The following is a 71,211-nucleotide window of genomic DNA, read 5'->3' as shown; positions in this document are numbered from 1 at the left end:
CAGTAAATGAAAGACAGATCAGCTGAGAACAGCAGCTTCAGCTCTGTGTGTGTGTGTGTGTGTGTGTGTGTGTGTGTGTGTGTGTGATTTCTGCTTAAGGTTTAATTTATTGCTCATTTCTGCTAACAGTGTGATCAGTGTCTCTGTACGGTGTGTTACGGTCTTACATTACAACCAAAATGTGAAAGAAAGAGAGAAACTTGTTATTCTTTATTTCTCAACCTCATAGTATGAGCATATTGGTAGACCTAGGAAATAATTGAGTTAATAAGTAAATAAATAAGTCAGAAAAATGCCCGTTAAAGTCTCTAAAACACACGCTGTCCCTCGCTCTGTGGAGATTGTTGATGGTGTGTCTCCCAATCAGAGACAGATTTCTGTACACACACACGATTTTAGAAATGCCTGGATCATCATCTTTTAGACCCAATTTTGATGTAATAAATGAGGATATGAAGCTAGTGGGTGTAAGTGTTGAGGATGCAGAAGATAGGGATAGGTGGAGAGAGATGATTCACTGTGGCGACCCCTGAAGGGAAAAGCCGAAAGAAGAAGAAGAAGATCATCTTTTAGACCCATGTGTTTATCTATCATGAGCGCATGACGGCTTTAATACGACGGCCACCATTTAAAACCTGAAAATAGCCAAAGCCAAAACTAGTCATAATATCTGGTATGAGTCTGGACTGAAGTCACAATAATGTTCCCTAAGTGTTTTTTCTTTTATAATATTGTAACTTTAGATCACAGATTTGATGGAATAGTTTTTTTAAAAAAAAAAAACTTCATTAGGGATGTAAGCTTCCAGACAAAAAGTGGACTGATGGAGAAACACTGAAGAAACGTGGAAGAACGCTGTGTCCTCTCTAGATACCTTCTACCTTCAGCTGCAGACTCGAGTGAGTTTCTTCTAAGAGGGGGGCGGGAGAGAGAGAGAGAGAGGAAGAGGGAGAGTGTGTGTGTGTGTGTGTGTGTGTGTGTGTGTGTGAGATGTATGTTTTGTAGAATCATGCTTTTATGTTCCAAGCACAATCACGAGAATGCGTCTCTCATTATAGACAACCGCAGTGTTCATTAACAAACTAAAATTACACACAACCCACCAGACTGTCTGCAGGCTTAATATAGGCTATACACACACACACACACACACACGCACACACGCACGCTATATGGCTGAACATGTGTGTACATAAACATTTACAGTGTATGTGAAGAAAAAAAACCCTGTTTGTGTGTGTGTGTGTGTGTGTGTGTGTGTGTGTGCTATTACAAAAAAACTACAATATTTTTTAAAGCTTTTATATCACAGGCCTTTGTCCACAATTACAAAAACCTACAATGTAATATTTTTTATCCATCTACAGTTTTAATTAGATTTAGCGTTTACTTTACTGTTCTCAGTTATGATGTTATAACCTCTAGAAGTCGTTCCCTCACCAGACTCTCTTTCTCTCTTGAGCGCTGACACTGGAGACTCCTTCCATAAATGATAAATAAACCTCACCATATCACCTTTGTTTAAACTGTTTACTGTCAGTGGAGTGTGTGCTGTACACGTCTCTGTGAATGAGCGGTTGCTATAGAAACAGTAACGTTCACAGAACGTTCACAGTAACGTTCACAGTAAACAGTAAGATCGAGAGCATTAATGTAAACCTGCGCTAGCTGCTTTTCTAGAGAATGAATCAACGCCTGATGACCAATTATTAGTGTGTGTCTGTGTGTGTAAGGTGTATTTTTGTCCTTCATTAAGTCTCTCTCTCTCTCTCTCTCTCTCTCTCTCTGCTGGATTAAAGCTGGATTTATTTTCAGCCATTGCGGCTTACAGGAACAGCTTGTCACTAAGATCTCTCTCTCTCTCTCTCTCTCTCTCTGTCTCTCTCTCTGTCTCTCTCTCTCTCTCTCTCTCTCTCTCTCTCTGTCTCTCTCTCTCTCTCTCTCTCTCTCACACACACATACACACACACACACACACACACATATACAATTTGGGTGATGCTGAACTCTGTCCACTGCCTTGATTGAACGTCTTCTTGTTGATCGTCCAGCGGGACAACACTGTTGTGTGTGTGTTTGTGTGTTTCTGTGAGTGTGTAATCCTCAAAACAGGAAAGAGCACATTTATCATCAAACTTTAAGGAACACGGGTCTTCACTGATCAACATATATAAAAGGTGAGAGAGACCGAGAGAGAGAGAGAGAGAGAGAGAGAATGAGCGTTCTCGTCTAAATGCCCTAGCTGCTGTTTGTCTGGTCATTAATTAGCTGGTACGAAGCTGCTTGTTGTGAATCAGATTAGTGTTAAGAGTGTGTCCTGCTGAGAGGAACCATGTCTAACACACTGTCTGGTTTACTGCAGGTATAAACAACTTGTCGATGTGTTAAATGAGCATTAAATCTCATCAGTATTTGGGGTGTACAGCATATTCTACCAGTACAGCAGCATGCACGTCAGTGTGAAAGGTGGTGTTGTGTTTTGAGTGATTTTTCCACTTCAAACAATACCATATCAGTTTCTGTAGTCACAGGATTTAATACATCATAGAAAGTGCAAGATTATTTTGTAAAGACACAAACAGCTACTGATACTGGTAAAATATGAAAATGAATCATACTAATTCTATTCTGCTCACTGATGTAACTCTAGAAGCAACATATTGCAGTGAGCATCCAGATCTAACAAAAGTATCAGGAGTGCATGATTTTCTTTCATTTGCTCAGGAGTTATTGTGGTCCTGCATGGCACATGTATTGGCCAATTTCTGTATCTTCAGTAACTGCTTCGTCCTGCTCAGAGTTGCTGTGGTGTAACGTATAAACACATTTATTTATTTGTTTGGAAAACAAAACATGCTTGAATGATCAGAAAATAGCACGAACAGTTACATACAATAATAATGATTAGAATTCCTGAGAGTGTCGTGGTGAATGATCAGAATGGAAATGTGTAGGAGAAGTCGGAGTTCTGGCAAGAGCTAGTGGGAGTGGTCAGAATTTCTGTGAAAATAGACAGAAGCTGTCAAAATTCCTGCAGGATTGAATGGGAGTGGACAGAATTTTTACAAGAGTGGGCAGGAGTGATCAGAATTCCTGTGGAAAGCAGATAAGAGTGGTCAGAATTCTTGAGACTGGGAACAGGAGTGGTCAGAATTCCTGTGAAACTGGGTGGGAATTTTAAAAACCTTTTCCTTTTCCCCATTTTCTCCTGGCAGGTCATGGTGGATCTTTTTTTTGACAAAGTTCTGGTGAAAAACAATAAAGACCGCGATGAGCTGGACACGGAGCGTGAGATCATCCTGCGCTTGCAGAACCGGATCCTCATGCTGTTCTTCGGCTCCGGTGATTGTGAGAGGTGTCAGGAATTCGCCCCAACACTCAAAGACTTCTTCAAGAAGCTGACAGATGAGTTCTACGTAGAGCGCTCGGCTCAGCTGGTCCTGCTCTACATCTCACTCGACTCCTCGGAGGAGCAGCAGGACAAGTTCCTGAAGGAACTTCCCAAGCGCTGCCTCTTCCTGCCCTTTGAAGACCCTTACAGGAAGTACGGGTGTCTGCTAGTGTGGAGTGCTCAAGTTGTGGTTCTCTGAAAATTTCCCAAAGGCATCAAAAATATTAAAAAACTTTTTATATGGTAGAGAGATTCCTATACCTTTAAAAAACATTGCAGAGTTTATCAGATGTGTACTTGGATGAAGGCATGTGAGATTTAAATGTTGTGCATCTTATTAACAAAGTGAAAAACAAATCTGGTCATGTGACTCCCTCAACACTTTAGCAGAACTAAAACTCAACTATAACAAATAAAAAAAATCACAGATTGAGATTTCAAAAAGCTTAAAGTTTTCATCTAAAATTAAACTTTAATTTTTAGTTGGTTTTTGATTCTTTATTTTAAGCTCTTATTTACAGATTTTAAAGGTCACTGCACGTGACTATGACCATTTAAAATAATAAAAAGTGATTACAATAAATCTTTGACAGCTGATTACATTTTACATACTATCTGGACCAAGCATCACTGGAATGTGTGTGTGTGTGTGACAGAGAGCTGGAGGTGATGTTCGAGGTGGAGGACATTCCCACAGTGGTGGTTCTGCGTCCTGATTGCTCGGTTCTCTCTCCCAATGCCGTGATGGAGATCTGCTCTCTGGGAACAGACTGCTTCCAGAACTGGCAGGAAGCAGCTCAAATCATCGACCGCAACTTCCTGATGAACGAGGAGTACGACGAGAGCAAGAGACGAAGCTTCACCGACGCCATCCGCCGCCAGAAATACAAAGTGGAGGACAAGAAGAAAAAGAAGAAGAAGGAGCAGGATGGAGAGGAGGATGATGATGGAGGAGGAGGAGGAGGAGGACCTTGGGGTTGAGATTGATGGAATATAAAACACAAAAATCTCTATTTTCTCTTCAAAAACCTGGGACTAGCGACTTCAACGTGGCAGCTGAACGGCTGATGAACAGAGAAGCTTCTGTGCTACATTAGCATTAGTGATCAGATATTAAGAGATTAAAATAAATAAATAAAATTAATATAAAATACGCTTTTAATGATATTGTACATTTATTACACAAGCACCTCAAAAAACATGAAATGAAAACATGCAATAAAAAAATAGATATACAGAATACAGAAATAAATATATATTTAAAAATATATATTTATATAAAAAAATATATATATATTTTTTTTATTTAGGGGTGGTACGGGTAATGCACTATAATCTGTTTATTACAAAAGGATTAAATTAAATGATATAAGATACAATATATACACAGCAATGATTCAGGATCCATCTACTTAAAGTTGCCATAGGTTGTTGTTGTTTTGTTTTTTTTTTGTAAAAATTGTTTTCAAAACTTTACTTAATTAATAAATAAATTTTATATCCCAGTCTCATATCACATAGCTCCCAGTGCAGCCAGGTGAGTCTGTGAGCAAATAATTCTTTAGAAGAAATGCAGTGAAACCTGAATAAACACTGGCAGCACGTTTCCAGTGATCTATCAGTGAAGACGGAATGGAGCCGGATGTCCATTATGGACAGCTCCATTGAAGGTCCTCTGTATAAAACCCTGATCTGTTTGACTAACTGGCTTTACATAACAAATCAAATAGATATGTTTACACTGATGATACTCGCGAATATCCTCATAAATCATTAAGGCTCGAATTTTTTGATCATACTTATGAATCATTAAGAGGAGATCTCTGCATCTTTAAATTAATATAACTCTCTATTGTACTCCTGTAGAAATTTACTAGGAGCTGAGAGGGTACGTTGGCTTTCCTGAGATTTCTTAGGAAGAAGAGCCTTTGTTGAGCTTTCTTCACTTCAAGTAAGTGGTCCATGTTAAGTCCTTTGTTATGTGCAGACCCAGGAATTTGATGTTGTTAACCCTTTCCACTTCTGTACCATTTATTTAGAGAGGTGGAGGTGTCGTTATCTGGGTTCTCCTGTAGTCCACAATAATCCCCTTTGTTTTAGTGGCATTCAGAGGCAGGTCACTCTTCACACACCATTCAACCAAATGTTGGACCTCCTCTCTGTAGTGTGTCTCATCTTTCCTGATATCAGTCCCACTGGTGTGGTGTCATCAGCAAACTTAACTATGGTGTTGGAGGAGTGGATGGGTTTGCAGTCATGTGTGAATAAAGTGATAAGGGCTGGGCTGAGGACACAGCCCTGTGGTGCTCCTGTGTTCAGGGTGATAATGGCTGATGTGTGGTTCCTCACCATGAAAGTCTGTGGTCTGTTTGTGAGAAAGTCCAGAATCCATGAGCAGAGTGTGGTGGTTAATCCCATTCATGTGGTGGTTAATTCATATTAATTTATCAGTTAATTAATGGATGCAGAATTATGAAACATAAAATACAGGATCATGAATAAAATATGATTGTTTCCGTTGTAAAGTGAGATTAAGTGTGTAGTTCCTCATCAAGCTGATACACATTAAATCAAACAACAATAAAATAAAGAAACAAAACTAAATGAACATCCTTTAACCTCCTTTGTGTTGGATATTGGAACAAACGAAGAAGCGTTAAAATGTCGTTTTAATCTGTAAACTGACACCATGAACATTACACACTTGCGCACTAAACAGTGTCTAATGCACATAGACTCACTTTTGAGGAAGTAAAAGTGAAAGCAACAGGGCTAACATCTGTGCGAATTAAAGTCGGAAACTTAATTTAAAGTCCGAAATTTTAAGTAAACGGAATATTCTCGATTGCTTGAGGTAAGCAGTTATGATGCTATCACAAAACCTCTGGAAAGATGCATAACTTTGTGACTATTTAAATTAGGTAGTTTATTTCCTCACTTCTGTACACCCTTTTCCATGATGTTATTGGGATTTTGCACAGTTAATTTTTTCCCTATCTGTTTAAAACATCAGTTTTCTGCCTACAATTTCAGTGTATCGTCTTATAGACTATTGAAATATTTGCAGATGTAGCTGATTTGGCACAGGGTTTTAAGCCGGAGGCCTTTGCTGTCGCCGGGGCAGAGAGTTGGAGGTAAAGCGGTAGCCTCCTGTCGGGGAGAGAGAGTGTCCGGCGCGCCGTAAACCTGTGGCACAAGATGAGATAGTAAGGACGAACTGTATCCGATTACAGTGGATCCGCTAAAATCGCCAGCTCGATAAAACGGCTTATCGAAAGGTTCTTTAATAGTTGTGTACACATCAAATACACTCGATGGACGGTCACTTTACTAACCCCGAAAGGTTCCCTACTCTGTACCCAGGACAGGAACATTGTGACGGCAAACCACTTTCGGATCCTTATTCTTGTTAGAAACATTGAACATTGCGTTGTTTGGCTTGATATCACTCCATCACTAGTTAATCTCAAGACTTTATTGTTTGAAACTGTCACTCAGGTTTTAAGGAAGCCTTTTACTTCTTTCAACTTAATAACCAGTATGCCCAATAATGTTTCTTTCCTTAACTATATTTCCAGTTACCTTCTCAGAGAGAAGAGAAATGTCCTCCACCAGCATCCTGCTCCTCAGGCACTTGGACGAGCTGATCCAGGATGACTTTGAGAGATTTAAATGGTCCCTCATGAACAATAAAGCGCAGGGTTTTGAATCGATTTCCCGCAGCAAACTGGAGAAGGCTAAACAGTTCGAGGTTGTTGACCTGATGGTGGATAAGTACGAACCATCAGAAGCTGCCAAAATCACTGTACAGGTTCTTAGACAAATAGGACAGGAGAAACTCGCCAGTGACTTGGAAAAGAAACTGGAGGGAGAAGGTAAAAGCATTTTTTTCCTAAAATTTTTAAATAATGTCCAAACATATGTTCGACTTAGGTAGACCATCAAGAGTTTAATGCATTGATCTGATTTTCATTTTCTGTTTGAAAAAATAAAATAAAATAAACTACAAAATATATTTTTTCATCTGGCAGGTGTGCAAACTACATCATCTTGTGCACACTGAGAACATTCAAATACTTTTTATTTCTTAATACCCCTCAGACATTCTAAAACTGATATCTTAAGTAATGATGAATGCGTTTACAATAAAGACAAACAAACAAATAAATAAATAAACAAATAAGTCACCTTTATTTACTTCTAAAATATTCAAAATGAATTAAACTCTCTCACTCTCTTGTCCAGGCCATGTCCAGGCTGCAGAAGGAGATGGTGTTTGTTCCTCTTCCTCTTCCTCTTCCTCTTCCTCTAAGGCTGTTGGAGTCTCTATGAACATCTCAGCTGAAGGGGGAAGCAGCATTAACGCTCCACCTCTGTCTGGAGGAATTTTTAATGGCCCTGTGAACATTAACTTCAGTTCAAAGTGAAAGTGTTCATCGTACACATCTGGTGTGTTTTTAAATTCAGGGCAAAAACAGATAATTAAGTGTCAATACGAGGGAAGTGCAAACTTTTGTTGATTTACCTTGTTATTTGGTATACATGTAGATGACATTTTATGTGCTTAAATGTTGCTGCCTTTCATTTGTTTATTTTTTAAATAATTAAATTTGCATTCCAGCCAGAAGCTACCTCAACAACAGCATGGAAGCGTGACCAATGTAACATGGTACTGTTAATCCCAGTACTGTAAAGAGCATTAAAAATATAATAGTGTAGCAGATATCCAGTAAAACGGCAACTTTTACACCCAGTGCAAATCATCACAGTAAACCAAAGAAAGAACCTCTCGTGTGACATTCTGTTTTACCAAAGCTAAAATAAAATGTGAAAATTCTACATCATGCGTAGTTGATTTGGTTTCTGATTCAGTTTTTTTTTTTTTTTTTATTTTTTTATATAGACAAATAGAACTGGGAAAAATGTAACATAAAAAGGCTTCCTAAAAAAGGGCAAGTACAATTCAGGAACACAAGCTGTGTCACTATTTTCAGTTTATCAAGATGTTTTAGCATTAAAGCAGTAGTTAAATAGTTAAAACTGTCAGCCATTTTTATTTTCTTTGTCTGGCCGCCATCCATCCTGATATTCATACGGTACACACCGCAGCATTCTGCTGTCTTTTCGATCAAAGTTTTGAAATGTAAAAACCTGTAGACTGATGTCCTGTTACATCCATAAACAATATAGTCAGAGATTTATCTAGTTATTCAAATACATTGTACAAGAAATGACATGATTACACAACACTTGAGAATATTCCATCATTATCATACACATTAGCTGGGGTTTAAACATCACCTTGACTTCCTGAGTGCATTTGTAACATTCATCACATTGCTAATTAATTATACTGTAACACACGCCACCACACTTTATGCAGTTCTGTGAAATTATCGTGTATTTGCATGAAAGGATTTTTTTAATAGATGACCCGATACACAAAATTAGGCTGCGTATCTATAAATTCTACTCTTTATTCACTCTCGGAGCTGCTTTTAACCTGTACAGTGTTGAAGATTTGGTAAAAGTCTGAGGTGAAGCGCGTATTCTGTTGAGTCCTCTGGTGGTTCTTCAGGAACGATGAGTAAGAAGTGCATACCACACTCCCTGAACTGGTCCGGCTTTTCCTTCATGTCGATGTGCTGATGGATTTTGAGGGTTAAACGTTTTCCCAAACGTGGCTCAGTGGACAGGCTTCACTCTGAGGTGAACTCATATCACTTCTCAACCGGGTGAATCTGCTGACAAATTGCAAAACTCACCGAACACATGAAATCTGCTCTGAGGACATGGAGGTGATTTAATTCTCTGAGCTGTGCAAAAGTCTTGGCATAGTGAAAGCTTTGGAATCGTCAGATTTCTCGGTGTGTCCTTACAGAGTCTTTAAAATGAGATGAATTCGAGATCATTTTTTCCATACTGCAAATTTTTGTGTAGAAATGAATGCAGTTATCCACTAGTTGTGCTGTAAAGACACTTTTCCCAAAGCCAAGCGACTGCAGCAGCTACACTGGAAATTCTGCAGATGGAAATGTGATCAAGATTCAAGCTGAGAAGAAATGTTCACAATAAGGTTTGTGCTGATGTTATATTCTGACCATAATCTGGTTTTACGATACCACTGTGCTATATTACACTATATGGTTTTTAATTGCTGTTTTTACTGAAAAATGACTCAAAAGGGCTCCTGATAATGGAGAATCCTCTGTCCTGTATAGTTTGATGTTTTTCATTCTCTAAAACACCCGATTTAAATAATCACCTAAAATGCACAGGTTGGGGGTTCTCCAGGACTAGGATTTGGAACCAGAAAACATTTGTCTAGAACATCATCTTTATATTCTTGTCATTGTCTTTTAAATGAACTGATATCCCCACTGGACATTTCAATTGGCTTTACTGAGCAGAGGTCCAACAGCATTAGCTTCTCATCATCGCTGTATTGAAAGTGACATATTTCTGTTTTACACAGAACTGTTTATAGTTCTGTTCTGTTTATAGTAGATATAATGAGGGCATCGGGTAACTTAAGAAGTGTCTGCTTTGCCTGGTGTGTGTTTTCTCTTAGTTTATTCAAGATTCAGGTTCATTGGTGCCAAACGGGAAGTTGGAACAATCGGATTAATCGTCTGAACCAAATAGCAATCGCTGCCACTTTGAGCGTGTGATTTGTGTAAGAGTTTGTTTCTAGATTAGACAATTCTTCTTCTTCTCATTCTGTTTGGATTGTATATATACTCTCCGGGTAAGATTTGATTCTTCGTGGCATAGTTTCCACAAAAAAAACTTTCCTGGTCAATGCTAACATGATAACTTCATGTAATTCCTGCTCTGAATCTCCTGTTCATCCTGTTATTGGATGGTCACACAGTCAGCAACAATACTTGACCTGGCTGTGGCAATTAAGCCTAGACTGTTGACCGGGATGGGTAGTGTCTATTAATTCAAGATGTTGGCACTAAATTCTGATTACAGCATTCTGAGTAAAAAATCCTAGATCAGCAGTTAAATACTCAAACCAACCCAGTCAAAATGGCCCAGATCACATTTTTCTCAATTCTTATGGTGGATGGGATGAACATTACCTAAAGCTGCTGGTTGTATCTGCAAGAATTTCTGCACTGCTGCCACACCATCTGTGAATTAGATAACTGCATGAATGTATAGGTGTACAGGTGTTCCTAATAAAATGTCTAAGTACACACACAGTCATTTTCTGAAAATGAAAAAGAAATAAGCAATAAAACAAATGAATAAATAAGTGCATGTATTTACTGGATAAACATTTAAGTTAACATAATGAGACTCATCATTTGGCAGGATTGTCAATAACAGTTATGAAAAAACGGACCAAAGAGGTATAAATAATAACAGTGATAGTACATAATCAGGAAAAAAGGCAGTAGGCAGCTATAACTTGTTCCTCAAGGTAGTAAAAATCTTGACAGTTTAAATGATTAAAGATGACATTTGAACTCTTTTAAACCAAATATACACGCTTTTATGTGTACCATTTTAAAACAAACTGTGTAGTGATTTGGCCAAAAATGTAGAAGAAAATTATTGCCTTCTTAAGCAACGCCGTTTACGGAATACACGTTTTTACTGCACAATATCTTCGCCATTCAAAAAATGATGGAAAATAAAAAATATATATAAATATAAATAAATGTACAGAGGGAAAAATGATTGTTGTCAGACCTTGCATTATAAAAATTAATTACAGAGAAAAAAGATCATATGAATGTTAAAGCAGGGTTTAGACCCTTAAATGTCCACATATAATCTATTTAACAGTCATCAATTCATGCCTTATATAGTGCATTGATAAGAGGAGCTGAGAGTTATTTGACCTCCTGGTGAAGAAAGAAAGTGTTTACTTCTTACTGTAGTAAGTGTAGATAAAAAGGTGTAACTCTTCCTCCGGTCAGAGCACTGTGACCGTCTCTATAATGTGTGTTTTTCTTCGGTGGCTTGTCAGATGACCCAGCTGAATGAAGGTCTTGTTGCACAGCGAGCACTGATATGGCCGCTCTTTCGTGTGTACCCTCTGGTGGTTCTTCAGATTTGAGGCATCCACAAACTGTTTTCCACAGGTTCCACACAGGTATGGTTTCTCTCCAGTGTGCCTCCTTGTATGTACTTTAAAGCTGCATAAGCGTGTAAATGTCTTCGCGCAGTGTGAGCATTGATATGGCTTAATGCCAGTATGTGTCCTCTGATGGTTCTGAAGCACATGTAGGCGTGTGAAGGTTTTGGGACATTGAGCACACTGGTATGGCTTTTCTCCAGTATGAGTTCTTTGATGGAGGTGAAGGGCGTCCAAGCGGCTGAATGTTTTTTCACATTCTGAGCAGTGGTAAGGCTTCTCTCCGGTGTGTATCCTTTGATGGATTTTAAATGAAGAGAACTGAGTAAACGTCTTGTTGCACTGAAAGCACTGGAAAGGTCTTTCACCCCTGTGTATCCTCATGTGTCTGTTGTATGAGGATGAGGTAGGGAACACCTTTCCACATTCAGAGCATGACTTAAAGACTTTAGTAGAGGGCAGGTAGGAGCACTCACCTAGAGCAAAAAAGAAAAAAAAGAAAGAAACTGACATGAGAGAAAACATAAGTGTGTCATTCAATCATATCATTCATCACCCAATGCACCTAGCAGTGCATCAGTCTTTCCATAACTCCATTCTTTCACCTCATCAAACCACTCAATCATTCAAGGCATCCAAGATTTCATTCACCTACCTACACACCTATTCTCTGTCCACCCATCCACCATCTCTGGGTACATCTATCCCATGCCCAGGTGAATATTCCAACTTGGAAAATCCCTTTAACCTCGACCTGACAAAAGGATATTGGCATGTGTTTCTTCCTTCTATCCCCTGCAGGCTCAGGCAATATCAAACCTGTCTTTCAGCTTGACCCCCCCCTGCGCCCTTCCTTCTCTTATTGGAAATCATGCCATGGCCTCACCATCATTACATCAAAGATTACCTAGACAACATACATCATCACTTGACACCAGGAGTTTCAGACTGAGCAGACTGTGAAGAGCTCAATTTATCACCAAACAAAAAAAAAAAGTGTTCTTGGACTGTAAAATGGTACATCACACTAGTTTCAGATAGAAAGAATACACTGATACAGTGAAAATCACACTGAAACACAGAAACAGGTTTTAAAGAAAGGTATTCATGCTGTAAAGGCTCTGTTAAGGACAGGAGACACCATGAAGTGCACATTTTTTCTACTGTCTGAACTTCACAAATATGTTCCGGTCTAGTGCATGATGTGGATAAGGAATACCAATTCCCATACCACCTTCAGGTCATGTAGTAAGTGTTCATTATTTTTCAAATTCAAATTTTATTAGTCACATACATAATAGTACATTGTGTGATATGCAGTGAAATGCTTACACCACTGTTATGACCCTAGGAAAAGGATAAGGAATAAGGACAGAACAAGAGACAGGATAAAATATAAAATACAAAAATACGAAATATAAAAAATAAGAATACGAATTATACTAAAATACGAAATATAAAAACAAGTTCACAGTAAGCAAAAAATAGAATAAAAACAGAATAAAATATAATAAATATAAATAAAGTAGGGTATGTATATACAATATGTATGTAAAATAAGATATACATATTCTATGTGTAAAAGCGTAAAATGTACATACAGGAAGTGTAAAATACAACAGCTGTGATGCAAAGTTATGTAAAATTATAAAATTATATAAAGTGAATAATGTGTAGTGCAATAGTGTCCAATGTGCAGACAGCAGCAGTAGAAAATTATTGCAAAATTATATAAAGTGAAGTGTGTAGTGTGCAATAGTGACCAAGATGCAGACAGCAGCAGTACGGGGTGGTCACGAAGTGGGATGAGGTGATGAGAGCAGTGGTATTGTCCATCTTTAAAGTGCAGATGTGCAAAAGTCCTCTTTGTATGTAAATGGGAGCAGACTGTGCAACATGTATGTTATGTGTTGTATTGTGTGCACAGTCTTGAAATGTGCAAATGTGCAGATGTACATTGTGTGTTTATTGTGTGCCACAGTCCTGTAATGTGCAATGTCCGGTGTGGTTGGTTGGAGTTTCAACACATGTGTAGGAACATAGTAGGTCTAATCAGATGAGTCCTATGTGGAGTTCTGGTTGAGAGACCGTATAGCCTGTGGGAAGAAGCTTCTCCTCAGTCTCTCAGTGTTGGCCTTCAGGGAGTGGAAGCACTTCCCTGACCTCAACAGAGAGAAAAGCCCATTGTTCGGATGGCTGAGGTCCTTCACGATCTTCCTGGCCTTGGTCCAGCACCGCTTGTTGTAGATCGAGTGCAGGTCAGGGAGCTCGGTATGGATGATGCGCTCAGCTGATCGCACCACCCTCTGAAGAGCTCGTCTGTCCTGCATGGTGCTGTTCCCAAACCAGGTTGTGATGTTTCCCATCAGGATGCTCTCTATGGTGCAGAAATAAAAGTTCCTTAGCACCTTAGCAGGCAGTCTAAAGTCTCTCAAGCGTCTGAGGTGGAAGAGATGCTGTCGGGCCTTCTTCACCATGGTGTTGATGTGACAGGACCATGACAGATCCTGCATGATGTGAACACCGAGGTATCTGAAGCTGTCCACTCTCTCCACTGGGCTGCTGTTGATCTGGTAGTTCCTCTCCTGCTTTCTGCTGAAGTCCACTATCAGCTCCTTAGTCTTGCTGACGTTAAGATGGAGGTTGTTCCTCTGGCACCAGTTCTCCAGAGTCTAAATCTCTTCCAGGTAGGCCGTCTTATTGTTGTCGGAGATCAATCCGACCACAATGGTGTCGTCAGCAAACTTCATAATGTTGGTGGACTTGGTAGTGGCCATGCAGTCATACATGTACAAAGAGTACAGCAGGGGGCTCAGAACACAACCCTGAGGGGCTCCAGTGCTGAGGGTGAGTGAGGCTGAGACATGTCTGCCTATCCTTACTGCCTGTGGTCTGCCAGTTAGGAAATTGGAGATCCACTGAAAGAGATGGGCTGAGTCCCAGGTTCTCCAGCTTGGTGGTGAGTGTGGAGGGGATTATAGTGTTAAACGCTGAACTGAAGTCAGCGTCGTCGATAGTCGATAGTCTTTGAGGGAAGCAGGATGGGGTTTCTTCGGGACAGGAACAACGATGGACTCTTTGAAGCACGTGGGGATTGCCGACTGGTTTAAGGAGAGGTTGAATATGTCTGTGAACACGGGTGCTAGCTGGTCAGCGCAGGCTCTGAGGATTCGACCTGAGATTCCGTCTGGTCCTGCTGCTTTCCTGGTGTTCACTATCCTGAAGGATCTCCTCACGTCATGCTCGGAGATGATGAACGCATTGGTGTTGGCATTCTCTTCCTGTCTACAGCCATTAGCATTAGCTGTAGCATTAGCATCGTTAGCTGCAGCCTCGAAGCGAGCGTAGGTGGTGTTCAGCTCATCTGCCAGAGTTACTTCCGCATTCATCATACCGGATGTTGGTGCTTTATAGTCTGTAATTGTCCTTAATCCCTGCCACAGGCTCCTAGAGTTGTGACTCTAGTTTCCTCCCGTACCGAGTGCTTCGCCTCGTTCACCACTTTCCGCACATTGTATGACGCAGCCTTGAAAAAGGTCATGTCACCTGACGCAAGTCCCACATTATAGGCAGCGGTACGAGATCTCAGATCGTCGCGGATGGTCTTATCCACCCACGGCTTCTGATTGGGAAACGTTCTGATGGTGGTTTTCTGCACAGTATCATCTGCTAGTTTCCCGATGAATCCCACAACCGCTTCCGTAAACACATTGATGTTATCAGAGCTGCGCCGGAACATGTCCCAGTTTGCATCATCCAGAGCGTCCTGTAGAGCGGCCACCAATTGGTCCGTTCAGCGTGAGACCTCCCTCTGAGCCAGAACTTCCTGCTTGAGCCCTTGTTTATATTTTGGCATGAGGAAGATGGCGGTGTGGTCAGACTTCCCAGATGGCGTGGTCTGGTACTGCTGGTTCAGCCATGTCTCGGTGAAGCAGAGGAGATTGCAGTCCCGAATGTCTCTCTGGAACTTTACCCTGGCCCTGAGGTCATCGAGTTTGTTCTCCAGCGACTGGACATTGGCGAGCAGGATGCTAGGCAGAGGTGTGTAGTGTGCACGGGCTCTCAGCCTGTTCCTGACGGTGGCTCATTTCCCCCGGGGCCGCCGCTTCAGGTTGCGTCCTTTGTTCTCCCTCAGGATCTCACTCGGCCAGCTTGGATCCGGGGTTAAAAACGTCGAATTGTGAGTACATTGTATACCAATAGAAATAAGAGTATCTATATCGTACTCAATGCACTCCATATGGAAGAAATTGCCGGTTTAATAGTACTGCAGGTTAACTTAAAAGACAAAAACAAAGAAAGAGGGGTCGGAGCAGTCGTGACGGCAGCCGACCTCACCGGTGCCATCTTGGTAAAGATGGGGAAGTGTGGTCAGACTATTTTTCAACAATCAGGCAATTTCTGAGGTGCTTGGCATGCTCAAAATGTCATAAACCTGGCACAAAAAAATCAAAAATGGTGGACATCAGATTCTGGTAAAAGCTTGGAGCTGGTGTAGCCTGGGGCTCAACTGCAGCCCCTTTGACATTTTTCTCATTAATGGCCATTCAGTTGCACCAAACTTGGCAAGTATGTATATCTTCTTAATACAAACAAACCACACATCCATTAATTCGATCCAACAGGAAGCTATGCAATTTGGATTTTGCTCGTTTTAACAGGTATTAAACTTTTAGGTACTACTCTTATAGGAGTCATCATATTTGAACCAATTTTGGTCAGCATGATGGCACAAATATTTGATATCCTAACAGGTGTTGTCAAGGTAAAGTGATCAATAAGTGTTTGATGATGAAATAAATGTTCAATAAATGTACACCAATCAGCCATAACAAAACCATCTGCCAAATATTATGCAGGTCCATCTGACCCATCGAGGCATGGACTCCACAAGACCTCTGAAGGTATCTGGTACCAAGATAGTAGCAGACCATTAAAATCCTTTACGTTGTGAGTTGGGGCCTCCATGGGTCAGATTTGTTCGTCCAGCACATCTCACAGATGTTCATTCAGATTGATATCTTAGGAGGTTAGAGGCCAAGTCAACACCATGAGCTCTGTCACGTTCCTCAAACCACTTCAAAATAATATTTATAGTGTAACAAGGAGTATCATTCTGTAGAAAGAATGACAATCTCCAAATGACACTAGGATGTGAGGACTAAAACACACATCATAATACACCTCTAAAAAGGTTATCAAATCTGTACTGATATTTGGCTCAATACATGTAAAACGTGGCTGAAAGTTCACTTTAATGTTGGAGCCTATAGAGGTTTGTGCTTTCAAAATGCTTTAGTGTCAGTTTTACAAAACGTATTCAATAAAATAAAAAGCTCAGTGAAAGACAGTGCATAAGCAATAGTTCAAATTCAATTTGCCATACCTGTCATGTTTACCACCTCACTTTCCTCCAATGATATGTCACATTCTTCTTCTTCTTCACTATTAGAGATTTCTATTGATTCAGGTTTACAGTTTGATGGCAGCTCACCACACAAACTCAGTTCTTCTTCCAGAGGCTCCTTTTTAATAATAGTTAATGTACTGCGTCCATCATCACACTCCTCGAGGGTGAACTCGTCCTCCTGTTCAGAGTCACAATCCCATCCGTCTTTAGAGGTCAATAAATCTTCATGCTCATCACTGTATACAAATGAATCAATATCCAATAGATCTGGTTCTGTTTTAATATCAAGTATCAAACTGTTCATATCTCCCTGGGGTTTGTGTGTCTCTCCAGCATTGTCTTCACGGTGTTGCATCAGTGTGGACATGGGTTGCATTGTGGGAAGAAAAAAATCCTGAAATTCCTGGTGCAAAACACATGGAACACATGATCATTAAAAAGAACATTGTTTTTTTTCTATTGACAATTTACTTTAGAGAAATTATTTGAGGTACCAATGTTCAGTTTCTTGCTAGAATTATTAACCAAATAGAACAAGATGATGAAAAATAAATGGAAAAATCCTGCTTGAAAACATGGCCCTGTTCTTGCATTTTTGCAGATTCACTAACAAGCTTCAGAAAAATGACTCTTGTCTGCTGATGTGTAAACATCAACGTACAACCACCTTCAACTCTCTCGAGTGTACAGCAGATACAGAAAGTCTACACACCCCTGTTTAAAAATTTTAGGTTTTTGTTTGGTTAAAAAAATTTTTTTTACCTTTATCTAGAGTGACTTACAATTCATCTCACTTTATTTTTTATTTATTTATTTTTTACTTTTTTTTATAAGTGCAATTGAGGGTTAAGGGCCTTACTCAGGTGTCCAGCAGTGGCAGCGATCATTAGTCTAACACCTTAGCCACTAGCCTACCACATCCCAGAATCACATTCAAACTCACGTTAAATACTAATTAATGTATACCTTCCATCAATTAAACTAACTGACTAACCCCAAATAAAAGCACAATTGTTCCTATATCTTCTTAGGAACATCCGACTGGAAAAACCAAAAAGAGCTTACAAAGCAGTACGGGATCTCACTGTTGAAAAACAGCAATTTGGAGAGGGTTACATAAAAAAATGACAAGACATTGGATATACCATGGAATACTGTAAAGACTATAATCAACACATGGAGAAAATATGGCACAACAGTGTTATTAATAACAGGAGGACATCCCTCTAAAGTTAATGAGAAGACCAGAAGAAAACCGGACAGGGAGGCTGCCAAGTGGCCTAAGGAAACATTAAAAGAATTGCAGCAATTTCTGGCAAGTACTGATTACTCCCTACATGTCAAAACGATCTCCCAAATTCTTCATATGTCAGGACTACAGGGCAGGATGGCAATACAAAAGCCTCTTTAACCAAAAAAAGCCACCCAAGCCTGGCCAAAATGTGCAAAAATAAATAAATAAATCTCTCAAAACTATGTGTAATAATGAGTTATGGCTCTGATGAAAACAAAGTTGAACATTTTGGCCAAAAACACAGATCATTATTTAAAAGAACACCATCCACACAGTGAAGCATGGAGGTGGCAGTGTCATGCTTTCAGGATGCTTTTCTTCAGTAGGAGCTGACTTTAATAATCTAAATAGAAATGTCATGAGCTCTAGAGAGCTTACAATGCAGGTACAGGACCGCACTGTGGAAAGGAGAGGGTTACAAAAAAATGTCCAAGCTTGTTGATATTCATATAACACTGAATGAACAACAATCAGCAGGTGGACAAAATATGGCCCAACAGTGACATTACAAATAAAAGGACATCTCAAAAACTGATTAAAGGTCCAAGAGAAAAGGAAGTCTGCCAAGAAAATAACTACAGCTACATCTCTGGAAAGTACTGGCTGCTCCCTATATGTGACAACAATCTCTCAAATTCTTTATAGGTCTGGGCTATAGGGTAGGGTGGAAAGTAGGAAGCCTTATTATAATAATAATAATAATAATAATAATAATAATAATAATAATAATAATAATAATATTATATTGCAAAAATAAATACATCCAATCTCCCAAAATCATGTAGCAGAATGTGTTCAGACCAAAGTTGAACCTTTTGGCAATAAAACCAAAATAACTGTTTGGCTTAGAAAAACAAAGCTCAACACCAAAACACCACCACACACACAGTGAAGCATGAAGATGTTAGCATCATGCTTTGGACCTGCTTTTCTTCAGTTTTAATCAAGGTTGAGGTAATAATTAATAGCCCAAACACCAGTCAACTCCAGTGCAAAACCTAAAGACATTTAGAATGAAGAGGGATTTTACCTTCCAGCATGTCTCCTAGCACACCTCCAAATCAACAAACGACTTCATCAAACCAATATCAAGGTTCTGGGATGGTGCAGGAGTCTAGATCTAAATCCAATCACGAATTTCTGGTGTGCCTGATGAGAGCTGTGCACATGAGATGTCCAGCGAATTTGATGGAGTTTTGATGGAGTATGATTGTACAAGGAAAAAACAAAATAATGCTTACGTCAAACTGAATGACTCTTACCCAAAAAGACTGAACGCTGTTATAAAATTTAAAGTTGCATAAATCAAGTATTCCTTTAGGGGGACTGAACACTTAAGCAACTAATAGTACTTTCTTTTCCCCTAAAACTTCTTGTTTGTTTACTTTTTTTTATATATATATATATATATATCACAAAACCTGCCCTTTTATCAGGGGTGTGTAGATTTCTTATACCCACTGCATATTTCATACATTATCTCAGCTGAACTCCATTTGACTAATCACATTGAATTATATTCTATTAGAGCAGCTCTGAGAGTAGTGCAGCTCCGAAACACAGGTTTCTGCAAATGCATCCATAATAATAATAATAATAATAATACTGTATTATGGTTTCTATAGTAAGAGGTCAATTACAGGGGCTTGTAGGGTGGTATGGTAGTGGTCAGTGTTGATTATATTTCAGTGCTAGATTAAACAATAGGAAATAATTTTTCCAACTCAGAACACTCATATAAACCAGATTATTCCTTGTCGAAGCTTGTTTATATCACAAGCATTATATTGCAATCCTAAATACAGATTTTTTTGCTTTTGTGTGTTCAGTTTGAATTATTCTGCGTATTGTATTGACCCTGAGTGATAAATAAACCACTTTTCACTTCCTATGAACAACTCCAACTATGTAAAATAAGTGGAAAATGCTGTATATATCACATAAATTTACAATATGTGAAAGTGTTTAAGAAGAAATTAACGGAGAAATAAACAGATGGTAAAGTCATCGACATTCTGCTGAAAATAACAATAAAAAAATCACAAACATCAGAAAATCATATGATGATGAACACATCACCAAATCACATCTTCCACACTAGATAAACAGCTCATTATGAACTTGGATGGTTTTCTTTCCCTCTAAATTAAAATGCAGCTCCAAACCTCATCCCCTTCTTCCTGCTTCAGCTGTAATTTGGTGTCCTGCATGGACAGATCCGTTACTGAGCTCTTCCACAAAACGTCCATTATTTACCTACAGAGAAGTCAATAAAACCCCAAAACCTCAGTAAAGACGCAGACATAAATGCGACGGGAATGTTGGATAAACATCTATAACTGCGCCAGGCTTCATATAAAGTGTCAGAGGTGAGAATTAAACCCGGGGTTTAGGATTTAATCCCGATCTGTCCGCTGATGGCGGATCTCACTATTCCATTCGCACATACTCTTCCGCTTTTATGGCGCTGTGACGCCACGGACGGAGCACTAGCGGTTTCTCATTGGTTGCGCCGTGTGTCGATCAGAGATTTGGACCAATCGGATGGATCTTCTGCACGCAATAGAAATCGCTGCTCAGTCGGAGCGTGTGGTTTGGTGTGAGTAAATCGGACAAGTGTTTGTTTCTAGATTAGACATTTCTTCTTATTGTTTCGTTTGGATTGTATATAAACCCTCACCGATCGCTTTATTAGGAACACTATACTAATACAGGGGAGATTCTTCCCTTTGCTCCCAAGCCTCAGGTTCTTCATGGCATGGACTCCACAATATATTGGAATCATTCCTGGTCCATGCTGAGATGATTACATCACGCATGTGCCTGCAGATCTTCGCTGAACTTCCTGCCATGTTCATGAAACCAGTCTGATATAACATTTGCTTTGTGACATGGTGTATTATCATGCTAGAAGTACCCATTAGAGATGGGAAATTGTGGACATTGTCTGCAGCAATACTCTGTAGGCTGTGGCATTCTAGCCAGGAATGCCACTGCCTGGTGCCATCACACCATCTCCTAAAAGCCTGGGCATTTGACACAAGGCAGGCTGGGTCCTTGGATTCTGACCCTACTGTCTGTGTGCCTCTGAGTAGATATACAGGTGTCCCTTATAAAGCTTAGACACATCTACTCATTCATGCAATTATTTAATTAGCCAATCATGTTGTTGTCACAGGCACCAAAACTGGACCGCTGAAGACTGGCACACAGATGGTCAGAATCCATGGACCCAGCCTGCCTTGTGCTAACAGTGCATATATGTGTGTGTGTGTGTGTACAGTCATTTTCTATAGCAACACTACTCATTCACTATTCAACAAGAGACTCAATAACACTTTTGGAAAATTCACATATTTATTGTGGACTTGTGGTGCTCAAAACCAGACCCATGAGGTGATGAGCTACAACAGCAGCAGGCGACATCTCGACATCCAAGAACAGGAAACTGAGGCTACATTGGGCACAGGATCCCTGAATCCTTTCCAATCTTTACAGATTTATTTGTTTATTCAGTTTATTTATTTATTTATTACAAATTATGTGAAAGCTAATATATAAAGCTCATATAGCTCACAGCTATCATCATTTTACAGCTCTTTGAGAAATATATAATAGATAATAAATAAAATAAAAATAAAATAATAGATTTTATTTTATTGAGATTGAATTTATTTAATTAATTGATTCCAAACATTTATAAAATATCAAATATACATAGAAATATAATTAAAAAAATCATTAACTCCTTTATGTGGCCATTTAATCCAGCTGGCATAAAGTCAGATAGCCGCTGTCCACACTGAACCCTGGATACACCGGTTCTTTAAACACTGTGCAGAATGTATGTATGTGTGTAAGTGTGTGTGTATCTGGTGAGACATTATAAAAGGACAGGATTCCAGCAGGCCAGTCCAGATACACACCTATCTTGTTCGACCTTAGTACGTCTATGTCTGTGTCCTCTGAATTGTGTCTGGCAAAGACACGTTCACTGCTTAAGGAACAGAGTACCCATGAGACGCTGTTTAACCCAAACTTCATGTAGGCATCCCACACTGGATCGTCTTCCGACTTCCTCTGTATACTAAGATATGTGACGCCAATTTCTGGTAATGTGTCTTCTAAAAAGACTTCCCAGTAACAGCGACACCTCAGACTCTCATTACACAGAATCTGTTGATATAGCTGAAATCTTTCTGGGTGATCTGGGTACTGCTGGCTTTGGAACGTGAAAGAAACCTTCCTGTTCGACTCCGACAGACACAGGCGTGTGTGGGCCGAGTTTGGACGTGAGGTTACAGGCATCTGTATGAACAGAAAAAGGTTTATTTACCTCATAATATCATTATATTTAAGCAGATATAGCCAAACATTAGCATTACTAACTAAATAATCCTAAAAAATATCACAGGAGATTTTTCTGGATCAACAATACATAAAAATAGGAAAGAATTTAGGGAGGTCATATACAGTAGAGCAAATAATGATATGGCAAGTGTTAAATAATTTTAGAGATTAGTGCAACTGCAAATTACAGGTTTTTATTGAACCTGAAAAAGAGAGAGCTGAGAAGCACAGAGCCGGGCGTATGTGTGCTGTGCAAACTATTAAAAAAAATAGCTGAAAATTGAAGTAAATAAAAAGTAAAAATGAAAGAGTCTGTGAGTTGTCCCAAGCCTGCCTCTCATCTTCTCAATCCCAATTCAACCCAAGAAGGTATAACACTGGTTCCAATATCCAGGATTTTGAGGAGGATTCACCATGATGAAGTCCTTGCCACCCATTGAGATGGTCAAGACCCTCAACAGCATCTACCAGAAACAACACCTCAAGCTGTGCACGATGCAGGAACAGTGTTTTGAGGCCCTTCTGCAAGCTCAGGCAGAGGACTGGCAGGTGCTATGTCTAGTCAGCAGATACTCCCACAGCAGCTCTTGCAGCTGTCGCAGCCGTGCTTCACATCAAACTCCTAAGCATGTTGCGGAAGCATGGGGCTGGACAGTTGGATCTATGGTCTGCTGCTGATACTGGTGGGGGAATCCCAGAACAGCAGTGTCAGTGCTTCTGTTTGCTGATGCTCAATGAACTCGGTCCTCCATTTACATTCAACCAACAGCTCAGAGACACCGGTCAGGTGGCTGCTGGCAGAGGAGTATAGACTGATGCATTAGAAGGATGACCCATGCTATACATCCTACAGTACCTGCTTGTGCTGTCTTTTAACCTGTGTTCTGATCACATCAGATAGTGTGATCATGGCAGATAGTGGCAGCTCATTACCTCTTCTTTCTGAGGGGAAGTCAGCTGCAGGGCAGACATCACCCCAGCCTGTCAGACAGTGGGGGTGGGGATAAGTGGCAGTGGGGGCCACCTATTCCCCACGATCCTTCCCATTCACCTTAAAAGCAGTTTAATGCACATTAGGCCACTGCCACATGTGATTTTTGTTTACCCGCATGTTTAAAATGAAGCACCTTCTTTTTTGACCAGTTACAGACCTTGCTAACGGTATAATGGCGAAGGTAAATCATAAGGTACCAAGAGGGAATGAAAGAGGAAAAGAAGAAATCAGAAAAAGGCAGGTAAGGGAACTTACACTTTCTGATCCCAGCTTTGATAAATCGTTCACTTTTTGGTTCCATCCTACAGAAAAGAGTTTTACAATTACATCACAGTCAAAGAAAAACATTATGTACATTCATTTGAAATACACTTCTAATAGTTTAATGTCATTTACACTATATGACCAAAAATATGTGCACTCCTGACCATCACACTCCAATGTAGTTCTTTCCCAAACTGTATAGAATGCCTTTGTACACTGTAAAATTATTATATCCCTTCACTGGAACCTGAAAGTGTTCCAGCATGACACGACTTTGTCATGTTTGACTACAGAGTACTCCAGAACTTAAGCAGAATCTTACCTGAGTGTCTTCAGTTTGCTGTTTTGATTATTCAGCAGTTCAGAGAGCAGCTTTTCTCCTTTATCTCCTGGGTTATTGTAGCTCAGATCGAGATCTGTCAGGACTAGTGAGGAGTTTGAACTCAGAGCAGATGCCAGTAAAGAAAATCCTTCTTCTGTCACTAAACAACCAGGCAACCTTAAAAAACAGAGAATGAAATATAAAATGAAAACAATTTCCAGATCAGCAGTGTTTAGATTTAGTATTTTATTTGAAATTTAACCTCAGTATCTGCAGTTTGCAGTGTTCATTGGTGAGTCCTTCAGAAATGAGCTTCACTCCTGAATCCTGCAGGTCATTGTTATTAAGGTCCAACTCTCTTAAAGTGTTGAGAAGAGAGGAGAGGAATGAGCAGCTCTTCTCTGTGAGGTTACACCAGTTCAGCCTGGATTCAGAACAAAGCCATGAAGAAAAGATCATTTACATTAACATACAAAATTCTGTGGTTGTAAAAAAGTAGGTCACACAAAGATCAAGTTGAAAATGTATATATGCCAGTGGACAGATTTTGCAATTTATTTTTTAATATCGATTATTCCAGTTATTTTTCATACTTGCCTCAAAATTTGCAAATTACAGTATAAATTTTCCCGTCCAGCAAAAAGCAGCTCCAGTCCTGTGTCCTGCAGGTCATTGTTGCTCAGGTCCAGTTCACGCAGAGAAGATGAAATTGATGTGAGGGCTGAAGCGAGTTCAGCACAGCTGCTCTGGGAGAAATGGCATCTTGCTAGTCTTAAGACAGTTATGAAAGTTAGCATTAACGTACAGTCAAGTTCAAAAGAGTGGTTTAATTCCATTAAATGTTTTTATTTCATCAGTTATTACAATAATTCATGTTTTTATAACATATATAAGACACTAATACACTGTAATGCAGTCTTCATAAGATGACTCATGTTGACCTGTCTGTAGTAATGGTGTAACAGTGTAGTATTCCAGCTATAATTTTACACATTGCTGACCTCAGTATCTCCAGTTTACAGTGTGAACTCCTCAGTCCATCAGAAAGCAACTTTGCTCCCTTCTCCACCCTGTAATTGTCGCTCAGGTCCAGCTCTGTCAGAACCGAGCTTTCTGCCCCTAGAGCTGAAGTCACAGTCTCCCAGCATGTTTCAGTCAACTCACAACCAGCAAGCCTGAAGCCAAAGACACAGCATACATACCTTCAAAGTGCACTGTATGAAGAATTACATAAAACAATATGACTGAAGGTAACATCACACGCCAAGCAGTTAAACAAGGAATTTAACTCACCAAGCTTTTCTGAAGCAGCTCACAGCAGGGATGAGTCTCCTATAGGCTGAAATGGACGGGTTGAATTTTTTTGGGTCGAGTTCCTCCAAAATGTCCCCTGTCATTAATATCAAGTAGGCCAGAGCTGAGCAATTTGATGAGGAAAGCTCTCTATTTGGAAAGTTGTCTGTACACAGATATTTCTTGATTTGGTTGTAGAGGGAGCTGTCTTTCAGTTCCATCAGACAGAAGAAGTGATTGATTGATGTCTCAGGGGACATATCAGAAGATTCGTTCTGCTTTTGTCTAATGAACTGGATTACTCTGCTAATGCTCTTTTTGGTTACGACTGTTTGTGTAAGAACGCCTTGCAGGAGTTTCTGATTGGACTCAAGTGAAATGCCGAGAAGAAATCTAAGAAAAAGATCTAAATGTCCATTGTCATTCTCTTTGGCTTTATCAACAGCGTTCTTCAGCAACACATCTAGCTGAGTGTCCATAGGAGGGAAATCATTGAAAAAAAATTGTAACTCATTCATATTCTTGTTGAGGTAGGAGTCAAAAACATGGAGTGCGGCGAGAAATTCCTGAATGCTCAAATGTATGAAACAGTAAACCTTCTTCTCGTAAAGCACAGATTCTTTCTTAAAGATCTCAGCACACATCCCAGTGTACTCTGAATCTACACCGACTTCAATACCACACTCTATCAGGTCATCTTCATAGAACATGATGTTCCCCTTCTCCAGCTGTTTAAATGCCAGCTTGGCCAGCTTCAGGATCATTTCTCTGTTCATAGTCAGAAGCTTCTTTAAATCTCGCTCCTCTTTGTCATCATACTTCTGGTTTTTAATGTTCATCTGTATAAGCAGGAAGTGGATGTACATTTCAGTCAGAGTAGTGGGAATTTCTTCACCACCATTTTGCACCAGCATCTCCTGAAGCACTGTAGCAGTGATCCAGCAGAAGATGGGGATGTGGCACATGATATAGAGGCTCCGAGATTTCTTTATCTGCGAGATGATTTTAGAGGCGTGATTCACATCTGTTATTCTCTTTTTAAAATACTCCTCCTTTTGTTTGTCAGTGAATCCTCGCACTTCTGTAAACAAGCTCACATGCTGTGAAGGGATTTGATTGGCTGCTGCTGGTCGAGAGGTGATCCAGACCAGTGCAGAAGGAAGCAGATTTCCTTCAATAAGGTTTGTGATGAGAGCATTCACAGAGGCTTTCTTCTGCTCGCTTCTCACCATACGGACTCTGAAGTCCAACGGAAGGCGATTCTCATCAAGCCCATCGAAGATGAATGCAAACTTGAGATTTTTGTACAAATGGGTATCACTGAATTTTTCCAGTTCAGGGTGGAATTCCTGCAGTAATTCATGCAGACTGTATTCTTCATCCTTAATCAAATTAATCTCTCTGAATGGAAGGAGGAAAATGCAGTCTATGGATTGGTTGGCTTCTCCTTCTGCCCAATCAAGAATAAACTTCTGCACTGATACCGTTTTTCCAATTCCTGCAATTCCTTTGGTGAGCACAACTCTATTTTCTTCATCTTCCCCCTGAAGGCTGAAAATTTCATTGCAGTGGATTGTTTTTTCCTGAGATTTTTGCACACTGAAGGCTTTGTCGATTTTCAGAATCTCATGTTCCTTGTTAACTTCTTTGAAATCTCCTTCGGTGATGTAAAGCTGTGTGTAGACCTTCTTCAGAGGAAATTTTTTTTTATTTTTGCCCTCAAAAATGCACTCGCATTTCTTCTTCATTTCGGCTCTGTGACTCACCAGAAATTTCTGGAGAACTTCTGTAGATAAGTCTGTATGGGGCAAAATAGAGAAGGAGCTTAAAACCATTCCGTATGTCTCCATTCATTATACAAACCAGGAAATGGAGCCATAAACAACAATCAATGGGGCTAAACATTGTTTCACCTATAGAAACTATAGTGCATACGTAGTGCTCTTGGGAGCTCAATGTGGATCTGTGTCCTAAATTCAGTAAATACATGTTTGTTCATATTTGTTATGTAAAAAACATGTATATCTAAGAAGCTGAAGTAACATATTTACCCAAATTTTCCTTTTCAATTTGTGCTTCTGTGGAACAACAGACACAAAGAAACAGAAAGATTGAATGAGGAATAAAATGACACAAGGCAACACTAATCAAAGAATCTCTTCTCTCTACATTAAACAACAACCGCTATGGCAAGGTCATGTTAAGAATTTATGGCAACACACATGCCATGTTCTCAACACAATACACAGTATGTTTTGAGCATTTTTGAGGTTTTTGTCTTGGATGTACCTTTCTCAACAAAGAAGCCAATAAATAGCAGCCATTTTTATAGCTTTTTTATTGGTATTATTTTATTTTACTCTCTTTCACATGCTCGCTAACATTATTTACCTTTCAACAGTGTTATTCCTGCTTGCTCTTTAACACAGGAGCTACCACTATTTACCACTATATGATCTTACGAGCAGTAAAGTGAAAGTGAAACTGCTTTATTTACTGTTATATATGTATATATGTATATATATATATATAGATATATATATAGATAGATAGATAGATAGATAGATAGATAGATAGATAGATAGATAGATAGATAGATAGATGGATAGATAGATAGATAGATAGATAGATAGATAGATAGATAGATAGATAGATAGATAGATAGATAGATAGATAGATATGAATTATACATACGAGTTAAAGCAGTGCTGCCTGTGATGTCGAGGGCAACATGATCTGAAAATGTGCTGTTAATGAGAGCAGGAATCGTAACAATACTGCCACTTTCAGCCTTCACAACAACAGAGAATCCAGCAGATGGAGAGACAGGAGACTGGACTGGGGATGTGTCTTTAAATAAATAAATAAATATAAATGTCAAACAAAAACAAATTAAAGCATTTATATTAACAGTAAAAATAAAATCAGAAAACACTACAGAAAAGTATCAGTAATTAATAAAAGATCTAATTAAAATAATCAAATATAATATTTTAAATTGTATATTTACAATATTCTTACAATTAAATGTTATTCAACAATCAATAATTAAATGAAACTACTTAAAGACATTTACCTTTCACATCATCATATAAGAGAAGGATAGATGTAGATAGAGAAATAAATTCTTAAACTTAACAGAAATCACTTAATGTTATGTGTCCTGAAATCTTGACTATAATAATGGTGCACAATTTGCTTTGTAGGTTCTGTGCTGCAGTGACAATAAGCACAGGAATACAGGAAGAAAAAAAGCCTTCATATTACCAGTGATGGGCTGAGAACTGATGGTGCGATTCACTGATCTCTTTTTCCAGATCCAAACAGAGAAAACAATCATCAGACGAAGAAACTGCAACTCTACGTAGTCTTCACTCACTGAGGAAACGGAAAAAAAGATGCATGGACGCGTGTATGTCCCTACAACTTATCCTCAGAAGCTAATACGTAACCAAGGGTAATATATAACATGGTGCTGCCACCAATCTGCTTCACAGTGAGATTTTCAAGGTCATTCAAAACTCTGAATGTTCATATTGGTGTCATAAGACTAGACATTTTCCTCATTTGAAGAGTTCCAACATGTCTTCTGTCAAACTCCTAACCTACAGTTTAACACTCTTGACTAACATCCAGCTGTGTGGAGTATCCAGGCTATGGCTGTAAACTGTTTACATTTTAGCAAATTCATGATATTGACCATCTTAACTTTCGGTTTTTCAGGAGTCTTATCCCTTCTGTTGAAGTTGTGATCAGACAATAAGAAAAGTAAAACTAAAATCTTACTTGTGAGTGAAAGTGGTGAATATGTCAAAAAAAATACATTTTTTAGCTTGTTCTTCTTCATCTCTAAAGCTGACCCTGCAAATACCTACATTTACCTGCGTTTATAAAGACCTAAATCTATACATAATACCAGTGGTGGGCCGTGCATTTCACATCTAGACCTTCACTGGTGTCCTTCCTGAATTAATCCACCTCTATACCATCATTATGACGCCACCATGGGCGTGGCTAGGCCATTTTCTACTCAGCCCTCCTAAAATTCTGCGATTCTCCATAAACTGTACACAGATTGGTAATCTCCTCAGTCCCCTTTAAATTTCATATGAAAACGGCGGCAGACTTTCGGATCCTCCCCGTCTTTCAGCGCGTTCTTCAAACTGCAGACCACAGCATCACAGAGCGAGGATCAGAGGACAAGTGTGTGTGTGTGTGTGTGTGTGTGTGAGATCAGGAAGACTCATTACTCATATGTTATACACATCTATGCAATACAGTGGAATGCTGCAATAAGTTTACCATCCTACCCTGTTAGTCAAACCTTTATTTTAAATATTTATTTACTTATTTTTCACTGTTATACCCTCATTGTTGGCTGAGACTCCCTTAAATAAAAAAAAATTCTAGAATCGCCCCTGGATGCCACGGCAATAGATACTAATCACCCGTTAAATAACAAAGTAAAAAAGAAATTAGTCTACAGTATTTCACACCTCACAAGGAACAGTCCATTTTATTACAGTTACTTTTCTCAAAAAAGACATTCTTGATGCCGTATGCAGCAAACTGCAATCTCCGGAGGACGCAGCATCCGAAATGAGACACAGTGAATATATAACAGGGTATATGTGCAGTTTACTGCCTCTGACTATTATCCAATCAAAGGACGGGAAATTGCTGACGTAATCGTATGCCTGCTAGATGGCCCCAGTGATGCCAACTCGAAATCTGATTGGTTAATGGATCAGTTTCATTGCCACTTATTTTAAGCCTCAGGCGCCTGCACTATTGATTCTGAAGACAAACCAAACGGTGATGTCAGCCACTGAAATCTGATTGGATAAATACTCTTATCATAAATATACACTACTGGAAGCAGCACAACCAAGAGAAAAGCTATGAAATGTAGAGAATAGATTATTGGGAATTATTTAATACACATTCATGGAAAAATATATTAAATAGATTAAAATGCAAGTCAGTGATTCAGATCACTGCTGTTTAGGCCAGCAGAGAAGGACTTACTGTCCCTGATGGTCCACCACTGATATAATACACTTTCACTTCTGTACAAAACCACATCTGTCAAAAAAACAAAACAACAGGAAGCAATGCTAAACGTCTAAACTCTTCCAGACCTACAGTATTACTTTAATAAACTTCTGACTGGACTATAAAAGCGCTTCTCATGCTGTTTTTTCTGATGTTTGAACATCTGTTTAACAATTATTCACTATTTCTCACTTTAAATTATTAGCTCTTTACTCACCGTTTGGAAACATCCCGCCTTTTGTCGTTTATTTGCAAAAATACAGTTTTACACAAAAAAGCCCTACACGAGTTTTGTCACCGGTGTTCAATAACAGCATCCGACAGACGGATTTGCATTTTCAATTCCACTTTTGCACAAAATTAATAAATTCAGCTCACTTCCGCAACAAGTGTGAATGGTGTGTGTGTGTGTGTGTGTGTGTGTGTGAAGGGGGGGGCGGGGGGGTTCGTCTGCGCTAAGTGATGTGGAAAGCCAATGGGGTCAACATATTTGGAAATGTTTAAATGACATGAAAAGCCAGGGACAATATATTCTTATGTAGTTTTATTGTTAGACAGCGGTTCTTAACTAAATTTGTTATTGTGAAAATAATATGTTTTAATTCTGAATATGAATGTTATTAATACTTCTAAGAACAATCCATTGCATAGGCCTGATAAAGTAATTATCATTTGCCACTTGAGAGAACAGTAAATAATTAGGAAATAATTAGAAAAGAAGAAAAAAACCCATTGTCTAACCTTTTTCCAAACCTCTGCACTCCATTTTTTAATATTCCAGATTGACAGATAAAACTTTTTTTTTTTTACTTCAGATTTCTACAAATGATTTAAAAACTATAAAGCTGCATGGCTATCGTCATTTTTCTATAAATGTTCAGCAAAGCTGATTTCAATTGATTAAAGGCACAAATTCCAGACTTTTTGTAAAAGATTAGATATACATACAATATACAATGTTTTATTTATTTATTTATTTTTAAATCATTCACTCCTTTATGTGGCAATTAATCCAGCTGGCACAAAGTCAGAGAGCCGCTTTCCACGCTGAACCCCGGATACACCGGCTTCTCAAACACTGTGTAGAATGTGTGTATGTGTTTAAGTGTGTGTGTATCTGGCGACACGCTGTAAAAAGACAGAGTTCCAGCAGGCCAGTCCAGATACACACCAATCCTCTTCGAGTTTGGCATGTCTATGGTAAAGTCCTTTGTATTGTGCCTAGCAATGTAGTATCTGTTGGTTACACACCAAAGCACCCAGGAAACCAAGTTTGACCCAAGCTTCATGCGAGAATTCCACAGCAAAAGTTCTTCTGATTTCCTCTCAATTTCAGGATATGTGATGCCAATTTTGGGCAATGAGTCTTCCAAACAGACTTCCCAGTAACAGCGATGGCTCAGACTCTCATTACACAGAACCTGCTGATACAGCTGAAATCTCTCTGGGTGATCTGGGTACTGCTGCTGTTGGAAGGTGTAAGAGACCTTCCTGTTTGACTCAGACAGACACAGTTGTGTGTGTGCCGTGTTTGGGTTAAACGTGAGCTCACAGGCATCTGTATGAACAGAAAAAAGGTTGATTTATCTCATAACAACACATTTTAGTTTCTTTTTTTTATTTCAAGAAAGTAATGGGTTGGATAAGGTGCTAACAGTAACTCCCTTCTACCATGCCATCACATCACTTTTTTTTTACTATAACAGCACCAAACAGTGTTTTATTAGTTAATGTATACTAAGAGTAAAAACTTACTGTTGGTGGTTAAAATGTGTTATAATGAAGTATAATGTACATTACAGTATGTGATTTTTGTCTGCAAACATGCTCCAGTGATTAAAAAAAGGAACTTTAATTTTTGACCAATTATAGACCTTGGTAATATTATAAGGGTGATGGTAAGTCATAAAAGTACCAAGAGAGAACAGGAGAGGAAGAAATCATAAAGAGGTAGACAACAGAACTTACACTTTTTGATCCCAGCTTTGATAAATCGTTCACTGTTTGGTTCCATCCTACAGAAATAATGTAATGTTTTAGCTACATTACAGTCAAAGAAAAACTTTAATAATTTACAATTATTCTGAAGAGACCTGCTGTATCGCAGTGTATCACAATTTATATACAACAATGCTTTTGCTTTTAATCGGTTCTGGGTGTGGAATTATTTTATACAGAATGGTCTATATTTTGCGTGAAAATTCATAAATCATCTAAAATCTTACTTGAGTGTCTTCAGTTTGCTGTTTTGATTATTCAGCAGTTCAGAGAGCAGCTTTTCTCCTTTATCTCCTGGGTTATTGTAGCTCAGATCGAGATCTGTCAGGACTAGTGAGGAGTTTGAACTCAGAGCAGATGCCAGTAAAGAAAATCCTTCTTCTGTCACTAAACAACCAGGCAACCTTAAAAAACAGAGAATGAAATATAAAATGAAAACAATTTCCAGACCAGCAGTGTTTAGATTTAGCATTTTGTTTGAAATTTAACCTCAGTATCTGCAGTTTGCAGTGTTCATTGGTGAGTCCTTCAGAAATGAGCTTCACTCCTGAATCCTGCAGGTCATTGTTATTAAGGTCCAACTCTCTTAAAGTGTTGAGAAGAGAGGAGAGGAATGAGCAGCTCTTCTCTGTGAGGTTACAGCAGTTCAGCCTGGATTCAGAACAAAGCCATGAAGAAAAGATCATTTACATTAACATACAAAATTCTGTGGTTGTAAAAAAGTAGGTCACACAAAGATCAAGTTGAAAATGTATGTATGCCAAGTGGACGCATTTTGCAAATCAATTTTCAATATCGATTATTGCCGTTGTTTTTCATACTTGCCTCAAAATTTGCAAATTACAGTATAAATTTTCCCGTCCAGCAAAAAGCAGCTCCAGTCCTGTGTCCTGCAGGTCATTGTTGCTCAGGTCCAGTTCACGCAGAGAAGATGAAATTGATGTGAGGGCTGAAGCGAGTTCAGCACAGCTGCTCTGGGAGAAATGGCATCTTGCTAGTCTTAAGACAGTTATGAAAGTTAGCATTAATGGTGGTATGGTAGTGGTTAGTGTTGATTATATTTCAGTGCTAGATTAAACAATAGGAAATAATTTTTCCAACTCAGAACACTCATATAAAACAGATTATTCCTTGTCGAAGCTTGTTTATATCACAAGCATTATATTGCAATCCTAAATATAGATTTTTTTTGCTTTTGTGTGTTCAGTTAGAATTATTCTGCGTATTGTATTGACCCTGAGTGATAAATAAACCACTTTTGACTTCCTATGAACAACTCCAACTATGTAAAATAAGTGGAAAATGCTGTATATATCACATAAATTTACAATATGTGAAAGTGTTTAAGAAGAAATTAATGGAGAAATAAACAGATGGTAAAGTCATCGACATTCTGCTGAAAATAACAATAAAAAAATCACAAACATCAGAAAATTATATGATGATGAACACATCACCAAATCACATCTTCCACACTAGATAAACAGCTCATTATGAACTTGGATGGTTTTCTTTCCCTCTAAATTAAAATGCAGCCCCACCACAGTAATTCCAGTCCCGAATAAGCCACACCCATCCAGCCATAATGACTACAGGCCCGTTGCACTGACCCCCATCATTATGAAGTGCTTCGAGGGACTGATCATGCGGCACATTAAATCCATTCTTCCTCCCTCCCATGACCCGTTCCAGTTTGCATACAGAACCAAAAGGTCCACTGAAGACGCCATCTCAACAGCCCTCCATCCAGCCCTTACACACCTGGACTCCAAAGACTCATATGTGCGTTTGCTATTCCTGGACTTCAGCTCGGCGTTTAACATAATTACCCCCCAGCAGCTCATAAGCAAACTAAGACACCTAGGAATCAACTCCCCTCTCTGTAACTGGGTTCTGGACTTCCTGTCAGAGAGACCATAGAATGTACGAGTCGGCGGAAAAACGTCTAAGACCATCACACTGAGCACAGGGTCGCCACAAGGATGCATGCTCAGCCCGCTGCTCTTCACCCTGTTGACCCACGACAACACCAGCTACAACACCAACCACATCATAAAGTTTGCAGACGACACAACTGTAGTGGGCCTCATCACCAACAACAACGAGGTCAACTACAGGAGCGAGGTGAGTCGTCTGGTCCAGTGGTGTGCTGACAACAATCTCTTCCTCAATGTGGGGAAGACCAAAGAAATCATCATTGACTTCAGAAAAGGACCACCACAGCACCCTCCACTAACCATCAATGGTGCTGCAGTGGAGTGGGTGAACAGCACCAGGTTCCTAGTGGTGCATATTTCTGAGGACCTCTCCTGGACGACGAACACCACATCGCTGGCCAAGAAAGCTCAGTCACACCTTTACTTTCTTCGCCGACTGAGGAAAGCATGAGTCCCGCCCCCTATCATGTGCTCCTTCTACCGGGGCACCATTGAGAGCATTCTCACCAGCTGCATCACTGTATGGTACGGAGGATGCACTGCCTCCTATCGAAAGACTCTCCAACGCATAGTGAATGCAGCTGGCAAGATCACCAGCGTCTCTCTGCCCTCCCTTGTGGATATCTTCCATACCCGCCTCACTAGTAGAACCATCAGCATTGCAGCAGATGGTTCACACCCATCAAACCTCTACTTCAGCCTCCTACCTTCAGGGAGAAGGTACCGAAGGCACCAGGCTCGCTCCACAAGACTCTCAAACAGCTTCATCCATCAGGCTGTCAGGATGCTGAACTCTGTCAATCATGTCCCTCCTCCCATACCTACTCCTGGACTCTGAAACCACAGCTCACCCACACTTTACTGCACATTAGCCACTTTATACTGTCGACAAAATTCTATACAAACACTAACTGTAAGTACAACGTTAATACTGATGAGAGAAGAGAAATGGTATTTTGATTCCTCTGTATGTCTGCACATATGGTGGTATTGACAATAAAGAAAACCTTGAACCTTGAACCTCATCCCCTTCTTCCTGCTTCAGCTGTAATTTGGTGTCCTGCATGGACATATCCGTTACTGATGTAAGAGACTTAATGGTTATTCTATTTAAAGTAATTATAGATGTTTAATATTCATCTTGTATATGTGTGTGTGAATGCATTTTTCCCTTCTGGACTTGCCGTAGGTAGGCAAGTGTACATGAGCACAAGATACTTGAGTTTTTCATGCAGTGTTTTAAGAGTTTTCTGGAGATGTCCAGCACAGAAATAAGGGTTGTGTTTGAAACCACAAAGTTTCGTTATTTCATTTCTTAGTTCCTAAGTATTTAGGCGAACCCAGGAATAACGCTCGGTTACACTGGTGGCAGCGGTTTTGTTTTGTTTAGTGTTTCCACCAAACAGTTTTGTGGCGTATGTTTATCTAGTTATATTAGCACCAAAAGTGCTTATATAGTTAGCGTGTGCGCGCTTCCAATGATTCGCAGACATGTGGTGTAAAGACGAGGATTTATATTTGAGACGGGACCGTAACAAGAGCAACAGACACGTGAGGATTGAGCTACCGCCGTCATTCTCCGGTGATGAAAGGCAAAGTTTTTTATGCTGGGCCCGGCAGTTCGAGGTTGCAGTTAGGGCTCTCACGGAGGGAGATGGCACTGCTCCGTATAATTATGAACTGGTGAGAATTTTGCCGACGTGGCTGAGAAATGCAACGTTTCTTTTATGGGACAGACACTGATACTGTTCAGTCTGATTACAAAGCAGTGAAGGGAAAAACTGAAGGAGGCTTTCAGGCAAAGGTAGTTTATGGCCTGCCCCTGTGCTGTGCGGGAAAGTTTGGAGGTGTATGTGGCAGCGATCAGCAGATTGGTTGACAAGGCCTTTCCGGAATATGGGGACAAAGCCCAAAGAGAGCTTTCGTCGTTTCCTAGCTGGTCTGGATCCTGTGCTCAAAGCGAAATGCCATGAACAAGGAGCCACGGATTTGGAGGAGGCTGTGATAATTGCAGGTCGGTGTGAAAATGTAAGAGATGCTGTAAAGACTGAGTATATGCCGTTTAATGCTCCTCACACTAATAACTTGGGAGAGGCAGTGGCTGCAGTTCACTCTGGGATGGACAGTGGAGGACTTTACAGATTAGTGGATAAACTGGCTGGGGAAATGAGGGACATGAGAATTGAGCTGAGGTGTTTGGGGAATGAAAACCATAGACTGAAAGCTAGAGAGAGCCATTCTGAAAGCTGAAAGCCCCTCTCAATTCAGAGGGATGTGCCAGTGTGTTTGCGGGGGCCGTGGATTCCAGTCGCGGGTCTTTAATTCAACACAGATGAGCCAGTCACCAGAGAGGAAATTGTTTCAACAGAGTTATGACGGTAAGTCAAGCATGGATTTTCGTGACTATAAAGACCCATACCCATCTCACTTTTCTGCAAGGTGCAGCCCAAGTCCTGGTCCTCGCAGACGGATGAGTTATGAGGAGGACTCATGGAAGCGCAGGGTGCGTTTTATGTCTACAGGGGAAGGTGACCGACACAATGCACCGGGAAACGGACTGTAGCTGATGTTGCGGCCCAAACACCAGCTATGCTACACATGGGCCCTCACATAGATGACATTAATGGCAGTAGTTCGAGATCAGAAAACATCAACGAAGTCTCAGGCACTAGCCAGGAACTGCTGGTGTCATATGTGAGAGGAGTAATTGAAGGTGTGGAGGTTCATATGTTAGTGGACTCCGGTTCTAGTGTATCTCTTATAAACTCGGATTTCCTCATGCCGGTTCCAGCACTGCATATCCGCCCCCTGAAAAAGGACTATGTGGCAGCCCGTGCTGTAAATGGACAGATGCTGGATACATTGGGCACGATTAAGGTAACGATACAGTTAGGAACTGAATCGTTTCAGCATGTTTTTCAAGTTTTAAGGAAAACCACTCAGGCTGTATTGTTGGGATGGGACTTTCTATTGAAAAATCATGCTTTACTAGACCTTAGCCGTGCAAAGCTTCAGTTGTGGGACATCTCAGTTCCTCTTCTCACCAGCAAAGATTTCATTCTGATGTTCTGCAATGTGTCACTGGCTACCACTATGAACCTGCCGCCTTTCAGCGAGTCAGTGGTACCAGTTAAAGTGTGTTCAACATACCCAGCTGAGTTGGTGAGTGACTTTGTGGGATATTTGGAACCTAATGTGGCAGCCTCTTCAGGCCTTGTTGTGGCGCACACAGTGACTACTGTTCACACGGGACTGACGAAAGCTCGGATTTTGAATCCTACTGGACAGGACATTTTAGCGAAACAGGATATGCACCTGGGTGAGTTTTACTCAGTTGATGTTCAGTTTCTTCATGCTCCTGTTAATAAGGTGGCAGCAACAACTTTAACAACAGCATCTCCGGTGTCATTGAATGAGTCACCTATCTCCAAATCAGAAAGAGCTGCACTTTCAGCGTTACTGTTGGAGTATAATGACATCTTTAGCTCTGACAGGCAAAAAGTGGGGAAATGTCAGCTGGTTAAACATTACATTAGAACAGGTGATCAGACTCCTATTAAACAGCGCGCATATCCTGCATCTCCTGAGAAATGCGACAAAATAGGGAGACAAGTAGCTAGCTTGCTGGCCGATGGTGTTATTGAGGAGAGCTGTAGTCCCTGGGCATCACCAGTAGTTTTTGGTGAAAAAGAAAGGTGGGGCTTAGCGTTTCTGTGTTGACTACAGACGATTGAACAGTGTGACTGTAAAGGACTCACATCCTCTGCCTCGTGTGGATGATACCCTGGATGCATTGGCTGGCTCTGAATGGTTCAGCACATTGGATTTCTCAAATGGCTACTGGCAGGTGGAAGTCACCGTCTGAAGTCAGGGCCTTTGTGGGACTTTGCTCATATTATAGGTGATTTATCAAGGACTTTTCTAAACCAGCTGGTTGGGAAGAACGTGCCATTTGTATGGACTGCAGAGTGTGAAAGGGCATTCAAACTTCTGAAAGGCATGTTGTCATCTGAACCTGTAATGATGCTGCCCGACTTTAGCCTGCCTTTTAAAATCCACACAGATGCCTCAAATTCAGCTGTGGGTGCAGTTTTAGCCCAAGAGAGAAATCGACTTGAGCATGTAGTTGCATATGCCAGTCGGTCATTGAACTCCACACTGAGGCATTGGTCCACATTTGATCGTGAACTGTGGGCTATTGTATGGGCAGTGAGGGAATTCAGACATTACATTGGACTTACTGCTTTTTCCATTATTACAGACCATCATCCACTCTTGGTGCTTTGGCGTATGTCTATTGATGATGACCCAACAGGAAGGAGAGGAAGGTGGATTCTGGAGCTTGACCCAGAATTCAGAATTGGACCATTGTTCATAAAGCTGGACAGTGTCACAGGAATGCAGATGCACTTTCTCGACGCCCTGATACAACTGGCTTGAGTGCAGTGGAGTCCGGAGGTGATGAGGTTGTTGAAGTGAATGTCGTGAGTTCTAGTCAACCCAATGCTGATATTTCCGGCCCTATTGAGTTCACTGACTCCACAGAGAGAGAGACTGTTGTGAGCTCGATGGACAATTCAGACTGCAGGTTTTCCATATCAGCTTTATCCTGTGATTTGTCTAACTTTAAGGCTACGCAGCAAGCTGACCCAGATTTTGAAACTGTTTCAGTCTGGGTGGCGCAATCACAAAGACCATCCAGCAGAAAGCTCAGAGGAGTGTCCAAGTGTTTACAGAGGTTGTGGACTGAGTTCTGCTGGCTCTCAATCATTTATGGGCTGTTGTGTCACTCTGTAGTCTGTTCCCTCACAGGCGATCCTATAGTTCAAGTGGTTGTTCATTCTGCTATGACCTCTGAAATTCTTTTGCATCTGCATGGAGCCCCAACTTCAGCCCACTTCTCTTCTGAGCGTGTGTGGGAATGGGCGAGACAGTTTTGCTACTGGCCTTCCATGTACAGGGACATTAAAGCATGGTGTGAACAGTGTAAGATATGTCAGACTTGTCGTGGTCCCGTTCCTTCCCATAATGCCCCTATGGGTGGGTCCCTGTCAGCCCGGCCATTTGAGAGAGTAGCTATGAACATCTTAGAGCTACCTGTGACCACAAAAGGAAACAGGTATGTGTTAGTGGTTGAGGACTACTTTACAAAATTTGTCAATTTGTATGCTTTACCCAATCATGCAGTGCAGACTGTTGCACAATGCCTGTTTGAGGACTATGTATTGATTCACAGTGTTCCAGAAACTTTACATTCATATCAGGGCCAGCAGTTTGAGGCGGAGGTGGTTCGAAACCTCTGCAGTCTATTGCATATAAAGAAAACATGCACCACTCCCTACCATCCACAGTCAGACAGTATGGTTGAGCGCTTTAATAGGACTTTGATTAACCAACTGGCTAAGACTCTTTTAACCCATGGGGGGAGTGGGATGATTATGTGAAACATGTAGCGCATTATAACAGGTTGCGGCCTTACACATTGTTTGTTCCTTCACTTTCACAAAATCAGGTTTTTTCCGATGTCTCTGATCCTCTTATGTCAACATCCTCTTCCATGGAGTTGGATGTTTCTGGTGTGGCGGATGGAAATCCTCACCAGGAAGATCTGAGTGCTTCATCTAATCCAGTTTGTTCTTTGAGGGGGTCTGAGCCAAGCGTGAGTAGGGCTGGGAGGACTTGTAAACCTCCTGCTCATTTGAAGCACTTTGTTTTGTATTACACACACAAAGAGAAACCAACAAGAAGTGATTGCAGTTAGGAAAAATGTTGTTGTACTGTGTTGACTAAATGTTCAATAAAACAAAAGTAGAAGAACAAACTTACTTTTGTGCTGTACTTAATGTTATGTGTTAATGTGCACAAATGTTTATTGACAGTTGACAGTTAACATCATTCTTGTTTTGATTATAAACGGGGACGTTTATTTAGTAAGGGGGGACGTATGTAACAGACTTAATAGTTATTCTATTTAAAGTAATTATAGATGTTTAATATTCATCTTGTATATGTGTGTGTGAATGTATTTTTCTGTTCTGGACTTGCCGTAGGTAGGCAAGTGTACATGCGCACAAGATACTTGAGTTTTTCGTGCAGAGTTTTAAGAGTTTTCTGGAGATATGCAGCACAGAAATAAAGGTTGTGTTGGAAGCACGAAGTTTCGTTATTTCATTTCTTAGTTCCTAAGTATTTAGGCGAACCCAGGAATAACGCTCGGTTACACTGAGCTCTTCCACAAAATGTCCATTATTTACCTACAGAGAAGTCAATAAAACCTCAGTAAAGACGCAGACATAAATGCGACGGGAATGTTGGATAAACATCTATAACTGCGCCAGGCTTCATATAAAGTGTCAGAGGTGAGAATTAAACCCGGGGTTTAGGATTTAATCCCGATCTGTCCGCTGATGGCGGATCTCACTATTCCATTCGCACATACTCTTCCGCTTTTATGGCGCTGTGACGCCACGGACGGAGCACTAGCGGTTTCTCATTGGTTGCGCCGTGTGTCGATCAGAGATTTGGACCAATCGGATGGATCTTCTGCACGCAATAGAAATCGCTGCTCAGTCGGAGCGTGTGGTTTGGTGTGAGTAAATCGGACAAGTGTTTGTTTCTAGATTAGACATTTCTTCTTATTGTTTCGTTTGGATTGTATATAAACCCTCACCGATCGCTTTATTAGGAACACTATACTAATACAGGGGAGATTCTTCCCTTTGCTCCCAAGCCTCAGGTTCTTCATGGCATGGATTCCACAATATATTGGAATCATTCCTGGTCCATGCTGAGATGATTACATCATGCATGTTCCTGCAGATCTTCGCTGAACTTCCTGCCATGTTCATGAAACCAGTCTGATATAACATTTGCTTTGTGACATGGTGTATTATCATGCTAGAAGTACCCATTAGAGATGGGAAATTGTGGACATTGTCTGCAGCAATACTCTGTAGGCTGTGGCATTCTAGCCAGGAATGCCACTGCCTGGTACCATCACACCATCTCCTAAAAGCCTGGGCATTTGACACAAGGCAGGCTGGGTCCTTGGATTCTGACCCTACTGTCTGTGTGCCTCTGAGTAGATATACAGGTGTCCCTTATAAAGCTTAGACACATCTACTCATTCATGCAATTATTTAATTAGCCAATCATGTTGTTGTCACAGGCAGCACGGTGGCTTAGTGGTTAGCACTGTTGCCTCCCAGTTCCTGGGTTCGAATCCCGGGGTCGAACAGGCTGGGGCCCTTCTGTGTGGAGCTTGCATGTTCTCCCCGTGCTTGCGTGGGTTTACTCCGGTTTCCTCCCACAGTCCAAAAACATGTACATTAGGTTGATATGGGTAATTCAAATTGCCCATAAGTGTGTGTGGTTGTTCGTCTATGTGTTGCGCTGTGATGAACTGGTGACCTGTCCAGGGTGTACCCCTGCCTTTCGCCCTATGTGCGCTGGGATAGGCTCCAGCAGACCCCCGTGACCCTAGGTATCCTAGGAATAAGTGGGTATAGACAATGAATGAATGTTGTCACAGGCACCAAAACTGGACCACTGAAGACTGGCACACAGATGGTCAGAATCCATGGACCCAGCCTGCCTTGTACATATGTGTGTGTACAGTCATTTTCTATAGCAACACTATTCATTCACTATTCAACAAGAGAGTCAATAACACTTTTGGAAAATTCACATATTTATTGTGGACTTGTGGTGCTCAAAACCAGACCCATGAGGTGATGAGCTACAACAGCAGCAGGCGACATCTTGACATCCAAGAACAGGAAACTGAGGCTACATTGGGCACAGGATCCCTGAATCCTTTCCAATCTTTACAGATTTATTTGTTTTTTCAGTTTATTTATTTATTTACAAATTATGTGAAACATATAAAGCTGCACAGCTATCATCATTTTACAGCTCTTTGAGAAATATATAAATTTGTGCAGATTTTATTTTATTGAGATTGAATTTATTTAATTAATTGATTCCAAACAATTATAAAATATCAAATATACATAGAAATATAATTAAAAAATCATCAACTCCTTTATGTGGCCATTTAATCCAGCTGGCATAAAGTCAGATAGCCGCTGTCCACACTGAACCCTGGATACACCGGTTCTTTAAACACTGTGCAGAATGTATGTATGTGTGTAAGTGTGTGTGTATCTGGTGAGACATTATAAAAGGACAGGATTCCAGCAGGCCAGTCCAGATACACACCTATCTTGTTCGACCTTAGTACGTCTATGTCTGTGTCCTCTGAATTGTGTCTGGCAAAGACACGTTCACTGCTTAAGGAACAGAGTACCCATGAGACGCTGTTTAACCCAAACTTCATGTAGGCATCCCACACTGGATCGTCTTCCGACTTCCTCTGTATACTAAGATATGTGACGCCAATTTCTGGTAATGTGTCTTCTAAAAAGACTTCCCAGTAACAGCGACACCTCAGACTCTCATTACACAGAATCTGTTGATATAGCTGAAATCTTTCTGGGTGATCTGGGTACTGCTGGCTTTGGAACGTGAAAGAAACCTTCCTGTTCGACTCCGACAGACACAGGCGTGTGTGGGCCGAGTTTGGATTAAACGTGAGGTTACAGGCATCTGTATGAACAGAAAAAGGTTTATTTACCTCATAATATCATTATATTTAAGCAGATATAGCCAAACATTAGCATTACTAACTAAATAATCCTAAAAAATATCACAGGAGATTTTTCTGGATCAACAATACATAAAAATAGGAAAGAATTTAGGGAGGTCATATACAGTAGAGCAAATAATGATATGGCAAGTGTTAAATAATTTTAGAGATTAGTGCAACTGCAAATTACAGGTTTTTATTGAACCTGAAAAAGAGAGAGCTGAGAAGCACAGAGCCGGGCGTATGTGTGCTGTGCAAACTATTAAAAAAAATAGCTGAAAATTGAAGTAAATAAAAAGTAAAAATGAAAGAGTCTGTGAGTTGTCCCAAGCCTGCCTCTCATCTTCTCAATCCCAATTCAACCCAAGAAGGTATAACACTGGTTCCAATATCCAGGATTTTGAGGAGGATTCACCATGATGAAGTCCTTGCCACCCATTGAGATGGTCAAGACCCTCAACAGCATCTACCAGAAACAACACCTCAAGCTGTGCACGATGCAGGAACAGTGTTTTGAGGCCCTTCTGCAAGCTCAGGCAGAGGACTGGCAGGTGCTATGTCTAGTCAGCAGATACTCCCACAGCAGCTCTTGCAGCTGTCGCAGCCGTGCTTCACATCAAACTCCTAAGCATGTTGCGGAAGCATGGGGCTGGACAGTTGGATCTATGGTCTGCTGCTGATACTGGTGGGGGAATCCCAGAACAGCAGTGTCAGTGCTTCTGTTTGCTGATGCTCAATGAACTCGGTCCTCCATTTACATTCAACCAACAGCTCAGAGACACCGGTCAGGTGGCTGCTGGCAGAGGAGTATAGACTGATGCATTAGAAGGATGACCCATGCTATACATCCTACAGTACCTGCTTGTGCTGTCTTTTAACCTGTGTTCTGATCACATCAGATAGTGTGATCATGGCAGATAGTGGCAGCTCATTACCTCTTCTTTCTGAGGGGAAGTCAGCTGCAGAGCAGACATCACCCCAGCCTGTCAGACAGTGGGGGTGGGGATAAGTGGCAGTGGGGGCCAACTATTCCCCACGATCCTTCCCATTCACCTTAAAAGCAGTTTAATGCACATTAGGCCACTGCCACATGTGATTTTTGTTTACCCGCATGTTTAAAATGAAGCACCTTCTTTTTTGACCAGTTACAGACCTTGCTAACGGTATAATGGCGAAGGTAAATCATAAGGTACCAAGAGGGAATGAAAGAGGAAAAGAAGAAATCAGAAAAAGGCAGGTAAGGGAACTTACACTTTCTGATCCCAGCTTTGATAAATCGTTCACTTTTTGGTTCCATCCTACAGAAAAGAGTTTTACAATTACATCACAGTCAAAGAAAAACATTATGTACCTTCATTTGAAATACACTTCTAATAGTTTAATGTCATTTACACTATATGACCAAAAATATGTGCACTCCTGACCATCACACTCCAATGTAGTTCTTTCCCAAACTGTATAGAATGCCTTTGTACACTGTAAAATTATTATATCCCTTCACTGGAACCTGAAAGTGTTCCAGCATGACACGACTTTGTCATGTTTGACTACAGAGTACTCCAGAACTTAAGCAGAATCTTACCTGAGTGTCTTCAGTTTGCTGTTTTGATTATTCAGCAGTTCAGAGAGCAGCTTTTCTCCTTTATCTCCTGGGTTATTGTAGCTCAGATCGAGATCTGTCAGGACTAGTGAGGAGTTTGAACTCAGAGCAGATGCCAGTAAAGAAAATCCTTCTTCTGTCACTAAACAACCAGACAACCTTAAAAAACAGAGAATGAAATATAAAATGAAAACAATTTCCAGATCAGCAGTGTTTAGATTTAGCATTTTATTTGAAATTTAACCTCAGTATCTGCAGTTTGCAGTGTTCATTGGTGAGTCCTTCAGAAATGAGCTTCACTCCTGAATCCTGCAGGTCATTGTTATTAAGGTCCAACTCTCTTAAAGTGTTGAGAAGAGAGGAGAGGAATGAGCAGCTCTTCTCTGTGAGGTTACACCAGTTCAGCCTGGATTCAGAACAAAGCCATGAAGAAAAGATCATTTACATTAACATACAAAATTCTGTGGTTGTAAAAAAGTAGGTCACACAAAGATCAAGTTGAAAATGTATATATGCCAGTGGACAGATTTTGCAATTTATTTTTTAATATCGATTATTCCAGTTATTTTTCATACTTGCCTCAAAATCTGCAAATTACAGTATAAATTTTCCCGTCCAGCAAAAAGCAGCTCCAGTCCAGTGTCCTGCAGGTCATTGTTGCTCAGGTCCAGTTCACGCAGAGAAGATGAAATTGATGTGAGGGCTGAAGCGAGTTCAGCACAGCTGCTCTGGGAGAAATGGCATCTTGCTAGTCTTAAGACAGTTATGAAAGTTAGCATTAACGTACAGTCAAGTTCAAAAGAGTGGTTTAATTCCATTAAATGTTTTTATTTCATCAGTTATTACAATAATTCATGTTTTTATAACATATATAAGACACTAATAGACTGTAATGCAGTCTTCATAAGATGACTCATGTTGACCTGTCTGTAGTAATGGTGTAACAGTGTAGTATTCCAGCTATAATTTTACACATTGCTGACCTCAGTATCTCCAGTTTACAGTGTGAACTCCTCAGTCCATCAGAAAGCAACTTTGCTCCCTTCTCCACCCTGTAATTGTCGCTCAGGTCCAGCTCTGTCAGAACCGAGCTTTCTGCCCCTAGAGCTGAAGTCACAGTCTCCCAGCATGTTTCAGTCAACTCACAACCAGCAAGCCTGAAGCCAAAGACACAGCATACATACCTTCAAAGTGCACCGTATGAAGAATTACATAAAACAATATGACTGAAGGTAACATCACACGCCAAGCAGTTAAACAAGGAATTTAACTCACCAAGCTTTTCTGAAGCAGCTCACAGCAGGGATGAGTCTCCTATAGGCTGAAATGGACGGGTTGAATTTTTTTGGGTCGAGTTCCTCCAAAATGTCCCCTGTCATTAATATCAAGTAGGCCAGAGCTGAGCAATTTGATGAGGAAAGCTCTCTATTTGGAAAGTTGTCTGTACACAGATATTTCTTGATTTGGTTGTAGAGGGAGCTGTCTTTCAGTTCCATCAGACAGAAGAAGTGATTGATTGATGTCTCAGGGGACAAATCAGGAGCTTTGTTCTGCTTTTGTCTAATGAACTGGATTACTCTGCTAATGCTCTTTTTGGTTACGACTGTTTGTGTAAGAACGCCTTGCAGGAGTTTCTGATTGGACTCAAGTGAAATGCCGAGAAGAAATCTAAGAAAAAGATCTAAATGTCCATTGTCATTCTCTTTGGCTTTATCAACAGCGTTCTTCAGCAACACATCTAGCTGAGTGTTCATAGAAGGGAAATCATTGAAAAAAAATTGTAACTCATTCATATTCTTGTTGAGGTAGGAGTCAAAAACATGGAGTGCGGCGAGAAATTCCTGAATGCTCAAATGTATGAAACAGTAAACCTTCTTCTCGTAAAGCACAGATTCTTTCTTAAAGATCTCAGCACACATCCCAGTGTACTCTGAATCTACACCGACTTCAATACCACACTCTATCAGGTCATCTTCATAGAACATGATGTTCCCCTTCTCCAGCTGTTTAAATGCCAGCTTGGCCAGCTTCAGGATCATTTCTCTGTTCATAGTCAGAAGCTTCTTTAAATCTCGCTCCTCTTTGTCATCATACTTCTGGTTTTTAATGTTCATCTGTATAAGCAGGAAGTGGATGTACATTTCAGTCAGAGTAGTGGGAATTTCTTCACCACCATTTTGCACCAGCATCTCCTGAAGCACTGTAGCAGTGATCCAGCAGAAGATGGGGATGTGGCACATGATATAGAGGCTCCGAGATTTCTTTATCTGCGAGATGATTTTAGAGGCGTGATTCACATCTGTTATTCTCTTTTTAAAATACTCCTCCTTTTGTTTGTCAGTGAATCCTCGCACTTCTGTATACAAGCTCACATGCTGTGAAGGGATTTGATTGGCTGCTGCTGGTCGAGAGGTGATCCAGACCAGTGCAGAAGGAAGCAGATTTCCTTCAATAAGGTTTGTGATGAGAGCATTCACAGAGGCTTTCTTCTGCTCGCTTCTCACCATATGGACACTGAAGTCCAACGGAAGGCGATTCTCATCAAGCCCATCGAAGATGAATGCAAACTTGAGATTTTTGTACAAATGGGTATCACTGAGTTTTTCCAGTTCAGGGTGGAATTCCTGCAGTAATTCATGCAGACTGTATTCTTCATCCTTAATCAAATTAATCTCTCTGAATGGAAGGAGGAAAATGCAGTCTATGGATTGGTTGGCTTCTCCTTCTGCCCAATCAAGAATAAACTTCTGCACTGATACCGTTTTTCCAATTCCTGCAATTCCTTTGGTGAGCACAACTCTATTTTCTTCATCTTCCCCCTGAAGGCTGAAAATTTCATTGCAGTGGATTGTTTTTTCCTGAGATTTTTGCACACTGGAGGCTTTGTCGATTTTCATAATCTCATGTTCCTTGTTAACTTCTTTGAAATCTCCTTCGGTGATGTAAAGCTGTGTGTAGACCTTCTTCAGAGGAAATTTTTTTTTATTTTTGCCCTCAAAAATGCACTCGCATTTCTTCTTCATTTCAGCTCTGTGACTCACCAGAAATTTCTGGAGAACTTCTGTAGATAAGTCTGTATGGGGCAAAATAGAGAAGGAGCTTAAAACCATTCCGTATGTCTCCATTCATTATACAAACCAGGAAATGGAGCCATAAACAACAATCAATGGGGCTAAACATTGTTTCACCTATAGAAACTATAGTGCATACAGTGAGGGAAAAATTATTTGATCCCCTGCTGATTTTGTATGTTTGCCCAATGACAAAGAAATGATCAGACTGTAATTTTAATGGTAGGTGTATTTGAACAGTGAGAGACAGAATAAAACAAAAAAATCCAGAAAAACGCATTTCAGAAAAGTTATACATTGATTTGCATTTTAATGAGTGAAATAAGTATCAGAAAGATTTCTGGCTCCCAGGTGTCTTTTATACAGGTAAGGAGCTGAGATTACAGTAGGAGCACTCTCGGGGAGTGCTCTTAATCTCAGCTCCTTAACTGTATGAAAGACACCGTCCACAGAAGGAAGCAATCAATCAGATTCCAAACTCTCCATCATGGTCAAGACCAAAGAGCTGTCCATGGATGTCAGAGACAATATTGTAGACCTACACAAGGCTGGAATGAGCTACAAGACCATCACCAAGCAGCTTGGTGAGAAGGTGACAACAGTTGGTGCGATTATTCCCAAATGGAAGAAACACAAAAGGACTGTCAGTCTTCCTCGGTCTGGGGCTCCATGCAAGATCTCACCTCATGGAGTTTCAATGATCATGAGAACGGCGAGGAATCAGCCCAGAATTACACTGGAGGATTTTGTCAATGATCTCAAGGCAGCTGGGACCACAGTCACCAAGAAAACAATTGGTAACACACTTCGCTGTGAAAGACTGAAATCCAGTAGTGCCCGCTGCTAAAGAAAGCACATGTACAGGACCATCTGAAGTTTGCCAGTGAACATCTGAATGATTCAGAGGTCATGTGATCAAATGAGACCAAAATCCAGCTCTTTGGCATCAACTCAACTCACTGTGTTTGGAGGAGGAGGAATGCTGCCTATGACTCCAAGAAGACCATCCCCAGGTGACAGGACAACCGCAGTGCATCAAAGGGACGATGGACGGAGCCATGTACCGTTAAATCTTGGATGAGAACCTCCTTCCCTCAGCCAGGGCATTGAAAATGGTCGTGGATGGATATTCCAGCCTGACAATGACCGAAAACACACGGCCAAGGCAACAAAGGAGTGGTTCAAAAAGAAGCACATTAAGGTCCTGTAGTGGCCTAGCCAGTCTCCAGACCTTAATCCCATAGAAAATCTGTGGAGGGAGCTGAAGGGTCAGCCACAAAACCTTAATGACTTGGAGAGGATCTGCAAAGAGGAGTGGGCCCAAATTCCTTGAGATGTGAGATGTGTGCAAACCTGATGGCCAACTACAAGAAATGTCTGATGTCTGTGATTGTCAACAAGGGTTTGCCACCAAGTACTAAGTCATGTTTTGCAAAGGGATCAAATACTTATTTCACTCAATAAAATGCAAATCAATGTAGAACTTTTTTGAAATGTGTTTTTCTGGATTTTTTTGTTGTTATTCTGTCTCTCACTGTTCAGATAAACCTACCATTAAAATTACAGACTGATCATTTCTTTGTCAGTGGGCAAACATACAAAATCAGCAGGGGATCAAATCATTTTGTCCCTCACTGTACATAGTGCTCTTGGGAGCTCAATGTGGATCTGTGTCCTAAATTCAGTAAATACATGTTTGTTCATATTTGTTATTTAAAAAACATGTATATCTAAGAAGCTGAAGTAACATATTTACCCAAATTTTCCTTTTCAATTTGTGCTTCTGTGGAACAACAGACACAAAGAAACAGAAAGATTGAATGAGGAATAAAATGACACAAGGCAACACTAATCAAAGAATCTCTTCTCTCTACATTAAACAACAACCGCTATGACAAGGTCATGTTAAGAATTTATGGCAACACACATGCCATGTTCTCAACACAATACACAGTATGTTTTGAGCATTTTTGAGGTTTTTGTCTTGGATGTACCTTTCTCAACAAAGAAGCCAATAAATAGCAGCCATTTTTATAGCTTTTTTATTGGTATTATTTTATTTTACTCTCTTTCACATGCTCGCTAACATTATTTACCTTTCAACAGTGTTATTCCTGCTTGCTCTTTAACACAGGAGCTACCACTATTTACCACTATATGATCTTATGAGCAGTAAAGTGAAAGTGAAACTGCTTTATTTACTGTTAAACTGTTAAGCAATGACAAGAAATGCACAACTTTGACCATTGTTAGCATTTTTAACATAATTAGCAGGAATTAAATTTAAATATGGAAAATATATATATATATATATACTGTATATAGATAGATAGATAGATAGATAGATAGATAGATAGATAGATAGATAGATAGATAGATATGAATTATACATACGAGTTAAAGCAGTGCTGCATGTGATGTCGAGGGCAACATGATCTGAAAATGTGCTGTTAATGAGAGCAGGAAGCGTAACAATACTGCCACTTTCAGCCTTCACAACAACAGAGAATCCAGCAGATGGAGAGACAGGAGACTGGACTGGGGATGTGTCTTTAAATAAATAAATAAATATAAATGTCAAACAAAAACAAATTAAAGCATTTATATTAACAGTAAAAATAAAATCAGAAAACACTACAGAAAAGTATCAGTAATTAATAAAAGATCTAATTAAAATAATCAAATATAATATTTTAAATCGTATATTTACAATATTCTTACAATTAAATGTTATTCAACAATCAATAATTAAATGAAACTACTTAAAGACATTTACCTTTCACATCATCATATAAGAGAAGGATAGATGTAGATAGAGAAATAAATTCTTAAACTTAACAGAAATCACTTAATGTTATGTGTCCTGAAATCTTGACTATAATAATGGTGCACAATTTGCTTTGTAGGTTCTGTGCTGCAGTGACAATAAGCACAGGAATACAGGAAGAAAAAAAGCCTTCATATTACCAGTGATGGGCTGAGAACTGATGGTGCGATTCACTGATCTCTTTTTCCAGATCCAAACAGAGAAAACAATCATCAGACGAAGAAACTGCAACTCTACGTAGTCTTCACTCACTGAGGAAACGGAAAAAAAGATGCATGGACGCGTGTATGTCCCTACAACTTATCCTCAGAAGCTAATACGTAACCAAGGGTAATATATAACATGGTGCTGCCACCAATCTGCTTCACAGTGAGATTTTCAAGGTCATTCAAAACTCTGAATGTTCATATTGGTGTCATAAGACTAGACATTTTCCTCATTTGAAGAGTTCCAACATGTCTTCTGTCAAACTCCTAACCTACAGTTTAACACTCTTGACTAACATCCAGCTGTGTGGAGTATCCAGGCTATGGCTGTAAACTGTTTACATTTTAGCAAATTCATGATATTGACCATCTTAACTTTCGGTTTTTCAGGAGTCTTATCCCTTCTGTTGAAGTTGTGATCAGACAATAAGAAAAGTAAAACTAAAATCTTACTTGTGAGTGAAAGTGGTGAATATGTCAAAAAAAATACATTTTTTAGCTTGTTCTTCTTCATCTCTAAAGCTGACCCTGCAAATACCTACATTTACCTGCGTTTATAAAGACCTAAATCTATACATAATACCAGTGGTGGGCCGTGCATTTCACATCTAGGCCTTCACTGGTGTCCTTCCTGAATTAATCCACCTCTATACCATCATTATGACGCCACCATGGGCGTGGCTAGGCCATTTTCTACTCAGCCCTCCTAAAATTCTGCGATTCTCCATAAACTGTACACAGATTGGTAATCTCCTCAGTCCCCTTTAAATTTCATATGAAAACGGCGGCAGACTTTCGGATCCTCCCCGTCTTTCAGCGCGTTCTTCAAACTGCAGACCACAGCATCACAGAGCGAGGATCAGAGGACAAGTGTGTGTGTGTGTGTGTGTGTGTGTGAGATCAGGAAGACTCATTACTCATATGTTATACACATCTATGCAATACAGTGGAATGCTGCAATAAGTTTACCATCCTACCCTGTTAGTCAAACCTTTATTTTAAATATTTATTTACTTATTTTTCACTGTTATACCCTCATTGTTGGCTGAGACTCCCTTAAATAAAAAAAAATTCTAGAATCGCCCCTGGATGCCACGGCAATAGATACTAATCACCCGTTAAATAACAAAGTAAAAAAGAAATTAGTCTACAGTATTTCACACCTCACAAGGAACAGTCCATTTTATTACAGTTACTTTTCTCAAAAAAGACATTCTTGATGCCGTATGCAGCAAACTGCAATCTCCGGAGGACGCAGCATCCGAAATGAGACACAGTGAATATATAACAGGGTATATGTGCAGTTTACTGCCTCTGACTATTATCCAATCAAAGGACGGGAAATTGCTGACGTAATCGTATGCCTGCTAGATGGCCCCAGTGATGCCAACTCGAAATCTGATTGGTTAATGGATCAGTTTCATTGCCACTTATTTTAAGCCTCAGGCGCCTGCACTATTGATTCTGAAGACAAACCAAACGGTGATGTCAGCCACTGAAATCTGATTGGATAAATACTCTTATCATAAATATACACTACTGGAAGCAGCACAACCAAGAGAAAAGCTATGAAATGTAGAGAATAGATTATTGGGAATTATTTAATACACATTCATGGAAAAATATATTAAATAGATTAAAATGCAAGTCAGTGATTCAGATCACTGCTGTTTAGGCCAGCAGAGAAGGACTTACTGTCCCTGATGGTCCACCACTGATATAATACACTTTCACTTCTGTACAAAACCACATCTGTCAAAAAAACAAAACAACAGGAAGCAATGCTAAACGTCTAAACTCTTCCAGACCTACAGTATTACTTTAATAAACTTCTGACTGGACTATAAAAGCGCTTCTCATGCTGTTTTTTCTGATGTTTGAACATCTGTTTAACAATTATTCACTATTTCTCACTTTAAATTATTAGCTCTTTACTCACCGTTTGGAAACATCCCGCCTTTTGTCGTTTATTTGCAAAAATACAGTTTTACACAAAAAAGCCCTACACGAGTTTTGTCACCGGTGTTCAATAACAGCATCCGACAGACGGATTTGCATTTTCAATTCCACTTTTGCACAAAATTAATAAATTCAGCTCACTTCCGCAACAAGTGTGAATGGTGTGTGTGTGTGTGTGTGTGTGTGTGTGTGTGTGAGGGGGGGGGGGTTCGTCTGCGCTAAGTGATGTGGAAAGCCAATGGGGTCAACATATTTGGAAATGTTTAAATGACATGAAAAGCCAGGGACAATATATTCTTATGTAGTTTTATTGTTAGACAGCGGTTCTTAACTAAATTTGTTATTGTGAAAATAATATGTTTTAATTCTGAATATGAATGTTATTAATACTTCTAAGAACAATCCATTGCATAGGCCTGATAAAGTAATTATTATTTGCCACTTGAGAGAACAGTAAATAATTAGGAAATAATTAGAAAAGAAGAAAAAAACCCATTGTCTAACCTTTTTCCAAACCTCTGCACTCCATTTTTTAATATTCCAGATTGACAGATAAAACTTTTTTTTTTTTACTTCAGATTTCTACAAATGATTTAAAAACTATAAAGCTGCATGGCTATCGTCATTTTTCTATAAATGTTCAGCAAAGCTGATTTCAATTGATTAAAGGCACAAATTCCAGACTTTTTGTAAAAGATTAGATATACATACAATATACAATGTTTTATTTATTTATTTATTTTTAAATCATTCACTCCTTTATGTGGCAATTAATCCAGCTGGCACAAAGTCAGAGAGCCGCTTTCCACGCTGAACCCCGGATACACCGGCTTCTCAAACACTGTGTAGAATGTGTGTATGTGTTTAAGTGTGTGTGTATCTGGCGACACGCTGTAAAAAGACAGAGTTCCAGCAGGCCAGTCCAGATACACACCAATCCTCTTCGAGTTTGGCATGTCTATGGTAAAGTCCTTTGTATTGTGCCTAGCAATGTAGTATCTGTTGGTTACACACCAAAGCACCCAGGAAACCAAGTTTGACCCAAGCTTCATGCGAGAATTCCACAGCAAAAGTTCTTCTGATTTCCTCTCAATTTCAGGATATGTGATGCCAATTTTGGGCAATGAGTCTTCCAAACAGACTTCCCAGTAACAGCGATGGCTCAGACTCTCATTACACAGAACCTGCTGATACAGCTGAAATCTCTCTGGGTGATCTGGGTACTGCTGCTGTTGGAAGGTGTAAGAGACCTTCCTGTTTGACTCAGACAGACACAGTTGTGTGTGTGCCGTGTTTGGGTTAAACGTGAGCTCACAGGCATCTGTATGAACAGAAAAAAGGTTGATTTATCTCATAACAACACATTTTAGTTTCTTTTTTTTATTTCAAGAAAGTAATGGCTTGGATAAGGTGCTAACAGTAACTCCCTTCTACCATGCCATCACATCACTTTTTTTTTTACTATAACAGCACCAAACAGTGTTTTATTAGTTAATGTATACTAAGAGTAAAAACTTACTGTTGGTGGTTAAAATGTGTTATAATGAAGTATAATGTACATTACAGTATGTGATTTTTGTCTGCAAACATGCTCCAGTGATTAAAAAAAGGAACTTTAATTTTTGACCAATTATAGACCTTGGTAATATTATAAGGGTGATGGTAAGTCATAAAAGTACCAAGAGAGAACAGGAGAGGAAGAAATCATAAAGAGGTAGACAACAGAACTTACACTTTTTGATCCCAGCTTTGATAAATCGTTCACTGTTTGGTTCCATCCTACAGAAATAATGTAATGTTTTAGCTACATTACAGTCAAAGAAAAACTTTAATAATTTACAATTATTCTGAAGAGACCTGCTGTATCGCAGTGTATCACAATTTATATACAACAATGCTTTTGCTTTTAATCGGTTCTGGGTGTGGAATTATTTTATACAGAATGGTCTATATTTTGCGTGAAAATTCACAAATCATCTAAAATCTTACTTGAGTGTCTTCAGTTTGCTGTTTTGATTATTCAGCAGTTCAGAGAGCAGCTTTTCTCCTTTATCTCCTGGGTTATTGTAGCTCAGATCGAGATCTGTCAGGACTAGTGAGGAGTTTGAACTCAGAGCAGATGCCAGTAAAGAAAATCCTTCTTCTGTCACTAAACAACCAGGCAACCTTAAAAAACAGAGAATGAAATATAAAATGAAAACAATTTCCAGACCAGCAGTGTTTAGATTTAGTATTTTGTTTGAAATTTAACCTCAGTATCTGCAGTTTGCAGTGTTCATTGGTGAGTCCTTCAGAAATGAGCTTCACTCCTGAATCCTGCAGGTCATTGTTATTAAGGTCCAACTCTCTTAAAGTGTTGAGAAGAGAGGAGAGGAATGAGCAGCTCTTCTCTGTGAGGTTACAGCAGTTCAGCCTGGATTCAGAACAAAGCCATGAAGAAAAGATCATTTACATTAACATACAAAATTCTGTGGTTGTAAAAAAGTAGGTCACACAAAGATCAAGTTGAAAATGTATGTATGCCAAGTGGACGCAGTTTGCAAATCAATTTTCAATATCGATTATTGCCGTTGTTTTTCATACTTGCCTCAAAATTTGCAAATTACAGTATAAATTTTCCCGTCCAGCAAAAAGCAGCTCCAGTCCTGTGTCCTGCAGGTCATTGTTGCTCAGGTCCAGTTCACGCAGAGAAGATGAAATTGATGTGAGGGCTGAAGCGAGTTCAGCACAGCTGCTCTGGGAGAAATGGCATCTTGCTAGTCTTAAAACAGTTATGAAAGTTAGCATTAACGTACAGTCAAGTTCAAATGAGTGGTTTAATTCCATTAAATGTTTTTATTATAAGTCATCAGTTATGGCAGTAATTAGATTTTTTCTCAGTAATTCATGTTCTGTAAAATCACAGCAATCTACAAACTCTACTTCACAGCAAGCAGTGTTATCCTTTCACAGGGTCTTGGGGAGAAGCCCAAGATCCATCCAGTGGCTTTTTTCCCCCTAAAAGTTATCAATTATCGGATGAATTATGACATCAGGAATCAGCAGCTGTTGGCTGTTAAGTTAGTGTTGAAGAAGTGGTTTGTGGGTCAGAGAATCCATTTGTAATCTACACTAACCCCCAAAACCTTGTGTACTTTAGAAATGCTGTCCTTCATCACCACAGTCATCAATGGATCCATAGCATCTGGCCATGTAGCAACTACCTTTAAGAAAGCAAGTGTTATGCACATCCTGAAGAAACCTGCTCTTCATACCTCAGACATCAACAATTACAGACCAGTATTGCTTCTCTACATTCTTTCTAAAATTCTTGAGTGCATTGTTTATAATCAGCTGTCTCATCTCCTGCAGAACAACCTCCATTATCCCAACTAATCTGGCTTCAAAGCAGCACATTCCACAGAAGCCCTTTTGCTGCTAGATCAGCCAAGCTGTCATCTGTCCTCATCCTTCTCCACCTTTTCACAGCACTTGACACACTCAACCATAAGACTCTCTTGTCCACCCTCAAGAGACTTGAAATTTGTGGAACAGCATGCGAATGGTTTGTTTCCTACCTGGATGGTCAATCTTATCAGGTAACAGGGAGGGGATCAACATCTGCTTCATGAAGAATCTCCACTGGTGTCACACAAGGATCAGTACTTGGTCCTTTCCCCCCTCTATACTTACTCTCTTGGCAATGTTATAGTCTCAAATGGGGTCTCTCCACTGCTATGCTGATGACACCGAACTTATCTTCTCCTTTCCTGTTATCAACCTGCCTAAGTTCTCCCACACCACCCCACTTCTGTGCTTCTCCATAGGTTTCCAATAGCTGCATCAGATTCAAAACACTGACGCTTGCCTACAAAGCCAAGAATGGACCAGCTCCCTCTTACGTTAAAGCTCTTATTACTCCTCACACTGTACCTTGCACCCTCAGTTCTACTAGCACTGTTCGACTGGTCTCACTATCTCTCAGGGTACTTGATAGGTATACATGTAGACTCTTCTTTGTTCTGGCACCGAGGTGGTGGAATGAACTTCCCCTAGATGTCAATGAATATTATGACAGATGTACTTTCCTGCATCAGCTGTAAACTGGACCTGAAAATGAGAAGCCAATACTTCCTCTCCTCCTGGTGGTAGATTTGCACTGGCAACATGACAAAACTATTGCTTGCACCGTTCTGCAACAAATCCCTCCAAATCCTGTCCATCTCATAAGCTCTTTGTCCATAGGCACTTGCAAACTGAACTCATGACCTGGGCCTACACTGGCATTACCACTGTTCATCCGGGAGTTCAAGGCACTTATGAACAAGGTACTGGAGGCCCAGCATGTCCTCGTACATGCACCATGCCATTACTTTTGGTGGTGCCAATGCTCAGACCAAAGACCCTAAAGCTCTGTCTGTTGGCAAGCTGGTACTGCTGCCCATACCCCTTGGTCACACATTACCATCAACTTTCTCACCAATCTGCCTGAGTCCCAAGTAATTACCACCATTCTAGTAAACATAGAGTATTCATAGGTCAGTTCCTGTGCCCTTTATGTTTTGATCACTAAGAGATCAAGGAACTCATTGATCCACTCTGCCACACAACCCATTTCCCCATTTCAGTGTGTGCCTGGGTATCAACCGCCCTTAAATGCGACAACCACCAACTCCCCAGCAGTAGTACCTAAGCAAGTATGGGAAACAGTCCAACAGAAACTGGAATTAGCTGCCCAATATCCAAGCAGACAGACACACAAAACGAGTATGAAACCCCCAGTACAAACCCAGTGACAGAATTTTGCTCACTACGCATGACCTGCGTCAACCACACTGCAGCAAGAAATTCAGTTCCATGTACATCAGCCCATTTAGAATATGTAAACAGGTTAATAAGGTGACATGAAGTTCAACATTCCCTGGCACTACCGCCGTAGCCCTTGATTTAATGTCTTAGATTTTTACTTTCATTTAAAACTAGTCATACCAGGCCCCTGGCACCACTAACCTGCCTGTTGTGGGACAACCTGCATACCTAGTCAAATCCATCCTGAACTTAGAAGGCAAGAATTGCTGGCTAGAATACTTTACCAAGTGAAAGTGGTATTGGCCTTTTGTTGTATTTGTTGCTGATCACCTGTTTCTTATGTTGTATTTTGGACCTGTCTGTAGTAATGGTGTAACAGTGTTGTAATCTTACACATTGCTGACCTCAGTATCTCCAGTTTACAGTGTGAACTCCTCAGTCCATCAGAAAGCAACTTTGCGCCCTTCTCCACCCTGTAATTGTCGCTCAGGTCCAGCTCTGTCAGAACCGAGTTTTCTGCCACTAGAGCTGAAGTCACAGTCTCCCAGCATGTTTCAGTCAACTCACAACCAGCAAGCCTGAAGCCAAAGACACAGCATACATACCTTCAAAGTGCACTGTATGAAGAATTCTAAAAAACAATATGACTGAAGGTAACATCACACGCCAAGCAGATGAAATACCAGGGAGTAGTCAAGGAATGGTAGAGAACTGGATAGGAATTTAACTCACCAAGCTTTTCTGAAGCAGCTCACAGCAGGGATGAGTCTCCTATAGGCTGAAATGGACGGGTTGAATTTTTTTGGGTTGAGTTCCTCCAAAATGTCCCCTGTCATTAATATCAAGTAGGCCAGAGCTGAGCAATTTGATGAGGAAAGCTCTCTATTTGGAAAGTTGTCTGTACACAGATATTTCTTGATTTGGTTGTAGAGGGAGCTGTCTTTCAGTTCCATCAGACAGAAGAAGTGATTGATTGATGTCTCAGGGGACATATCAGAAGATTCGTTCTGCTTTTGTCTAATGAACTGGATTACTCTGCTAATGCTCTTTTTGGTTACGACTGTTTGTGTAAGAACGCCTTGCAGGAGTTTCTGATTGGACTCAAGTGAAATGCCGAGAAGAAATCTAAGAAAAAGATCTAAATGTCCATTGTCATTCTCTTTGGCTTTATCAACAGCGTTCTTCAGCAACACATCTAGCTGAGTGTCCATAGAAGGGAAATCTTTGAAAAAAAATTGTAACTCATTCATGTTCTTGTTGAGGTAGGAGTCAAAAACATGGAGTGCGGCGAGAAATTCCTGAATGCTCAAATGTATGAAACAGTAAACCTTCTTCTCGTAAAGCACAGATTCTTTCTTAAAGATCTCAGCACACATCCCAGTGTACTCTGAATCTACACCGACTTCAATACCACACTCTATCAGGTCATCTTCATAGAACATGATGTTCCCCTTCTCCAGCTGTTTAAATGCCAGCTTGGCCAGCTTCAGGATCATTTCTCTGTTCATAGTCAGAAGCTTCTTTAAATCTCGCTCCTCTTTGTCATCATACTTCTGGTTTTTAATGTTCATCTGTATAAGCAGGAAATGGATGTACATTTCAGTCAGAGTAGTGGGAATTTCTTCACCACCATTTTGCACCAGCATCTCCTGAAGCACTGTAGCAGTGATCCAGCAGAAGATGGGGATGTGGCACATGATATAGAGGCTCCGAGATTTCTTAATCTGTGAGATGATTTTAGAGGCGTGATTCACATCTGTTATTCTCTTTTTAAAATACTCCTCCTTTTGTTTGTCAGTGAATCCTCGCACTTCTGTATACAAGCTCACATGCTGTGAAGGGATTTGATTGGCTGCTGCTGGTCGAGAGGTGATCCAGACCAGTGCAGAAGGAAGCAGATTTCCTTCAATAAGGTTTGTGATGAGAGCATTCACAGAGGCTTTCTTTTGCTCGCTTCTCACCATATGGACACTGAAGTCCAATGGAAGGCGATTCTCATCAAGCCCATCGAAGATGAATGCAAACTTGAGATTTTTGTACAAATGGGTATCACTGAATTTTTCCAGTTCAGGGTGGAATTCCTGCAGTAATTCATGCAGACTGTATTCTTCATCCTTAATCAAATTAATCTCTCTGAATGGAAGGAGGAAAATGCAGTCTATGGATTGGTTGGCTTCTCCTTCTGCCCAATCAAGAATAAACTTCTGAACTGATACCGTTTTTCCAATTCCTGCAATTCCTTTGGTGAGCACAACTCTTTTTTCTTCAGTTTTCCCCTGAAGGTTGAAAATTTCATTGCAGTGGATTGTTTTTTCTTGAGATTTTTGCACACTGGAGGCTTTGTCGATTTTCAGAATCTCATGTTCCTTGTTAACTTCTTTTAATTCTCCTTCGGTGATGTATAGCTTTGTGTAGACCTTCTTTAGAAGAATTTTAGTTTTGGTGTCCTTTTTGCCCTCAAAAATGCACTCGCATTTCTTCTTCATTTCGGCTCTGTGACTCGCCAGAAATTTCTGTAGAACTTCTGTAAACCAGTCTGTATGGGACAAAATAGAGAAGGAGCTTAAAACCATTCCGTATGTCTCCATTCATTATACAAACCAGGAAATGGAGGCTGCTTTCATTGTTGGGGTGATTTATATCTTTACCCACCTAAGCACCTAAGCATACCAAGCACTCTAGTGCCTAAATGACTACCGCCCTGTAGCACTTACACCCATAATCCAGTTTGCAGATGACAGCACGGTGATTGACATCATTGACAAAAATGAGTCAGACTAGAGGAAGGAGATTAAGAACCTGGCTGCATGATGCACTAACAAAATAACCTGCTCCTTAACACTAGCAAGACCAAGTAGCTCAATGTGAACTCTAGGAAGAACAGTGGTTACACACACCCCTGTTCACATTAACGGGATGATGGGGATCCACATTTCTGAGGACTTGTCTTGGTTCCAGTCTGAACAAGAAAGCTCACCAACACCACCTAAGATTACTGAGGAATAACCAACATTTTTGAGCTGTTTTAAAGGACTTCTACCACTGTACCACTTTCAATTCTACCACAATTGAAAGCATCCTAACCAGCTGTCTATCAGCCTGATACGAGTATTGCTCTATTATAGAACGGAAAGCACTACAGAGGGTGGTGAAAACCACCCAACACATTATTGGGACCCCAGTTCCAGCCTTTGAAGACGTTTAGAGAAGTGATGTCTGAATAAAGCTCACAGCATCATCAAGGACACTCAAGGTCAACCCCCTCCTACTGTCTGGGAAGAGGTTCAGGTGCCTGTGTTCCAAGACTAGTAGGCTAAAGAACAGCTTTTACCCCACATAAGTCTCCTTACTGAACTCTTCAACCCACTAACCCTCAATGATGGTAATGTACATTCACACTTATAAGCCCCTCAAAACTGCAATATTCTTTGTACATTCATATGAAGAGTTTATTTGCAAAAACCGATAAATGCCATATTTACAAAAAATGAACTGACTGTAGTTTGTTATTCTCTACATATAGCACAATCTGGACCCTAAAAACGTTTTGCTAGTCACTTCGAAAAGACTCACTTGCTGAGAGGAGTTTTATCGAAGCTGACTAAGGGATTGAGTATGTATAATTTTGACAAACTTGATGAACCTGTGATACCTTCTTCAGGGCATGAAAGGAAAATAAAAGCTGAAACTAAAACGGAACATTGCTAAAGCAGCATGTTACAGTGGTGAGGGAAAATCCCCCTGTATTGCATGTAATCACAACAACAAAGTTTGTCAGGTGTCTACATTGTCAGCTGAGGAGATTACAAAGATGAACTGATCATTTTATTCAACCACCGATAAAACTAAACAAGATGCCACTGTGTTGTCATACATGGATGTCATGCCAATTGTGTGCATTGTGATGTTTTGTTATAAACTATGGATTGCTGATTTTATCTAGAATGTTTAATATTGCTTATTAATGGTCTATTTTTACTGCTCTTTACCTAGACTACTTGTTTTAAGACAAACAATGTTAAATATTGTGCTTACATGCAATTACAAAGCAGTGACTTGGTTCTGCTTAACCCTAAAAGATGAAATGTGGAGTTAACTGCTTTTGCCAAAAAGCGACCTTTGGAGTTGCTCAAAAACAGACTTTTAATAAATAAAATAACATACTTTCAATGAACTTAGTTTAGTCACTAAGTTATCTGTATTTGTTGAGTTATTATTATTTAATCAAAACAACCCAACTTCAATTTGACTGATATTAATTGTAATGCACAACAGCAAAACATGATTTCTGAAAATTTCGCTTTTTTCAAATAAACTCTTCATATATACATGTATTATGTATGTTCAAAACATTCTGCATAGTCATACATACATATATAAATATATATTCTGTATATTCACACACATTCTGTACATTCACATATTCTGTGCATATTCAAATATATATTCTGATTTATATTTTTGTGTATTCATATATATTATGTATGTTCATAAATATATATATTTTCTGTACATTCATATATAGTTAAGAAGCTGAAGTTACATATTTACCTAAATTTTCCTTTTCAGTTTGTGCTTCTGTGGAACAACAAGAGAAACAGAAAGATTGAATGAAGGGCAAAATGACACAAGACAACACTAATCAAAGAATCTCTTCTGGTGTTCCCTACAACATTAAACATCAACCACTATGGCTTTTTGTCTGTTGTTTTCAATACATAGTAGGTAGGCAGCATTTTTCAGGTTTTTGTTTTGCATGTGTCTTTCTCAACAAAGAAGCCAATCCCATAATATCCTTACTAAAAAATAAACTTTACCATTTTAAATAGCAGCCATTTGTATACATTTTTATTAGTATTATTTAATTTTGCTCTCTTTCACATGCTCGCTAACATTAATTACCTTTCTAGAGTGTTATTCCTGCTCGCTCTTTAACACAGGAGCTACCACTATTCACCACTATATGATCTTACGAGCAGTAAAGTGAAAGTGAAACTGCTTTATTTACTGTTAAACTGTTGAGCAATGACAAGAAATGCAAAACTTTGACCAAACATTGTTAGCATTATTAACATAATTAGCAGGAATGAAATTTAAATAGGGACTTTTTTTAAAATATAGATATGAATTATACATACGAATGAAAGCAGTGCTGCCTGTGATGTCGAGGGCAACATGATCTGAAAATGTGCTGTTAATGAGAGCAGGAAGCGTAACAATACTGCCACTTTCAGCCTTCACAACAACAGAGAATCCAGCAGATGGAGAGACAGGAGACTGGACTGGAAGCTTATCTTAAAAGCATATAATAATAATGATAATAATAATAATAATAATAATAATAATAATAATAATAATAACAAGTATAGTAAACAAACCGTTCAAAACAATGAGCTACAAGTTAATGTTTAATCAATGTAGTTAAATAGCAAATGATTCAAATATTTTAAATAATAATAAATATATAATATGATAGAGGTAGGTAGATAGATATAGAGGAATAGTGGGTGGGAAAAATGAAATAAATAAAATCTTTAATTTACCATTAACAGACTGAGAGCCGATGGTGCGAGTCACTGATCTCTTTCTCCAGATCCAAACAGAGAAAACAGTCATCAGGCGAAGGAACAGCAGCTCTGGGTAATCTGGGAAATGAGACATGAAAAAAAAAACAGGTTTACAAATGTAAATAAGTGTGTATATAGGTAGTCAGATACACTATATTGCCAAAAGTATTCGCTCACCCATCCAAATAATCAGAATCAGGTGTTCCAATCACTTCCATGGCCACAGGTGTATAAAATCAAGCACCTAGGCATGCAGACTGTTTTTACAAACATTTGTGAAAGAATGGGTCGCTCTCAGGAGCTCAGTGAATTCCAGCGTGGAACTGTGATAGGATGCCACCTGTGCAACAAATCCAGTCGTGAAATTTCCTGGCTCCTAAATATTCCACAGTCAACTGTCAGCTGTATTATAAGAACGTGGAAGTGTTTGGGAACGACAGCAACTCAGCCACGAAGTGGTAGGCCACGTAAACTGACGGAGCGGGGTCAGCGGATGCTGAGGCACATAGTGCGAAGAGGTCGCCAACTTTCTGCAGAGTCAATCGCTACAGACCTCCAAACTTCATGTGGCCTTCAGATTAGCTCAAGAACAGTGCGCAGAGAGCTTCATGGAATGGGTTTCCATGGATGAGCAGCTGCATCCAAGCCATACATCACCAAGTGCAATGCAAAGCGTCGGATGCAGTGGTGTAAAGCACGCCGCCACTGGACTCTAGAGCAGTGGAGACGCGTTCTCTGGAGTGACGAATCGCACTTCTCCATCTGGCAATCTGATGGACGAGTCTGGGTTTGGTGGTTGCCAGGAGAACGGTACTTGTCTGACTGCATTGTGCCAAGTGTAAAGTTTGGTGGAGGGGGGATTATGGTGTGGGGTTGTTTTTCAGGAGCTGGGCTTGGCCCCTTAGTTCCAGTGAAAGGAACTCTGAATGCTTCAGCATACCAAGACATTTTGGACAATTCCATGCTCCCAACTTTGTGGGAACAGTTTGGAGCTGGCCCCTTCCTCTTCCAACATGACTGTGCACCAGTGACCAAAGCAAGGTCCATAAAGACATGGATGACAGAGTCTGGTGTGGATGAACTTGACTGGCCTGCACAGAGTCCTGACCTCAACCCGATAGAACACCTTTGGGATGAATTAGAGCGGAGACTGAGAGCCAGGCCTTCTCGTCCAACATCAGTGTGTGACCTCACAAATGTGCTTCTGGAAGAATGGTCAAAAATTCCCATAAACACACTCCTAAACCTTGTGGACAGCCTTCCCAGAAGAGTTGAAGCTGTTATAGCTGCAAAGGGTGGACCGACGTCATATTGAACCCTATGGATTAGGAATGGGATGTCACTTAAGTTCATATGCGAGTCAAGGCAGGTGAGCGAATACTTTTGGCAATATAGTGTATATAGGCACAAACAAAAGTAACACTTAACATGATGCTTCCACCACCATGCTTCACAGTGAGGTGTTCTCAGAGTAATCAAATCAAATAATTCACCAGGTTACAATATAATTACAGTACCTTACACATCATCATACAAGTCGACTTCTGAAGGCTTTATATGATGGTAATAAAGTGCCAATAATACATAACCATGTGCAATGTAAAAAACAAACAAACAAAAACTGATTTAAAATGGTTTGTGTTGTCTATTCTCTTCCCTCTTACGCACAGTCTGTTTAACGCACAGTGTAAGGTTCTGTTCGGTTTCTCTTTTACTCACCGTTTGGAAACATGCCGCCTTTGAGCGCTTACATTAAAAAAAACTCGTTCTATAAACAAGTCCTGTAGCCTCTATTTGAGTTTTGTCATTGAGGTTAAAGAACACAATCCGTAGCTTTACATCTGACCTTAGCACAAAATGAAATAAATTACCTCTCACTTCTCACCTCAAAAAAAAAGTAAGTAATGTAAAGGAAAGCGATAACGTGAATGGCTACTAAAATGTGGAGAGCCAATGGGGTCAACCTACCTGGAAAAAGATGGCATGAAAAGCCACTGTGGTAGTAAACTTTCCATTAGTTAAGTTCAAACTTTTCATCAGTTCTTTTCCTAAGTTCAGGCTTTTGCTTAGAAATAAGTAACTAGGGCACCGTTTGTGATCATTCTATGTGGAAATGAAGTTCACTCTTCAGTGACAAATAAAGACAGCTATGTTTCTATTTTAGTCCTTCATGCATTCAAACACCGTTCAACAGTCATGTAGTGCCACATAATGAGTAAGATGTTTATTAATTTATTCATATTTCTAAGTAGTTTATACATGGTAAATTTCCCTTTGGGATGAATAAAGTATCTATCTATCTATCTATCTATCTATCTATCTATCTATCTATCTATCTATCTATCTATCTATCTATCTATCTATCTATCTATCATAGATACGCAGAATAGAAGTAGATGTACAGTAATACCTCACACATCTGCAAGGTTACGTTCCAGGACCCATTGCGAATGAAGAGGTTTCACGGATGTTCAGTGGAGACACTAAAAATGCTATACTGTAATGTAAAAAATACTGTACTGCAAATGCTTATTTTTAGAGTTAAACCCTAAATATGACACCAATCATGCTCCCAAAACACTTTAATTTCATTTACAGGTTAGACTTATACATTACCCTTAAAAAAGAAATAAATGTTTGATGTAAAAATAGAGTACAGTATCACCTGTATAAAAAACAAGGGAAAAATCACTGAGATCACTTCTTCACGGAATATATGTGCGTGTTGAACCAAGTACAAGGGGCGGGGAGATGAACCATGACATCATGCATAGAAAGCATCATATCTACATAAAACTGTTAATGCTCTGTGATTGGCTACTTCCAACCCATTCCAACCAATAATGTGTCGTAATGGCTGTACGTACGTGATATCGGCGACGTTCTATATCATTAAAATAACATTTATATTTTATTTACGTATATATGGATATTTTGTTGATTTTACTTTTATATTTTTAGATTAGTTAGATTCCAAAGAAAATTTCACAGATCAGTGAAGACGCGAATCGTGAGATGTGGATCTGCGAGGTATTACTGTAAATGTAAAATAAGCAAAGCAAGTTCATTTATTTAGTCCTTTGTTTGTTTGTTTATTTTTGTAAACTTAATTTCCTCCTCTATCTAGATAGATAGATAGATAGATAGATAGATAGATAGATAGATAGATAGATAGATAGATAGATAGATAGATAGATAGATAGATAGATAGATAGATAGTGTGGGAGATAATTTTGTAATTGAGGATATATGTATGCAGTGTGTATTTGATGTTGTATGAAATAACCAGTGGACAGCATGAGTGAGTTCTCAGGTAAGGTTTATTCGTTAAATCGTTTGAGCTTAAGAACAATATAGGGTTTAACGCGACATGTAGCTTGGTCGCGGGCCTTGCATGAAGTCTGCAAGGGCTTTAGTGAACAAGCAGCTGTATCAATGATGTCAGTCTGGCAAGCTTTCTCAGCGGTACCAGGCTTCCCAAATTTGGACCAATCAATGGCAGAAATGCACCCTAGATCATCATGGCCCATCTTCGCTCCACTGGTACCTTGAGCGGCAGTGATCTCATTATGAAGTAAACGCAGCGCGTGCTGGACGGCGATGGTGGTACCAGGTGAAATATCTAGATTACATACGTAGAAGACAACAGATAAATCAAAAAGCCGTGGAATGTAGAGCATAATGTGGAAAAAAGTAAAGAAGGGTGTTGGCCCCAGAAGAACCGAGAACGTACCCATGCTGTCTCCTGAGGAAGAATGAGGTGTTGGATAGAGTGAGGCCGAAGACAATCCCACTGGTGAAACGCCCAATTTTTTAATATAATAATTCAGGAAAGTTCAGTTATAATGGTATTCGAGAAGTTGTAAATTCAAAGATAATGGTGTCAAAAAAGAACCTAAAGTTCCAAAAAAAGAAAGATGGGTGGGATTGTCTCAGCAAAGAACCAGTGATGTGTTACATTTGGAGAGATAAGGAGAATGTATATAAAGGCTGTAGTTGGAGTTCCCCTGGCAGAGGTTGTTGGGACGTTCATGCGTGAACATCTCAATTCTTGTGTCAGCGCTGATTACAAATAAATCTCTTATCTGCATTCATCTAGTCTGCTTGATTGGCTTATTTAGTTAGGAGTCCTAATTAATTGAGAGTCTCACTCAGACTGAGCTGTCGGGTCAGTGTGGAGCTGGAGTCAGATCTTTGTAGTGAGTACAGTAGAATTTTATTCCACAATAGATAGATAGATAGATAGACAGATGGAGCTTTATTGTCATTGCAAAGTACAGGTACATAGCAATGAAATGCCATTTAGCATCTAGCAGAAGTGCAAATTGTAGAAATTGTGCAAATGAACAAGTGCAGATAAATATGTAAATATGTACAACAATAAATAAGGCTATGTCAGAGTGTGTATAGAGAAGTATGTGCAAGTTGTATTAACAGCATATAAAGTGTTAAATGTAATTATATATATTGTGTAAAAATGTGTGCATAGGGTTAGGGTATGCATGTACAACAGTAACAGAGATACTATACAGTGTAAATACAGATTTTATATGTATGTATGTGTGTATATATATATATATATATATATATATATATATATATATATATATATATATATATATATATATATATATATATATATTATATATAGCTCTCTGGAAAAAAATAAGAGACCACTGCCCAATCTCCAGATTTATTAAAAACCTCTGGAATGTCATCAAGAGGAAGATGGATGGTCACAAACCATTGCTGTTTGAAAAAAAAAAGAAAAAAAGAGTGGTATAAAGTTCCCCAACAGCACTGTGAAAAACTGGTGGAGAGCATGCCAAATGTAAGGAGGAGCCGGAGGCTGCAGGAGTAGAATCCACTTGCAGATTTATTAATATAAAACACAGGCAAAATCTTGGTCCAAAACAAGCATGAGTCAAAACTGGAAAAACCACTGATGCAGGGAAAACAAAACCGAAATCACAAAACAAAGTGAGAAAAGTGGGCAGGGTCATACACGAAAACACTATCAGAGATGAGGCAAGATCAGTAGTAGAAAATACACAAAAACAGCAATATCATGGAACTCTCGGTATGTCATGTGGGGATGTTACTTCGCGATAAACAATGTATGCGTGGGGTATTTATGTCCGTGAGAAACAAGCAGCGTGTCACGTGACTAATTAGTATTCTGGGGAAGGCTTGCATTCGTGTTGGGATGTTATACCAAAACGCATGCAAATCAGGGTTATTTCACCAAATACTGATTTCTTAATGTTATTTAGCCAAAGCATTAACACAAATTGTTTACAAATTATATGCATTTCGTTTTATTTGAGTTATTAAAGCTCTGCAAATGCTGCATGATCTTGGGTTATTTTGATGTGTTATCATTTCCTTTAAATATACACTCTAAATAACAATAGTTATATTTTGAATTTAGGAGAAATATTGTCTGCAGTTCACAAAAAATGAAACAAAACTGTTTCTCATACACTGTAAAAAAAAATCTCGTAAAAAAACGGTCAAATCACTGGCAGCAGCGGCTGCCAAACAAAAACCGTAAAATTAAAGTAAAATACGTTCATTCAAATAAAGTGCAAAAACAATAATTTTACATACATTTTTATTAAATATTTTACAGAAAAACACTGTAATTTTACAGATGTTTCCTTTATTATTATGAACCCCTACCTTCAATAAAGTGACAGCATTAAATATTTTACAGAAAAACACTGTAATTTTACAGATGTTTCCTTTATTATTATGAACCACTACCTTCAATAAAGTGACAGCATTAAATATTTTGCAGAGAAACACTGTAATTTTAATAATTTTTTCTTTTATTATTAAGAATCAATATCTTAATAAAATGTCAAGACATGCTCAAAATTGTAAATTAAACAGTTTTATTTTTAAAGACAAATAAATTCAGTTTAAAAATTACAGTACCAATGAACATGAAATTTATTTAACATTTATTATTCACTGTACTGATTAAAAAAAATTATCATAAAATATAAGTTTTAGGATATCTGTGAAACATTTTCAGTTAAAACATACTGAAGAAATACAGAACCGATGCATGTACAAGATACAAGAAATCTCTATACAAGATCTTCAAGAATTTTTCACAAACAGTTCTTCAAAGCCCCCAGGATGATTTGAAAAATAATGGCAGTTCTCCAAGTCTCATGAAATCATGATTTCACCTTTGAAACGAGTGGAGAAAGGAACAATTGGTGCTGTTTGCTGTTTTTTAGTTTGTTTTTTCTATTACTTTTGTATTGTTTTCCACAATATTCTACTGACTTCTGGGGACTGTGTAGCTCTGATAAAATATGTGGATAAATATTACATTGTCTCTTAAAGGGTTAATTCACCCAAAAATGAGATTAGATTAGATTAGATTAGATTAGATTAGATTAGATTAGATTAGATTAGATTAGATTAGATTAAAACGAGTTGTCAGTTGTCAATATTTCAACTACTTGAAAGACACCTGTCCACAGAAGGAAGCAATCAATCAGATTCCAAACTCTCCATCATGGCCAAGACCAAAGAGCTGTCCATGGATGTCAGAGACAATATTGTAGACCTACACAAGGCTGGAATGAGCTACAAGACCATCGCCAAGCAGCTTGGTGAGAAGGTGACAACAGTTGGTGCGATTATTCCCAAATGGAAGAAACACAAAAGGACTGTCAGTCTTCCTCGGTCTGGGGCTCCATGCAAGATCTCACCTCATGGAGTTTCAATGATCATGAGAATGGTGAGGAATCAGCCCAGAATTACACCGGAGGATTTTGTCAATGATCTCAAGGCAGCTGGGACCATAGTCACCAAGAAAACAATTGGTAACACACTACGCCATGAAAGACTGAAATCCAGTAGCGCCCGGAAGGTCCTCCTGCTAAAGAAAGCACATGTACAGGCTCATCTGAAGTTTGCCAGTGAACATCTGAATGATTCAGAGGTCATGTTGTCAAATGAGATCACAATCCAGCCCTTTGGCATCAACTCAACTCGCCGTGTTTGGAGGAGGAGGAATGCTGCCTATGACTCCAAGAAGACCATCCCCACCTTCAAACATGGAGGTGGAAACATTATGCTTTGGGGGTGTTTTTCTGCTAAGGGGACAGGACAACCGCAGTGCATCAAAGGGACGATGGACGGAGCCATGTACCATCAAATCTTGAGTGAGAACCTCCTTCCCTCAGCCAGGGCATTGAAAATGGGTAGTGGATGGATATTCCAGCCTGACAATGACCCAAAACACTTGGCCAAGGCAACAAAGGAGTGGTTCAAAAAGAAGCACATTAAGGTCCTGTAGTGGCCTAGCCAGTCTCCAGACCTTAATCCCATAGAAAATCTGTGGAGGGAGCTGAAGGGTCAGCCACAAAACCTTAATGACTTGGAGAGGATCTGCAAAGAGGAGTGGGCCCAAATTCCTTGAGATGTGAGATGTGTGCAAACCTGATGGCCAACTACAAGAAATGTCTGACGTCTGTGATTGCCAACAAGGGTTTGCCACCAAGTACTAAGTCATGTTTTGCAAAGGGATCAAATACTTATTTCACTCAATAAAATGCAAATCAATGTAGAACTTTTCTGAAATGCGTTTTTCTGGATATTTTTGTTGTTATTCTGTCTCTCACTGTTCAGATAAACCTACCATTAAAATTACAGACTGATCATTTCTTTGTCAGGAGTCAAATGTACAAAATCAGCAGGGGATCAAATCATTTTTTCCCTCACTGTATATAAAAATAGAATATGTATAAAAAATGTAAAATGTAAACAACTGTATAATAACAAAACTATATAAAGTGTATAATGTTCAGTAAATGTGCAGTGTGCAGACAGCAGCAGTACGGGGTGGACATGAAGTGAAATAAGGTGATGAGATGATGAGAAGCAGTGGTATTGTCCATCTTTAAAGTGCAGATGTGCACAAGTCCTCTTTGTGTATAAACAGGAGCAGAATGTGCAACATATATGTTTATGTTTTATGCAGAGGTGGACAAAGTACACAACTTCCTTACTTGAGTAAAAGTACAGATACTACTGGTCAAACATTACTCCATTACAAGTAAAAGTTGTAAAGACAGGTTTTTACTTAAGTAAAAGTACAGAAGTACTTGTTTTTAAAAATACT

At 39.6% G+C, this 71,211-nt stretch overlaps 5 protein-coding genes and 1 pseudogene across 9 annotated transcripts in view; 2 read left to right on the top strand and 4 right to left on the bottom strand.

The window, feature by feature from the left end:
- LOC131347138 (procollagen galactosyltransferase 1-like) overlaps window positions 1-137 on the top strand; it is a 15,507-nt gene extending 15,370 nt beyond the window's left edge. Inside the window, exon 12 of one of the 2 annotated variants that reach the window (XM_058381055.1) lies at window positions 1-137. This exon is cut by the window's left edge and continues 2,297 nt beyond it. The gene's annotated coding sequence lies outside the window, so the exon portion shown is untranslated. The other variant, XM_058381056.1, reaches the window with a different exon arrangement.
- A 1,868-nt stretch (window positions 138-2,005) lies between these two features.
- On the top strand, window positions 2,006-4,484 carry nxnl1 (nucleoredoxin like 1). Its single transcript, XM_058381107.1, has 3 exons — window positions 2,006-2,177; window positions 3,216-3,544; window positions 4,048-4,484. The coding sequence occupies exons 2-3, from the start codon at window positions 3,219-3,221 to the stop codon at window positions 4,370-4,372; spliced, it is 651 nt and encodes a 216-aa protein (XP_058237090.1). The 5' UTR covers window positions 2,006-2,177; window positions 3,216-3,218; the 3' UTR covers window positions 4,373-4,484.
- A 6,162-nt stretch (window positions 4,485-10,646) lies between these two features.
- LOC131347149 (zinc finger protein 239-like) lies at window positions 10,647-20,659 on the bottom strand. Of its 2 annotated transcripts, XM_058381079.1 has the most exons (4): window positions 20,353-20,659; window positions 19,218-19,346; window positions 16,870-17,296; window positions 10,647-11,959 (listed from the first exon to the last, which is right to left on the bottom strand). In XM_058381079.1, the coding sequence occupies exons 3-4, from the start codon at window positions 17,267-17,269 to the stop codon at window positions 11,322-11,324; spliced, it is 1,038 nt and encodes a 345-aa protein (XP_058237062.1). In that variant the 5' UTR covers window positions 17,270-17,296; window positions 19,218-19,346; window positions 20,353-20,659; the 3' UTR covers window positions 10,647-11,321. The 2 variants fall into 2 exon arrangements, with proteins under 2 accessions (XP_058237062.1, XP_058237061.1); XM_058381078.1 differs by lacking the exon at window positions 19,218-19,346 and having other exon boundaries at window positions 20,353-20,658.
- Window positions 20,660-21,549: 890 nt separating this feature from the next.
- LOC131346785 (NACHT, LRR and PYD domains-containing protein 12-like) lies at window positions 21,550-30,878 on the bottom strand (annotated as a pseudogene).
- A 284-nt stretch (window positions 30,879-31,162) lies between these two features.
- Window positions 31,163-52,886, bottom strand: LOC131346784 (NACHT, LRR and PYD domains-containing protein 12-like). Of its 3 annotated transcripts, XM_058380411.1 has the most exons (14): window positions 52,691-52,886; window positions 52,447-52,503; window positions 50,686-50,796; window positions 50,113-50,268; window positions 49,475-49,501; window positions 45,923-47,720; window positions 45,631-45,804; window positions 45,227-45,400; window positions 44,892-45,053; window positions 33,289-33,462; window positions 32,953-33,114; window positions 32,691-32,867; window positions 32,434-32,480; window positions 31,163-32,023 (listed from the first exon to the last, which is right to left on the bottom strand). In XM_058380411.1, exons 1-14 carry the CDS (start codon window positions 52,701-52,703, stop codon window positions 31,473-31,475), a joined length of 3,783 nt encoding a protein of 1,260 aa, XP_058236394.1. In that variant the 5' UTR covers window positions 52,704-52,886; the 3' UTR covers window positions 31,163-31,472. The 3 variants fall into 3 exon arrangements, with proteins under 3 accessions (XP_058236394.1, XP_058236392.1, XP_058236393.1); XM_058380409.1 differs by lacking the exons at window positions 31,163-32,023; window positions 32,434-32,480; window positions 32,691-32,867; window positions 32,953-33,114; window positions 33,289-33,462 and adding exons at window positions 42,081-43,007; window positions 44,299-44,345; window positions 44,630-44,806; XM_058380410.1 differs by lacking the exons at window positions 31,163-32,023; window positions 32,434-32,480; window positions 32,691-32,867; ... (1 more) ...; window positions 33,289-33,462; window positions 52,447-52,503 and adding exons at window positions 42,082-43,007; window positions 44,299-44,345; window positions 44,630-44,806.
- Window positions 52,887-53,266: 380 nt separating this feature from the next.
- LOC131346786 (NACHT, LRR and PYD domains-containing protein 3-like) lies at window positions 53,267-64,970 on the bottom strand. Its single transcript, XM_058380413.1, has 11 exons — window positions 64,785-64,970; window positions 63,042-63,143; window positions 62,637-62,792; window positions 62,050-62,076; window positions 58,231-60,034; window positions 57,903-58,076; window positions 55,298-55,471; window positions 54,962-55,123; window positions 54,700-54,876; window positions 54,443-54,489; window positions 53,267-54,031 (listed from the first exon to the last, which is right to left on the bottom strand). Exons 1-11 carry the CDS (start codon window positions 64,795-64,797, stop codon window positions 53,481-53,483), a joined length of 3,387 nt encoding a protein of 1,128 aa, XP_058236396.1. The 5' UTR covers window positions 64,798-64,970; the 3' UTR covers window positions 53,267-53,480.
- Window positions 64,971-71,211: the final 6,241 nt, after the last annotated feature.

The sequence above is a fragment of the Hemibagrus wyckioides genome, linkage group LG26 (assembly GCF_019097595.1).
Source record: "Hemibagrus wyckioides isolate EC202008001 linkage group LG26, SWU_Hwy_1.0, whole genome shotgun sequence".
NCBI classification, from domain to species: domain Eukaryota; kingdom Metazoa; phylum Chordata; class Actinopteri; order Siluriformes; family Bagridae; genus Hemibagrus; species Hemibagrus wyckioides.
Note: the sequence above shows the minus strand (reverse complement) of the source record. Positions and strands in the feature narration are given on the sequence as shown.

Bases quoted from the DNA above. Each gene is read 5' to 3' on its own strand.
- nxnl1 (XM_058381107.1), top strand. From the start codon at position 3,219: ATGGTGGATCTTTTTTTTGACAAAGTTCTGGTGAAAAACAATAAAGAC. The intron at 3,545-4,047 runs GTACGGGTGTCT...TGTGTGTGACAG, and splicing joins TTTGAAGACCCTTACAGGAA to AGAGCTGGAGGTGATGTTCG.
- LOC131347149 (XM_058381078.1), bottom strand. From the start codon at position 20,436: ATGGACGTTTTGTGGAAGAGCTCAGTAACGGATCTGTCCATGCAGGAC. The intron at 17,297-20,352 runs GTTTGGAGCTGC...GTTTTGCACCAG, and splicing joins AGCAGGAAGAAGGGGATGAG to GAATTTCAGGATTTTTTTCT. The intron at 11,960-16,869 runs GTATGGCAAATT...TTTTTGCTCTAG, and splicing joins TGAGGTGGTAAACATGACAG to GTGAGTGCTCCTACCTGCCC.
- LOC131346784 (XM_058380411.1), bottom strand. The intron at 50,797-52,446 runs GTAAGTCCTTCT...CCGTTTCCTCAG, and splicing joins GTGGTGGACCATCAGGGACA to TGAGTGAAGACTACGTAGAG. The intron at 45,401-45,630 runs GTCAGCAATGTG...AACTGTCTTAAG, and splicing joins TGTAAACTGGAGATACTGAG to ACTAGCAAGATGCCATTTCT.
- LOC131346786 (XM_058380413.1), bottom strand. The intron at 54,877-54,961 runs GTTAAATTTCAA...CTGTTTTTTAAG, and splicing joins TGCAAACTGCAGATACTGAG to GTTGCCTGGTTGTTTAGTGA. The intron at 54,490-54,699 runs GTAAGATTTTAG...TTATTTCTGTAG, and splicing joins AGCAAACTGAAGACACTCAA to GATGGAACCAAACAGTGAAC.